The following is a 72,089-nucleotide window of genomic DNA, read 5'->3' as shown; positions in this document are numbered from 1 at the left end:
TTAAAATTGGTCACATAGTCTTTGCAAATCTCCAGTACATGTACTTATTCACTGTGATAGAAATTAATGCTCTACATTTTGCTCCAGACTTTGATCCAAATTTCCTCTCAGTCAAATATCAAAGTATTGTAGATTTAACACGACTTTCTGAATTAGAAGCTGGAGTTCAGGTTATTCTGTGGAAATGGTGTCTTTGTTAGTTTGGACTGAATGTGTAAAATATATTGTCTTCGAGCTGCCTAACTTTGGTTGAAAGGAGAACTCACGAACACAAAGTTGAAATCAACACCACAACTGATGATAGCAAAAAGGGAGAAATACTTCAAAACTCTATTTAACTGGTACCTCCTCGCTTGTGTGCATATTATTAATTTCAATATATAATTGGATCAATTAAATGGTGGTAAATTATCTCAAATTGAGTTAATTCTGTATAATGATGACAGGATCAGAAATGGAGTTGAATAGAATTCCGACAGTGTGGCAACAGGCTATTCTGCACAACAGGTCCACACCAATCTTTGAAGGAGTAACCTAGCTCCCCCCCGACCCCACGTTGTTATTCAACTTTTCCTTCTGAAGAATATTCACCTAACCTACACATCCCAGAACATTATGGGTCAATTAGCAACGTCAATTCATCTAACCTGCGCACACTATATTGTGAAAGGAAACTGGAGCCCCGATGCAACCACGGACAGAATCTGCAAACTCGACACAGAGAGTCACCGAGCCTGGAATAGAACACAGGCCCCCGGTGCCGGGAGGCAGCAGTTGGAAACGCTGCAACAACATGCCGCCCCAAATAGTTGCTATTTTCAGAGAAAGGTGTGTATATTTCAAAGTGTACATGTTTAATTGTCTGACTTAAAGGGACAGTCGCAATGGAGGAAATGCATATTTGTTTGTTTTTCTGGGGATATCCAAATATATTTCCATCTATTAACAGCCTAGTTGGAGTATTTTGGCATTGACGATGAAATAACATCTTTATATGGAAGAATAAAACAGAATATCTTGATGCAATTAGTATACATAACATGATTGCAAATTAGTTCAGTCGTTAACGAGGCAGCAGAGGGTGGATGTCAGCCACCGAGTTAGTGGTGTGAATGGATGCAGTTGATGACTGTATACGTATTTGCATTGCTTGCCTGCGTGCATTTTGATTTAGATTTTATTATCACGTGTACTTTACAGGAAGAATACAATGAATAGAGTGAAATTTCATTGTTGCCATAAAATGGCGACGTCTTGAATGATGTTAAAAGCAGGAAAAAGGATATAGCTTGAAGATAATCCATCAGTTCTGAGCCAGTTCATTCCTGTTAACGACGCCTGCAATGGCAAATTATTGAAGGGGATGTTTTTTGAAATGATTCAAAATTGTCTCCGACGGATCCCAAGAATCACATGGAATGCGACTGTGGTGCCGAGGATGTAGATTAATAAGATCAGTTCTGAGCTTATGCAGTTCTTTGGCAAGCTTGAGATATCAAGAACAGACTGATGTTGCGAAATTCTATCCTTTTTTCTTCATAAACAAACATGACTCAAATGCATATGCGTGGACAAAGGGTGTGGGGGTAGGAAGAGTGTGATTGCTGTGTGAATTCAAATTATCCAAGATTCTTTTGTCAAATTGTTGTTTTCCAAATAAACAGTTATGAATTCACGAGAGAGGACGAGAATCACATTTTGGAGGACAATGTTCAGAATGGTCTGTGAATGTGAGAATGCAAGGTCAGATAAGTTTAATGATCCAATCTTCTCCCCAGTCCCTGCCCCATCCTCTTATTTATCTCTAAACGCCCTTCCTATTCCGTCTATATTCCTGATGAAGGGCTTGTTCCCGAAACGTCAACTCTGTGGCACCTCGGAAATTGCCTGACCTTCTGCGCTTTTTAGTGCTACTCTTTTCGACACTGACTCAGCAGCGTTTCCCGAACCCACTTTCTCTCACACTAAGTCCTGCCGCTGTTACAATTGAGCGGTGATATGTCTTTGGTGCTGTTTATATGGAGGAACACTCATTTAACACGAGAAGAATGAAAGTATCTCTAATTTCATATTCTTGCCTTGGAGGGTGACCAACGAGTGGAAAGCATTTGTATCTCGTGTTCGAGTCCTTTACGGTGTTTTCAGCTTAAGACTGCAGTCAAAGTATGTTTTCTTTGAACCCAATCGCAAGCTATGAAAATTGGAGGGCAAGCTAAATTTTATTGAACATCTCTAATTGCCAGAGTGCTGAGAAGAGTCAAAGGCATTGCTGTGGGTCTGGAGTCTTGTGACGATTCTCCAGGGTTCGAGAGTGTGCTTTTGGAAAAGCACAGCAGGTCATGCAGCATCCGAGGAACAGGAGTATCGACGTTTCGGACATAAGCCCTTCATCAGGTCAGTTGAAATACTTATAGCCAAAATGTCGATTCTGCTGCTCCTCAAATCCTGCCTGACCTGCTGTGCTTCTGGAGCACCACACTCTCGACTCTGATCCCCAGCGTCTGCAGTCCTCACTTCAATGCTATTAGACCGGCCAGGTCAGGATGGTAGTCTCATTCTCTCCAGGATATTCACAAACATGATTGGCCTTTTCTCAACATTGGCAGCATGGTTATTCATTTGAATCTTAATTTTGCAGTCCACCTTGCAGTTGAATCTCCCCGCTGCAGACCAATCACTTTGTGAAAATCTGAGACCTGCTTCAAGATGAAGTAAACTCTTCTCTTGGCTTTTTGTGACTGTGTCCGACAGAGTCTAAGTTTGAGTGGTGCTGGAAAAGTATAGCAGGTCAGGCAACATCCGAGGAGCATGAATGACCGAGAGGAGGAAGTAGAAGAGTAGTTTTTAAAGCATATGGATGACGCGATGCTCGGTGGTGTTGTGGACGGTGCTGAATAATGTTGCACGGGAAATGGCTGAACTGACGAGCTTTGTTGAGAGGAGGCAAATTGATTTGAATCAGAAAAGTGTGAGGTGATTCATTTTGGAAGAAGCAAAAGGAATCAAGAGAAATGGACTTATATTCTTGGTGGTGCAGATGAGCAGAGAGATGCCGGCGTCCATGTGCATACATCCGTGGAATTTGCCAGCCAGGCTGAATTTGTACTTAAGGAGGCATTAATTATGTTAGCATTTTTGCTGGAGGTTTGAGGTTTGGAGCATCGAGATCTTTGTGCAGCTGTACATATCTCTACTTTGGTCGCACTTGGATAGTTATTTTCCCACAATATACGAATGATACGAATGGTTTTGAAAGGCTACAGAGGAGACTTACATGGTTGTTGCCCAGTATTGAGAGAAAGTCTTATGAGGAACGCCTGAGCACCGTGAGGCTGTTTGCATTGGAGAGAAGACGGTTGAGAGTGACTTCATTGAGACATATAAGATAATCAGAGATTTCGATGGGGTGAACAGTAAGGTGCTTGTTTCTTCTCGGACTGTGATGGCTCGCACGAGGTTACATAGCTGAAAATTGAGTGCTGGTAGACATAGGATCAGAACTGGTCCTGTTACTCAGAGAGTAGGAGGGGCGTCGATAGCACTGCCTGTAACAGTAATGGACAAGACAACTTTAAGGCCCTTACATGGTCATTAGTAAAACGTATGTAAGAAAATGGAATAGTGTTCGATGGATAGGCTTCAGATATTTTCAACATGTCGGCGCAATATCGAGGGCCAAAGAACCTGGACATGGCTGTAATGTTCTATGTTCTATGTTCCATAGACGGCTCAAACATGGCGACCAGAATTGTACACAATAATAAGAATATTGGATTTTCTACAGATTTGTACAGCCAAAATACGACGTCACCAACTCCTGGAGCAAATGTTTTAAATAGCGGTCAACATGTCAAACAACTTTTTCATCAGCCTTTCCAACTGTGATGCTACTTTTAAGGAATTACAGATCTCACTGCCAGTGCTCTGTATTCGAAAACACGACCCCAGGACCCGACTATTACCTTTTGATATCTTGCCCTCTTTTAACTTCCCCAAATGCAACACATTGCTTTTATCTGGCTAAATCTCAATAATATCAATTTTGTAAATTAATCCGCTATTCCTTCCCACTTCCCCATTTGGTCCATGTCCCGTTTGGATTCTGAGCTAACCTTGCTAACTGTTCCCTTTATCACAATTTTATTGTCATCTGCAAACATACTAACCAACCATTCCATTTTATATTGTTTCAGTCATTCACAAGATGTGGGCATCGCTGGATAAGCCAGCATTTATTGCGCGGGTCGAGGACACAAAATGCACGTAAAAGTCAAGAATATTCCTATCGGCCTGGCATCACATGTCCATCTTTCTCGGTAAGGACGGCAGTTCCTTTCCACAAAAAGTCAGTTATGAAAGAAAAGTTCGTTATTCAGGAAGCGATAATGAATGGTTCGTTATCATCAACTCTTTTTTCCGATTTAAAAAAAAAAAAATCACCTTCTATTTTCAGAGAGCTGTATTTGAACTCGGGTCCCCAGAACATTACTTACGTTTCTGGACGAAGAGGCCAGCGTTCGTACGCCTATGGCACCGCCTCCCCGAGTGGATGATCCGAATGATGAAGCAGGTCTCCCATATCTCACCTCCATTACCCGATTAATCTGATCTCCCACCTTCTTATGGACCCAAAGTGCAAGAACAGTTGAAGCTGCCTAACGTCCAACTTTTCACTGAGTACTCCCTTATCTCGCTCCGTCTTGAAAAACTCAAGTTCAACAGAATCAATTTCCATCTGCAACTGGTCTGCCCATTCCACTAACGTCCTTCTAAAGCATTAGACCGCTGGCATACTGTCGACCACTTGGCAGCTTTGGCGCCATCTGGAATACTTACTTGTCATCCCTCAGGTTTTCATCGACATTCTTCACATGTCATCTTAAACAAGGAAGGGGGGCAGTGTGTATTCCTTTGGTACACCACTGCATTCCAGTCATACACAAATTCCACCATCTTCATGCTGCTGAGACTCTTTTGTCCCTAACCTGACGAGATTTCCCCTATCTGACGTGTCTTCTTCCATTATTTATCAAGCACAGAGGAGCAGTGTAGTGCATGTGCATAGTTCCTTCAAGAAGGCAGGGCAGACAGACGAGGTGGCTAAGAAGCCAGAAGTGACAGCTGCCTTTACCAGGCGATCTTGCCACAGCATGGTGTGACTTACAACTGAAGAGACCTACTTGGAAGTTGTCTCTCTGGAGAAATCTGCAAAGATGCTGTCCTTCGTGTTTGAAGTGGTCTTGGGTTTGGATCATGCTGTCTTAGGAGCCTGTTCAATTTCTGTCGTGCGTCTGGTAGATGGTAAACACAGGTGTAATACTGCATCGTGGCCGAAGGATTGATCTAGGGAGGGAGTGGTCAGTATTATGTGTCAGGGACTGGCGTGTTGCTGAACTGTCAAATTTCTTAATTGATGTTGGATGATCACACAATTAGGCTTATGGGGACTATTCCTTCACAGTCCTGAATAATGTCTCATCGTTGGTGGCACAGGTTTTGGGAAGGGGTTTGTAGGCAAGAGTTGTAGTGCTCTACGCAGGATTTGCAGCTTTCTACATATATAAGAATAGTCACTTTCAATTTCCGCTTCGTTTGGGGATTTGCAGAACCTTATCTGGGGAAGTTCTGGAGACTGCATATTTCTCATCTCCAAAATGTAGGTTGCATTTGATTCCACTGGAGAGGTGGTGAAACGGAGATTCAGCAGGATGTTACCAGGGATGGAGCAGGTTAGCTATGAAGAGAGGATGGATAGTTTCGTTGAATAATTTGGAGCAGTGAAGGTTTAAATTGGATCAGACAGATGTGTGCACGATTCTGACAGGCGTGGATAAGATGAATAAAAGAATCTTATTCCGCTCAGCTGCAATGTGAAAGCACAGGGCCATCATATTATGGTGAAATGCATGAGAGGTTTCGATAAAGGATGAGGATATCTCTTTAAACTACCCGTGAGGGTAGTTGAGGCTGGATAACTCATAATCTTTAAAGGTGCGTTAAGGAACACTTGAAATGTCATAATATTAGAAGCCATGACCCGAGGGAGGCAAAGTGTGACGAAAATCGATTTATAGTCGGTGGTTTTTTTAGTTGATGTCGATTCAATGAGACAAGGACCTATTTTGTACTGTCTGATTCTGTGAATCTATGAGACAAACCGGTGGAAGCAGAAACCCTCAGGACAGTTCAAAATGTTTTAGGCAGGTACTTGATATGCCAAGGTCATAGTAGGTTTAATTTAAACGCGATCAGCGAATGGTGAGGTATGGGACGCTAACATTTAGATGCTTGTGTTTCTTTACAGCTCAGAAATATTGGGCTGAAGGATTTGTTTATTTGCCACATATCTCTATGCCGCAGAGAAATGAATAAAAGTTGGTCTTGCACATGGAGTTAAAGAAAAGACTGTTGAGACTCCAGTCGCCCCAGTCCACAAGGTTTACGGAGATGGTTGTTTTGTTAGTCATGGCGTGCGGTTGTGCAATCTCTCTTATACAGTTTGAACACATTTCCTTGTGGGAGGCATAGGGCAAGTGTTATTCAAATTCCTTTTTTTTTAACAAATTACGGTTTAAAAAGCACAGTAAAAGCCGCTCTTCGGGGAAAATCAATCTAGCTTTGCTCACGGCTTTTGGCAAATCATTGGAGACAACAACACACCTTGCAGAGCTCCATTGTTAAATACCAATACGTCCCCATCTCCCACGATAGCTTTTCAGCCGCACGTCACATAGTCGCCTGTGACCTGTCAAAAATCATTTTCTAGAGTGTCTCTGGTGGTGAATTTACAAGCAGCCTTCAACTTGAAGTTCCCTGCAGTCTTCAGGATTCAACATTGAGTTCCCTTATTGCCGAGCACTAACGCCTGCTTAATTTTGAATTAGTAAAAATGTATCTCTCTTAGAGTTTAAATCAACAACTAATTGAATATCGAATACTTTTGTGGAAGACATTTTGAAATATCTACCACCCACCCTTTGTGTGTAGAAGCATTTTTAATATTAATTCTGAACACTGCAGCCATAATTTTCAGTCTGAGCCTGCTAATTCTTGAATAAAATAATTTATCTTCAACTCATCGTCAAAACTCGACCTACTCTTGTGAAGTTGGGCAAAACAGGTGACGGAGATGATAGCGGCAGAGCAGTATTAAACCAGTGGCCATAGTTCGAATAACTTTAATACAGTACTGAACGGGGAGGAAACTGGTCCCAAGGTTCAAGTCCTAAACTGGATCAAGGCGAATTTTGATGGAAGTAGATCAAAGATTGTAGAGGCTATTTGGATCAGCTTGTTTGCAAGTAAAGGCCTTTGATAAGTTTCCACATGGGAGGCTGCTCTGGAAAGTAAGATTGCATAGCTCCAGGGTGATCTAGCAAACTCGGTGCTTTTCAGCTTCATGGTCGCAAGAAGCGTTTAAGAGTGGAAGGATGCTTGTTGGATGGGAGGCCTGTGACTCGGCTCATTCCTATTTGTTACGTATGTCATTGAATTGAATGATAATATACAAGGCATGATTAGTAATTTTGGAGATGATGCTAAAATATAAGGAATCCGTCACATTGACAAGGTTATCAAAATTTGCAGCAGAAACATGCCGGCTTGGGATGTGGGCCGAGGAAAGACAAATTGGAGTGTAAATATACAAGTGTGAGATCTAGCATTTTGCAAACTCCAATCAAGGTAGGAATTTCATGGTGAATTATCGGGCTGGACAGAGTGTAGTGGAACAGAGGGACCTTGTAGATTAGGTGCACAGTTCTCTGCAAGTGGAGTCACAGGTAGACAGGACAGTGAAGCAAGTTTTTGGCAACTTCATCGTTTAAGACTTTGAGTATGGACTTTGCGAAGTTAGATTGCAGTTGTACACGACTTTGGTGAGGCCGCACCTGGTGTATAGTGTTCAGTTTCGGCCAAATTATTAAAGGAAAGACGTTATCAAACTGAAAAGAGTGCAAATGGAATATTCAACTATGTCTCCAGGACTCAGCAGTCTGAGGTATAGGCAAAGTTTGGAAAAGCATGGACTCCTGTCCTTAGAGTTTCGGAGAATAAGAGAGGAACTTAAAGAAGTGTATAAGATAATGAGTATGGATGCACTCAGTTTTTTTTCCCAGCATTGTGGAATCAAGGAATATTGGGCATCAGTTTAAGGTTTGAGGAAAATAATAAAAAGGAACATGAGGGGCAGCGTTTTTGCTCAGACGATGGTACACATATGGAAGATCTGCCAGAGGATGTAGTTGATGCGAGTACATTAAGAGCATTTAAAAGGTATTCGTGCCTCTATATGGAGAGAAAAGATTTAAAAGGAGAGCCTCTCGACACAAGTAATCAGTCATGAACCGTCAACAAATAATCCTAACAATGGAAACTCTAAGTCACAGATAAATTCGCCGCACCACACAGATACAGGCACGGTTAAAACTATTGATGTTATAGGCGGAGGGAAGGATCGAAAAGTAATCAAATGACCCCGCTCCGCAAGCATAACTGGCAAGATCATCTTGTTGCAAGGTTTGTGAAGGTTTGTAGCTCAAAGTGTGTGAGAAGATTTGTAGCTCGGGTGCTCGTTGTTGTGGTTCTGTTCGCCGAGCTGGGAATTTGTGTTGCAGACGTTTCGTCCCCTGTCTAGGTGACATCCTCAGTGCTTGGGAGACTCTTTTGAAGCGCTTGTGTCATCTTTCCTCCGGCATTTGTAGTGGTCTGAATCTGCCGCTTCGAGTTGTCAGTTCCAGCTGTCAATTGCAGTGGCCGGTATATTGGGTCCAGGTCGATAAGCTTATTGATTGAATCTGTGGATGAGTGCCATGCCCCTAAGAATTCCTTGGCTGTTCTCTGTTTGGCTTGTCCTACAATACTAGTGTTGTCCCAGTCGAATTCATGTTGCTTGTCATCTGCGTGTGTGGCTCCCCAGGAGACTTCGTCATGTTGTTTTGTGGCTAGTTGGTGTTCATGGAGGCTTATCGTTAGCTGTCTTCCTGTTTGTCCTATGTAGTGTTTTGTGTAGTCCTTGCATGGGATTTTGTACACTACATTGCTTTTGCTCATGCTGCAGATCGGGTCCTTCGTTCTGGTGAGTGGTTGTCTGAGAGTGGCTCTTGGTTTGTGTGTTGTTGGTTTGTGTGGTGCTACCTAGTGGTCGCAGTAGTCTGGCTGTCAGTTTGGAAATGCTGTTGATGTGGTAGCGTGACTACTCCTTTGGGTTGTGGCATGTCTTCATTCCGTTGTCGTTCCCTGAGGCATCTGGTCATTATATTGCATGGGTATCCGTTTTTGGCGAATAAATTGTATCGGTGTCTCTTCTTCCCCTTTTTGCAGTTCTGGTGTACTGCAGTGTATTGTGGCCCTTTTGAACGGTGTCTTGATGCAACTTCGTTTGTGTGTGTTGGGGTGGTTGCTTTCGTAGTTCAGGACTTCGTCTGTGTATGTGGCTTTCCTGTAAACCTTTGTGGTGAATTCTCCGTTCGGTGTTCTCTGTACCATCACGTCTAGGAATGGGAGTTGGTTGTCATTTTCTTTCTCTCTCGTGAATCGGATTCCTGTGAGTGTGGAGTTGATGATCCGGTGTGTGTTCTCTATTTCAGTGTTTTTAATGATTACAAAGGTGTCATCCACATATCTGACCCAGAGTTTGGGTTGAATTTGGGTTTGTCGCTCAGGTTGAGGTTAAGGTGTAGGTTTGCTCGCTCAGCTGTAGGTTTGCTGTCCAGACATTTCATTATCTGGCGAGGTAACATCATCAGTGGCGACCTCCAAGTGAGGCGAAGCTGTTGTCTCCTGCTTTCTATTTATATCTTTCTCCTGGATAGGGTTCCTCGGATTTGTGGTGATGTCATTTCCTGTTCGTTTCCTGTGGGGTTGATAGATGGCATCTAGATCTATGTGTTTTTTTATGGCGTTGTGGTTGGAGTGCCTGGCCTCTTGGAATTCTCTGGCATGTCTTAGCTTAGCCTGTCCCAGGATAGATGTGTTGTCCCAGTCAAAATAGAGTTTTTTACATCCGAGTATTGGGCTACGAGGGAGAGCGGGTCGTGTCTTTTTGTGGCCAGCTGGTGTTCGTGTATCCTGGTGGCTAAATCTCTTCCTGTTTATCCTACGTAGGATCGCCTACACAGAGGAGAACCACCTATACAAGGTATTCAAGAATGGATACTCAAAAAATACATGCGCAGATTCCTCAAGAACAAACCATGACAAGTGGACCAAACACATCCAGAAACCCTAACTACTTTATCATACATCAAAGAAGTTTCCAAAATGACAGCCAGACTACTAAGCCCCCTCGGAATTCTAGGAGCAAACAAACCCACCAACACTCTCAAACAAAAACTAACAAACTTAAAAGACCCTGTGCAATCCATGGAGAAAACCAACGTCATCTACCAAATTCCATGCAAGGACTGCCACAAGCACTACCTAGGACAAACAGGAAGAAAGTTATCCCCAGGATACAAGAACACCAGCTCGCAATAAAAGGAAACGACGCGCTCTCCCTCATAGCCATACACACGGATGAAAAAAGACACCATTTCGACTGGGACAACACATCTATCCTGAGACATGCTAAGCAAAGACATGCCAGAGAATTCCTGGAGGCCTGGCACTCCAACCACAACGCCATAAACAAACACATAGATCTAGATGCCATCTATCAACCCTTCAGAAAACAAACAGGAAATGACATCACCACAAACCCCAGGAACCCCGTCCAGGAGAATAAGTATAAATAGAAAGTGGAGACAACAGCTTCGCACTTGGAGGTCGCCACTGATGAAGTTACCTTACTAGGTAATGAAACGTCTGGATATCCAACCTACAGCTCAGCGAGCAAACCTATACCCTAAATCATCTTGTTCCTTATTGTTTTGTTTCTTCACCTTCATTTTTCGGTTTCTTTCAATTAATTGCAAAAGATACATAGTGCCTCGTGCACAACTGGAAATGCCTTATAGCAAATGGTAAGCAAATGTCTACCTTCGTGTTTTATACATGCACCAACGACAGAAATGTTTGGAACTTGTAGAGTTGTGATGTATTCGTCCAACAGTCCTCTCCCCAAGCTATCTATCGACGTAAGAGCCAAACACATCGTTGTTGCAGGCAATCAAATACCTTGATCAATAATTTCACAAATAAATAAAATTTTGTGGCGACAAACAGTGAGGAGAAAAATCGTAGCTTGCAGGAAGACGCAGATTGGAATTCAACCTGGAGATATGTCAGGTGATGTGCTTTTTCAGGACAAACTAGAATATAGAATGCATGGTGAACAATCAATATATGACTAGCACCGTTGAGCAGAGGAACATTAAAGTATTTCTCCACCATGGAACCCGACAGTCTGGAAACAGATTATTCGACCCAAAAAACCCACACCAAACCTACAATGAGCATCGAAACCAGACCAACTGCTTACTCCAGTAGTCCTTCATTTCCCTGTAGACCGCTCATAAACTACACATCCTTTAAAACTATGAGCAATTCATCATAATCCACACATCTTTTGACTGTGGATGGATTCAGAGCCACCAGGCAGAAACCCACGTATCAACAGGGATTATGTGCAAACTCCTCACAGACTGTAGCCTGAGGTTTTCAATCAAGCCCAGGTCACTGATGATACATGCAGCAGTGCTAACTAATGAGCCACCGTGCCACCTGTTGTATAGTATGTCAGGATTCGTGGATAAAATGTTTAAGAAAGCATATGGTGTACATGCATTTGTGAATCAAAATATAGGGTTTGCGTCCTGGAATTGCAATCAACGTTGGTTCTGCCACAACTAGAGCACAGCGTATGTTCCAGAATCCACATCACAGACTGACGTCATTCCACTACGAAGGGTGAAATGATGATTTGGAGGGTGAAGTGGGAATTCAGCAGAAAAGGTTCCGTTTTGAAGAGACATTACACAAACTGGGGTTGCTTGCATGACAGGAGAACAGACAGAGAGGTGATGTGATTGAGATATACAAAGTTAGCAGTGGCTCTGACAGGGTGGGCAAGAAGAAATATAATTCCTTCAGGGAAGGAACCAAGAACAGGTGGCATAGATTTAAGGTCAGGATCTGGCGGTTTCGAGAAAAATTGAGGCATTTTTTTCAGACAGAGAGTGGCTTGAACATGGAAATCACTAGCTGGAATTTTGATCAAGGTGAAACCCTTCGTAAAATGAAAGAAGTATTATATTAGCACGTGTAATGCCAAGCCCTGCACGGTGAAGGGCCGAGTTGAATAAAATGAGATGCAAAATGTTCACTTGATGGATTAACGGTGATGAGCGGATGGGTGCATTAGCCTGTTCCTGTCCTATAGATCTTCATATCTGCTCACTTGACAAATGGTTGCTCATTTCACATTGCCCCTAGCTGAGGCTCCTCTGTCACTTGCCCCGCCCTCCCGCCTCCCGCTTGTTGAGACACTGCATAAACAGTGATGATGATGAACACAGAACATTGAATATAGAACTTCACAGCATAATACAGGCCGTTACGCACTCAATGTTGGGCCGACCCGTGAAATTAATTTGATGCCCATTTAACCTACTGAATTCCAGTATTATCCAAATGTCTGTCCAAAGTCCATTTAAATGCATTTAATGTCGGCGAGTCTACCATTGCTGTAGGCATGCCGTTCCACGCTCCTACTACTCTCTTAGTTAAGAAAATACACGGAATAACTGTCCTAAATCTATCAACTCTCAATCGAAAAAAATGTCTCCTCATGAGTGTAAAATGGCACTCACTATCCATTCTATCTCACAATCAGATTATCTCGATTAAGTCTTGATTCAGTCACGTCGAAATCTTCTTCTGTTCAAGGAAACAGCCTCAGTTCACCCAGTCTTTTCTCGTAAGAAATTTCTTCCATACCAGGCAGCTTCCGAGTGAATCTCCTCTGAACCCTATTCCAAAGCTTCCACATTTTTTCCAATAATGCAGTGACGAGAACAGAACAAAATATTTCAAGAGCGGCTTTCCCATTGTCTCATACAGCTGAAGCATGACCAAGTGGCTCCTAAACTCAATCCCTCTACCAATAAACGCCAACACACTATTTGGATTCTCCAAAACCCTATTAACCATGGAGGTAACTTTCAGGGATTTATGTTCCAGGACTCCGAGATATTTCTGTTGACCGCCCTGCATTTCTGTCATTCCTTCTGAAGGGAAATACCTCACACTTTTCTGCATTAAACACCATTTTCCATTTCTCAGCCCAGCACTGCAACTTATGTATGACCGTCTGTTAACCACAACATTCTTCGGCACTATTGGCAACTCTGCCTAACTTTATGTCATCCTCAAATTTATTAACCCTAACTTTCAAACCAAAATCCAAATCACTTCCAAAAAAATGACAAACAGCAGTGGGCTTAAAACAAATCCTGGTGGTACACCACTGGTAACTGAAGTCCAAGATGAAAATTTCTCATCAATCAATCAGTCTTCTTTCAAGTAGCCAATTTCTGATTCAAACCGCTCAAACACATTCAATCCCGAACCGCCATATGTTTTGAAACATGCTATCGTGTGCAACCTTATTAAACGCTTTACTCAAGTCCATTTCCACCATTGCAACGCTGTACCTTCATCCACCTGTTTTGTCACCTTTTCTAAGCACTTAGCAATGTTAATAAAGCACGACCCACTCTTCACAGAACAGTGTTGACGAGACCTAATCAAATTATCCATCTCCAGCTGTTTATAAATTCTATCGCTCATAACCTTTTCCAACATCTTAGCTTAACGGAAGTAAGGCTCACTGGCATATATTACCAAGGTTGTCCCGAGTCCCCTTCTTAAACAAGGGAATGGCATTTACCCACCTCCAGCCTTCTGGCACTAATCCTGTCTACAATCATGACATAAGTATAGAAGCCAACGTCTCTGCAGTCTCCTTCCTGGTTTGCAAGAGCATCTGTGGATAAATCACATTCAACACAGGGTCTTACTTATTTTCAAATGGCGAAAAACCCATCTTTGTCAACCTCAGTCCCATACAATATTGCAGCCTGTATCTCTGCATTCTCAATAACATTGACCTTTTCCAATGTGAACACTGAGAAAAGTATTCATTACGGGCTTTGCTTATTCCTCAGATTCCTCAGTCAAATTTCCACTATTGTCTTCAATTGGCCTGAACCTTACCCTAGTCATTCTTTTATTCCTGATATACTCGTGGAATGCCTTGTAGTTTTTCTTGATGCTATCTGACAACAACATCTTTTGTCCCCTTCTGGTTCTTCTTAGTCTTCTCTCTTTAGATCTGTTCTGGCTAACTTATAACTCTCTAGCCCACTATCCAACGTGACAACATATTACTCTCGCTCCTGTTGAGAATGGTCTTTGATATCCTTTTTATATCGCTGGAACAATTCGTAGGTCTGTAGAACCCTGCCAACAGAAGACCTGTCCTTTCTTGTTTCTAATGTCATCCCAAATTACTTCAGTAGTTGATTCCTCAACCGATCTCTTAGCTGCTGCCGTGCTTTCCTTGAATAAAAATGCCACACATCTCAGTTCTTGCTGACCCATCTAAATCCTGGAATCTACAACAATATTTCCTGCCCCTCCTCGAATCATGTTTCTGAAATGATCACCAGATTGAAATTTCAAGGACCAACCCATGCTCTAAGATCACCCACCGTATTCCGGAGCAAGAGCGAGGTCTTGCACTTCGGTTAAAAAAAAATCAGGGACGGATTATTTTCAAATCGGTGAGAAAATTCCGAAAGCCAAAGTACAAATCGATCTGAAAGTGCTACTCTAGGTTTCTCTAAAGGTTGACTTGCAGGTTGAGTCCGTAGTGAAGAAAGCAAATGTAATGTTGTCATTTATCCCAAGAGAGTTGGACTGTATAAGGAGGGATGTGCTCCTAAGAATTTATAAAGCTCTGGTTAGAACACATTTAGAATTGAGTGTCCAGTTTTGGGCCCACACCTCAAGAAGGAGGCACTGGAACGGGAGCATGTCCAGCAGAGTTTCACACGGATGATCCGTGAATGGTAGGCCTAACATATGATGATGGCTGAGGATCCTGGGAATGTATTCATTAGAGTCTGGAAGGTTGAGGCAAGATCTAATAGAAACTTACAAAATAATGCATAGCTTAGAAAGGGTGGAACCTGGTAATTTTTTTGTCAGGCGAGAAAGTAGGCGCAGTGGGCACAGCCTGAGGATTAAAGAGATTCAATTGAAAACGGAAATGAAGACACATTTCGTCAGTCAGAGAGTGGTGGACCTGTGAAATTCATTTCAACGGAGCGCAGTGGAGACCAGGACATTAAATGTCTTCAGGGCAGAATTTAATAAATTCTTAATCTTGCAAGGAATTAAGGGATTGGGGAGAGTGCGGGTAACTGGCGTTGAAATGCCCATCAGCCATGGCTGAATTGTGTAGTGTACTGGATTTTTCGAATGACCTACTTCCATTCCTAAGTCTTGTAGACTCGTGAATGCTCCTGGTATTGAATTACACACATTTCAAACCAACATGCGGGCTGCCAGTAACCTCTCACAACCTTGTAAATCTATCCCAGACCTCCCTACCCTCAACCTCCTGTCTGCTAACGACAATTGAAGTTCCCATCCGACTGTTGCATTGGATTATCTTCCCCCCGGCAGCCTCCAGGGAGCAGAAGCAATTTTCTCACCCAGGATATTGATACCCCACGAGTTCAGATGAGACCATCCTTTTTGTCGATAACCCACCATTCCCAGAAAGTGCTCCAATTATCCAAGAATCCAAAACTCTTCCAGCTGAACCTTTCCTGCAGCCACGTGTAAACTTCCATTCTCTCCTTATTCCTTGCTTCTCTAGCATGTGCCACGGGCAACAGAGTAGAGATAACATCTCTGTTTGTTCCAGCTCTCAGTTTACAACCTAGCTCCCTGAACTTTTGCCTTAGGTCCTTACCTATCTTCCTACCTCTGTCGTTGGTGACAACTTGGACAACGACTTCCATTACCCCTCAAGGATCCCGATAACATGATCAGAGACATAACGAACCTGGCACCTGGGAGAAAACAAACCAAACGTGAGTCACTCTAGGTCCCATAAAAGCTGCTTTCTGTCCTCCTGACAATGGACACTCCAATGACTAAATCTCTGCTCCTCTTCCCCTCCCCCTGAGCAGCAGGGACAGGCTCTCCACCAGCGATCTGTTCCCTATTACCTACCCCTGTTTTGTCTTTCCTCCAAAATTATCCAAAACGGGATACTTCTTGCTGAGACGTAGCACCACAAACGATCCCTGCACTGCCTAATAGTCACTTTCCCTACCCCTGACGGTAACCTATTCACCTTCCTCATGTTGCTGTAGAGTAACTACCTTCCTGTAACTCCTCAAATTAACTGTCTCTGCCTTCTGAAAGACCCGACGTTCATCCAGCTCCAGCTGCAGCTCCCGATCGTGGTTCTCGAGGCAGTGGATTTGGGTGTATTTCTCACTGATGAAGTTAGCAATGAGCGTGAAGTGGATAATTAACAAACGTGCAAAAATCTGTTGAACCATCCTTGTTGTTTAAGAATGATCATTTTCTCCCCATTTCAATACACAGCGTAAAACAAAAGAAATATTTATTTTAAATTATGTTGTATTCCAACAGACCAACTGTCTTGCTCTCGGTTCAGCCGGCTAAAATAGCGACGGATATACTCTGTAATTTTCTGAGTTTAGTTTGACAAGCGCATTTGGGTTTCACAAAAAAGACATCTGGATTTTTAAGTTTGACTGAAATCAATTGAGTTTCACAAAAAAAGACATCTGTTTTTTTAGCTTTGACTCTAAGTGGAATAAACAATCCTATTAACAAACTCACGTGTTGACGTGTTGCTGGCAGCCCCACATCAATGAATAATGTCTCTCAGGGACTTCTCTCTCTGCTCCATATAAGGATTCGTGGCTTAACTGCACAGAATAATCGTCCACCCACTGACGGAAAAGCGTAATGAATTTCAATGATTTTGATCTATATTTTCTCGAAGGATATGGATTCTATTTATCATGGGTTAATGGAGCCTTCTACATCCAAGGCATATTTCAGGATTTTCAGAGGATATACTACCCACTACTTGCTGTCATCAGTGTCCCCCGTAAGTGCTAAGCGTCCTTATCAATTTTCTAAACCGTGTTGTACTCTTCACTCAATGTCCTGAAACGTTTCCTGATCCACGTTTCCTCGTAGATCGATTGTTGATTCCTCCTTACTCCCCTTGGTATATATGGTGAACTGTAAAGCTATGCTAGTCCAGTCTACTTTATATTGTCGACATCGTCACTACTGGAGACGAGTTGGATAGATTTGCTGCTTCTTTTTCTCGTGCATATGGATCTACTTATCTACGAACAAATGAGGAAGGATCACCTGCAGTCCTCTGCAGTAGTTGGCGATATTTATTTGATAGACCATGAATAATGTGTCCAAAATTCTGCGTCTGTAGCTCCATTGTATTTAATATAAGATGAGAGCATATCAGAACACAGACACACACACAAACTCTCTCACAGAATCTCACTCTTACAAAAATGCACACACCCACTATCACTCACATAAAATCTTTCAGATTCTTTCCCAAATATACATAGACATTCACTGTCTCACTTTCTCACTGTATCTATTACACACGTGCACATACACACAGAGAGACACACACAGACATACACAGACATACAGATACACACACACATTCACACCACAATCTCTGACAAACACGCAGATATTCAGACAGTCTCACCTGCACACACTGACAAAATACACCCCATGTCGAAACGGGTGGTGCTGGAAAATCACAGGTGGAGTGGCAGCATTCCAGGAGGAGGAGAGATTACGTTTAGAGCATCAGACCATCATCAGCAAAGAGGGGGTGGGACAAGGGGCCGAAGGGATAAATGGGATTTGCAGGGAAAGATAACTGAGAATGCGATTTTTAGATTGAGGTTGGCGATGATGGAGATTGTTCAGAAAGGCGGGTGGAGCGGAGAGGGGAAGAAGATTGGGGAGTTAGGACAGATCATGAGGGCGGAGCAGATTTTGAAGGTTGGCTGTGGAATAGGGTGGGGAGTGGGGAGGGTGGGAAGTAAAGAAACTGGTGAAATGTACATCGATCCGGTGCATTCGGAGGGTCCCGTGGACGGAAGATATACTTCCTCAAGGCGTCGCGAGGCGAGAGTCTGGCAGTGGAGGAGATCCAGGACTTGCATGTTCTTGACTGTTAAGACAGGGAGTTAAAGTGATCTGACACAGGGCGGTGGGATTATTTACTCCATGTTTCCGAGAGATGATCTCAGAAACGTTCCACAAGTAGCCTTCCAGTCACCTCAATTTTGAGGAGACCACACCAAAAGCAATGACAACAGTAGGTGATGTGTGCGGAAGCAAAGCTAAATCTCTGTGCAAATGCGAAAGGATCGTTTAGGAACATGGACGGAGGTGAGTTTGAAGGTGCGTGTGCAAGTTCTGCTCTTTCAGTGATGTTAACGAAAGGTGCCAGGAGTGGATAATGTGATGGTGAAGGCGGTGTCCCGAACGAGGGAGTCACAGTGGTTGCTGCGAAATGCAAATAGCAGTGGAAAGAGAAATATATCCCAGGTGGCGGACATGACTGAGGGTGTTAAGTTGTACCTAGAGGTTGGTATGGTGCAAGTTGAGGAGCGGGGAGTTCTGACCTTGTTACAATTGAAGGGGTCGGGTTTAAGGGAAGGGGTGAGCAAAATGGAGGAGATGCAGTGGAGAGCGTTTTCGACTCGGGGGAGCGGAATTTGCAGTCCTTGAAGAAGGAGGCCATCTGGGAATTTCTTTGGCGGGTTAGATGCGGCAGATAAATTTAACGGAATGGATCGAGCTTTCACAGATGCCAAGGTGGGAGGAGGTGCTGTGCAGGTAGCTGTGGGAGGTAGTGGGATTCAATTCGATATTGGGTCTGTCACCGGAAAAGAAGACGCAGAGGCTCTGGAAGTGGAGGGAGGTGCCCGAGATGGCCCCAGTGTATTTGAGGTCAGGATAGAAGGGATTGGTGAGGTTAATGAAGTGTTCATGCTGCTCGCGGGAGTGGGAGCTGTCGCAAATGCATTCTTGATGAAGCGGTGAAAATGGTGGAGATTTGGGGCCATGCAGGTGGCCAGGGCTAACCCTTTTCACTGCAGGAAGTGAGATGATTGGAAGAAGGTTTGGTGAGGGTGAGGTCCAGTTCAGCAAATCAGACGGACGTGTCAGTGGAAGTGTACCATATGGGTCACCGGATGAGGACGAAATTGAGGGCTTGCAGGCTTTGTCATGGCAGAAGAATATGTTGAGGGTCCACATATCCATGATGAAGATGAGGCTTGGGAGACAGATAAATGAAAGTCATGGACGAGGTGCATGGATTGAGTGACAGCCCGAACATATGCTGGGAGAACCTAGACCAAGCTGGACAGGAGAGAGCCGAGGTATGGATTGGCACGTTCCTTGTGGAAGAAGATGTGTGAGACATTAGGTCAACCAGGGCAGACAGGTTTGTGACTTTTAGGTCGTAGATAGAAATGGGCAATGCGATGTTGCCGGCTGAGGTTTGAGACTGTGGATGGGAGATCCCCGAGTTGATGAGTTTGTGGGCGGTCGAAATGATGATAGTTTGGTGTTGGAGGGTGAGCTTGTGGTTATGTGGGCAGCAGGAAAAGGCGTCCCTGAGTTGATGCCAGTCTTCAGAGTTGTGGAGATTTGGTGCACCAACCTACCACTGTTCACGGTTTGCCAACTGGTTTGGTGGGCAGTGATAGACATCAGCATTGTTCCCAGCAGTGCCTGCCTCTTCCATGAGTATGAGGAACAGTGCATCTTCGCAGCTGCACCGCACCGGCACCATTCCCAAACATTTCCCACGCTATATTGATGATTGTATCACCGCCATCTCGTGCTCCAACGAGGTGTTTGAACAGTACATAAATTTTAATAAGACGTTATACCCTGACCACAAATTCACCTGGACCATTTTACTCACCTCCCCCTCTTTCCTGGACCTCTCTATTTCTGTTTCTGGCGCCAAACCCAACACAGAAAGTAATTTCCCTGCTCACTTGGTCGACGACAGACTTCAGCACATCCCCTGTTCTTCTGCGCATATGCCCTTGAAGTGCACCCAACCAATCACAGCAAGCACAGACCCCCCCAGCTGCTCACCTTCAACCTCACCAACCACTAGATACAATGCATCATCCTCGGCTATTTATTACATCGACAAACAGACCATGCCACCAGAAATATATTTCCCGTCCACCCCTACCTCCGTTCCGCAGAAACCATTCCCTCCGGACTCCCTTGTTAGGTCCACAATCCACAGCAACCCACAATCCACTCCCAGCATCATCCCTTGACAACGCACGACATACAAAACCTCCACCGACACCTCCCTACTCACCACTGTCCAAGTCCCCAAAGGTTCCTTCCACAAAGCAAGACGATGTAACTTCACTTCCACACACGTCTTCTCCTGTGTCTGTTGCTCTCACTGTGCACTCCTCCAACTAAATGAACCAGGGCACTTACTTGCAGAACGTTATGGAGATCATTTCCGAGACACATGCACAAAGCCCCCATAGCCCTGTGGCCAAATACTTTAACTCCCCTTCCCACTCTAACAAAGGCCTGCACATCCTGAGCCTTTTCCTCATCCAACATCTAACCACCCAACAACTGGATGAATAATGCCGCATCTTCCGCCTTTGGTCTTTGCAACCACTTGGGATCAATGCAGGTTTCTCCAGTTGCTTCGTTCGCCACCACCCCTCTTGTTCCAAATTATTCCAGAGCCAAGATTCCGACTCAACACCACCCTCTGGAACTGTCCAAACTGTCCATCTTCCTTCCTATAAATCCCTTCCACCCTCCTTTCCGACAAATCACATTCATCCCGCATCTCCATCTACCTATCGCATTCTCGGCTATCTCCCCCACAGTCCAACCATCCTATTGATCTCTCACCCAATTGGCCCATCCCCTGATTGCTGGTGAATGCTTATGCTCGAAATGTCGAGTCTACTGCTCCTTGGATGCTCCCTGACAGGGTGTGCATTTCCAACACAACATTTTCGTCACTTTCTCTAACAACGTTACTTTTTAGAAATTATATAAATCAGAGTGCAGAATGCGAATTTGGAAGGTATTTGTTGATTATTCTGCAATGTGCTTTCTGAATGGGAAACACAGTGCACCACTGATGGATGGAGTGAAAGTTGATGATTGCAGTTTCTTCCCTCATGAAGCCTTAAGTCTTATATCAAAGTTTCCATTTCCACAGTTAATATAGTGACAATTGTGATCCTGTTCCGTGGGAAGTGTGGACTCTCCAGTTGTGTCACTCTCTATCTGATGGCGATGGCAATGGCAGATTTACTGGTGGTCATCCTTGACCTGATATTGAGACATATTCCGATTGTTTATTCAGACGTCTTTATTTTCTTGGAGGTGATAGATCTGTGCAACATTCATGCTGTCCTGCTTTATGCAGCATCCGATTGCTCAGTCTGGTTCACCGTAACATTTACCTTCGACCGCTTGGTGGCCATTCATTGCCAGAAGTTCAAAACTAAATATTGTAGTGAGAAGACAGCTGCGGTTGTGCTCGGAACAGTGACTGTACTCAGCTGTTTAAATAATATCAGCTGGTATTTTATGTATAACGGTAATTATGGTTTAACTAATCGTCCTATGTTTTGTGGTATAGAATTGAGTGATGATAACTTAGAGTTATGGGCCATAATTGAAATTGTTCACTACATTCTCACACCCTGTCTCCCATTCTTCCTGATCCTGATGCTCAATATTTTCACTGTCAGACATATTGTAGTGAGCAGCAGAGCCCGCAGGAGACTCCGGGCGTACAGCAATGGGGACAGTCCGAGAGACGTGGAGATGGAAAACCGAAGAAAGTCAATTGTTCTTATGTTTCTGATTTCTGGCAACTTCATCCTGCTGTGGGTAGTGTTTGCCGTGAATGCAATGCTTGAACGAATGGATAATCTGGGCTATTTGATTTATGTGCCCGAATATGTCCTAGAATTAGGATTTATTCTCCAGCTCCTGAGTTGCTCCACAAACACTGGAATCTACGTCGTGACTCAAAATAGGTTCAGAGGACAATTCAAGAATTTGGTGGTTTATCCCTTCAGTCTGATCACTCATTTAATCAAACGGCAAGATTAACTCCTGCTCCTGGTTCCAATGACATGTCCTGCTTCACAACGACTATTTCGACTAATTGACATACGATAATCCAAATATAATCCGACTAGAGCCTTGCACAGCATTAGCATATATCCATGGATTTTCATTCTAGCACTGTCGAAATGCATGCCTTCCTTCCCTCCAAGTGAACCTGCAAACCAAACTATATAAAACCGAAACAGGATTCACAAATCTCTCATGGCTTCAAAATTCCGAATTCCTCCCTAATTGAGAAAACAATCTATGCCCCTTCTCCTTGCAATCAAATTGCATCTCGTTCTTTTTTTTCGACATTGTATACCATTTTAACATTACAGTTGGCTGTCTTGTTGCGAAAGCTTGGAGACAAATATGGCAAAACGATGTGAATTGACACAACGATGAAAAATAAATATGGATAAAAATCTGTTGTGGTTTTTGACATAAATATTAAAAATACTGTCTTTAGACGCTTCCTTTTCAGCCAATTCGCCCTCTTATCAAACCCTTCCCAATTTAGAGGAAAGTTTGCACATCTAGATATCTTATGAACATTCGTAACCGCAAATTTTATGTTCTCGTTTTCGATCAGTCACTTCATTCTCTACTCTCTTCGTCTGCCCTAGACCTACAGCATCCTCCCCATCTTGTTAACAGTCCTGACAGACCGCAAGCTATATGATTGAGCTCTTAGAACTTTTCCAAAATTTCGATCCCCTTAGTCTACACTCTAGTCATCTCTGGGCCAAAATTCACAGTTCAAAGGTAATTTACTTTACTTCATACCCCTTAAATCTTGGCGTGAAGCAAGAATCATTCAAGCAGACTTAAAATTAATAATTGACGCAGCAACTTCTGCCTTTTGTGCAAGTGTTCCAAATATTTCGCACCCTTTGCGTGTAGCAGCTCTCACGAAAATCTCACTTGAACAGTCTCGTCCTAAATCGCAGAAAATGACCCCTGTTCTAGAGCCCCCAATGTGTGGATAGGCTATCTCTTTAAATAAGTTAGAGTGGTGCTGGAAAAGCATAGCAGACCAGGCAGCATCCGAGGAGCAGGAAAATCAACGCTTCCGGCAAAAGCCCTTCATCAGGAATAGAGGCAGCCTGTCTGCAGAATGGAGAGATCAATGTGAGGGGGTGGGGGTGGGGAGAAAGTCGCATAGACTATAATCGGTGAATGGGGTGGGGATGAAGGTAATAGGTCAGAGAGGTGGGTGGGGAAGGTAGCAAAGAGTACAATGGGAGAATGGAGTGGGGATGAAGGTGATTGGACATAGAGGAGGGTGGGGTGGATAGATGGAAAGGAAGATTCTTCATTTCCCTTCCCCCACGTCACCCCAGTTCCAAACCTCCAGCTCAGCACTGCCCCATGACCTGTCCTACCTGCCTATCTTCCTTTCCACCTATCCACTCTACCCACCTCTCCGACGTATCACCTTCATCCCCACTCCATTCATGCATTGTATTCTTTGCTACAGTCCCCAAACCTCTTCTCTGAACTATCACCTCCATCCTCACCCCCATTCACCTATTGTACTCTAGGCTACTTTCTCCACACCCCCACACCTTCACGGTTGTCTTTCCATTCTGCACACACGCTTCCTCTATTCCTCATGAAGGGCTTTTGACCGAAACGTAGATTTTCCTGCTCCTCGGATGCTGCCTGATCTGCTCTGCTTTTGGAACACCACTCTAATCAATGTTTGAATTAAAAAGGGATTGAAAACTCAGGAGATATTTTGAGATGTGTTGGAAATCATGAGAGTATGAATACTACCATTGGGACACTTTACCTGAACTCGTAATCACGTAAATTATTTAACAGCACAACTCATTTCGAATGAATATATTTTAGTAGACATTACGAAGACATGGTTACAGGATGGCCATGTCAGAGAGTTAATTCTCCAGCGTTTCAGAGTATTCGGAAGGACCGACAGGAAGGTAAAGGAAATGGTGTAGCTCTGATATTCAGGGCCAACATCAGAATAAGTTTGAATTCATTTGGATGGCAATTAGAAATTCGAAGACAAAAAAAAACTCACTGATATGCATAGTCAAAAGGACACAAAATAATGAAATCTCATGGAGTGGGAGCAGCGGCTGAGTAAAAACGAACCCGGAATACTACAGCTAAAGTAAGACAGTTTGTTTTAAAATTACTTACCTGTAGTGGGCAGCGGTGTTTTTCTTCTCTCTCTCGTCACAGAAAGAGCGGGAGCAGCAGGGGTCGTGACGTCTACCAGAGGGGCAGCCGGGAAGCAAAGCAGTGAGTATATAAATCAGGAAGGCGGCTAAACCCGAGATTCTACACCTATAGTATCTCCCACCCACCCTCCTCCTCTAACCTCCTTAACTACATTTTTTAAGGTAAGGATTTTCTATTTCTTTACCAGTGACTGGTTAGTCATTTACTTTGTTTTTGTGTGTGTATACCTCTCTGATACCTCTCTGGTATATTCTTATACTATAGCAGAGAGGTATCAGAAAGTATTCTAACTCATACTTGTACTAAGTAATTAATTAACTAAGCAGAGATGGCTGGGCAGATGATGTGCCATAGCTGTATAATGTGGGAGATGGCTGCTCCCATTGTGAATGGCAGTGACCACATCTGCAGCAAGTGTTGGTTGCTGGAAGAACTGCGGATCAGAGTTGATGATCTGGAATCTGAGCTTCAAACACTGCGGCACATTCGGGAGGGGGAGAGTTACCTGGACGCTTTGTTTCAGGAGGCAGTCACACCTGGGAGATGAAGTAACTCCCATTCAGCTAGTGATCAGGCTCATCAGAATGTGACTGTAAGTGAGTCAGGTAGGGGGAACCTGAGTTCAGGAGTGGAGAAGCCTCAGCCCTTGATCTTGTCCAACAGGTATGAGATTCTGCTCCCTTTTCGGATGAGGAAAAGGGCTCTGGACAGGATAAGCCAACTGACCAAGGCACCATGGTGCAGAAGGCCATTCAAGAGGGGGGAGCTAATAGACAAGTAGTGGTTATAGGCGATTCTATAATGAGGGGGACAGATAGTATCCTTTGCAAGCCGGATCAGAAGACTCACATGGTGTGTTGCCTGCCTGGTGCCAGGGTGCAGGACATCTCCGACTGGCTTGAAAGGATATTGGAGCGGGAGGGGGAGGATCCAGTTGTTGTGGTCTACGTTGGTAATAACAACGTAGGCAAGACTAGGGTGGAGGACCTGTTTGGGGATTCCGAAGCACTAGGCAGGAAATTGAAGCACAGGTCCTCAAGGGTCATAATCTCCGGATTACTGCCCGAGCCACGTGCCAATTGGCATAGGGACAAGAACATTTGGCAAGTAAACACGTGGCTAAGGGATTGGTGTGGGAAAGAGGGATTCCACTTCATGGGGCATTGTCATCAGTTTTGGAACTGGGGGATCTGTAAAATTGGGACGGTCTCCACCTGAACCGATCTGGTACCAATGTTCTAGCGAAGAGGATAATAGGGTAGTCAGTAGGACATTAAACTTCTGAGTTGGGGGGAAGGGAAAGTGAAAGCGACAGGGAGTATGGAGTTAAATGGAAGGATAAGCAGCAGGACAGCATGTGTCCAGGTGGATTTAAAATTGACGCAGGCTGGGAATGCAGAAAAAAGCAAGGAAAACTTAGGACATCATATGACTTCCAATATCTCTAATGATAAGAAAGTTAGCATTAAGGCACTTTACCTGAATGCTCGTAGCATTCGTAACAAAGCAGATGAACTAATGGCACAGATCATAGTTAATGATTATGATATGGTAGGCATCACAGACTTCGTTACAGGGGTGTCAAGACTGGCAGTTAAACGTCCAAGGATTTTCAACTTATCGAAAAGACAGGGAGGTCGGCAGAGGGTGTGGGGTTGCCTTGTTAGTTAAGAACAGAATTAAATCTATGGCACTGAATGACATAGCGTCAGAGGATGTGGAGTCTGTGTGGGTGGAACTGAGGAACCACAAAGGCAAAAAAAAAACAGAATTGGAGTTGTGCACAGACCTCCTAACAGTGGTCAGGACCAGGGGTGCAACATGTCCTGGGAAATAGAGAAGGCATTTCAGAAAGGCAAGGTCGCAGTAATCATGGGAGACTTCAATATGCAGGTGCACAGGGTAAATAAAGTTGCCAGTGGATCCAAAGAAAGGAAATTCATGGAATGCTGACAGGATGGCTTTTTTGAACAGCTTGTCATGGAGCCAACAAGGGAGCAGGCTATTCTGGACCTAGTGCTTTGCAATGAAACAGACTTTAAAAAAGATCTTAAAGTAAGGGAACCCTTAGGAAGCAGCGATCATAATATGGTAGAGTTCAGTCTGGAGTTTGAAAGAGAGAAGGCAAAATCGGATGTAATGGTGTTCTAGTTAAATGAAGCTAATTTTGAGGGCATGAAAGAGGAACTGACAAAAATAGACTGGAAGCAGAGGCTCGCGGTGAAGACAGTATAGCAAAAATGGCAGGAGTTTGTGGGTATAATTGAGGACACTGTACATAGGTTTATCCCCAAGAAAACAAAGATTATCCAGGGAGGCATAAAACAGCCATGGCTGACAAAGGAAGTCAGGAAATGTATTAAAGAAAAAGAGAGATCCTATAAAGTGGCCAAGAGCAGTGGGATATCAGAATATTGGGAAGGCTACAAAAACAAACAGAGGATAACAAAGAGAGTAATAAGAAATTTAAGGATCAAATATGAAGGTAGACTAGCCAGTAATATTAGAAATGATAGTAAACGTTCTTTCAATACATAAGAAACAAACGACAGGCAAAAGTAGACATTGGGCCACTTCAAACTGATGCTGGAAGACTAGTGATGGGAAATAAGGAAATAGCGGGAGAACGTAACAAGTATTTTGCGTCAGTTTTCACAGTCGAAGACATGAGTAATATCCCAACAATTAAAGGGAGTCAGGGGGCTGAGGTGAGTATGGTTGCCATTTCAAAAGAGATAGTGCTAGAAAAGCTAAAAGGTCTTAAATTTGATAAATCTCCTCGCCCCGATGGGATACATCCTGGAGTTCTGAAAGAGGTGGCTGAGGAAATAGCGGAGGCATTGGTTGAGATCTTTCAAGTGTCATTGGAGTCAGGGAAAGTCCCGGATGACTGGAAGATCGCTGTTGAAACCCCATTGTTCAAAAAAGTATTAAGACAAAAGATGGAAAATTATAGGCCAATTAGCCTAACTGCGGTTGTTGGTAAAATTCTAGAATCCATCATTAAGGATGAGGTATCTAAATTCTTAGATGAGCAGAGTCTGATTAGAACAAGTCAACATGGATTTAGTAAGGGGAAGTCATGCCTGACAAACCTGTTGGTATTCTTTGAAGAGGTGACTAGTAGGTTAGAACAGGGAAACCCAATGGATGTGGTCGATCTAGACTTCCAAAAGACCTTGGATAAGGTGCCACACGGGCGGCTGCTGAGCAAGGTGAGGGCGAATGATGTTCGAGGTGAGTTACTGGGATGGATTGAGGATTGGCTGTCTGACAGAAGGCAGAGAGTTGGGATCAAAGGTTCTTTTTCAGAATGGCAGCCGGTGACGAGTGGTGTTTCGCAGGGTTCAGTGTTGGGGCCACAGCTGTTCACATTATGTTTTAATGATCTGGATGAAGGGACTGGGGGCACTCCAGCGAAGTTTGCAGATGATACGAAGTTAGGTGGACAGGCAGGTAGTAATGAAGAAGTGGGGAGGCAGCAGAATGATCTAGACAGTTTGGGAGAGTGGTCCAGGAAATGGCTGATGGAATTCAACGTGAACAAAGCGAGGTCTTGCACTTTGGCAAAAAGAATAAAAGCACAGACTACTTGCTAATGGTGAGAAAATTCGTAAAGCCAAAGTGCATAGGGATCTGGGAGTGCTAGTCGAGGATTCTCTAAAGGTCAACATGCAGGTTGAGTCCGTGATTAAGAAAGTGAATGCAACGTTGTCACTTCTCTCAAGAGGTTTGGAATATAAAAGCACCATTGTGCGACTGAGACTTTATAAAGCTCTGCTTAGGCCCCATTTGGAGTACTGTGTCCAATTTTGGTCCCCGCACCTCAGGAAGGACATACTGGAACTGGAACGTGTCCAGCGGAGATTCACATGGATGTTCCCTGGAATGGTATGTCTATCAAATGAGGAACGTCTGAGGATCCTGAGATTGTATTCATTGGAGTTTAGAAGATTAAGGGGAGACTTAATAGAGACGTACAAGATAATACATGGCTTGCAAAGGGTGGACGCTAGGAAATTGTTTCCGTTAGGTGCGGAGACTAGGACCCGTGGACACAGCCTTAGAATTAGAGGGGGTAAATTCAGAAAAGAAATGCGTAGACATTTCTTCAGCCAGAGAGTGGTGGGCCTGTGGAATTCATTGACGCAGAGTGCAGTGGAGGCCGGGACGCTAAATGTCTTCAAGGCAGAGATTGATAGATTCTTGTTGTCTCGAGGAATTAAGGGCAATGGGGAGAATGCGCGTAAGTGGAGTTGAAATGCCCATCAGCCATTATTGAATGGCGGAGTGGACTCGATGGGCCGAATGGCCTTCCTTCCACTCCTATGTCTTATGGTATTATGATCTTAAAAAAAGAAAAAATAATAATGCCTGCAAAATGACTTGGCAACTATGACGAAAGTTTTTAATCTCATTTTATTGTTCGAACCAGTTCTGCCTGGGCCGCCTTGTGGACGGGTTGCATTGAGTGCATCCGAGATAGTACCTTTGAACAGAATGCAATTCAACCAAAGAAGGAGCAAACAATCCTTCGGCATGCCCTGTGTAATGAGACAGGAATAGTCAATGAAACCATCGGTGGGAATCCTTTTGGAAGGAACAATCACAGTATCGTTGAATTCCTAACACAGATGGACATGTGAAGGCAAAAACTAAAAGCAGAATTCTGTGCTTAAACAACAGAGACTACAATAGACTGAGGGGGAACTGGGTTAAAGTAGATTGGAAAGAAAAATTTTATAGTGGGACAGTTGACTTGCAGTGGAAAACTTGGAATGCAATTTTCCAAAGATTTTAGGAGAAGTGTATTCGGTGAAAATGAAGGACTGCTAGAAAATGGCTATTCTGTCATGGTTGTTTTTCGAAAAAACAAGTAGTCTGCCCAATTGGAACAGAAGGCATACAAATTGGTCAAGAATAGCAGGAAAATAGAAGATTTGGAAAAATAAATTAAAGGTCACCAGAAACTCACAAGCATCGTTATAAAGAAAAGGATCAAAGAACACGGACAAGCTATAAAGATGGAAATCAAAAACGTTTTAAAATATAAAACAAAAAGAGTTGCTAAATTAAACGTTGATCCTTTGGAGGATGAGAAGGGGCATTTAGTAATAAGATCGGATGACTTGGCTCAGGCATCGAATATACGTATTTCATCGGTTATCACAGTGTCTAACATTAATAACATGCCAGTAATTCACAAAGCGATGAAGGTAGATGACGGCATGGAAACAATCATTATTCGTGTACTGTTAGACATGCTTATGGAGCTCAGGTAGAGAGGTCTCGTGGCCCTGGTGGAATGCATCCCAGAGCAGTTAAAAGAGATGGTGGGAGAAACAGAAAGTGCAATTGTATATTTTTCCAAAATTCGCTGGAGTCGGGGAACAGATCGAGTAGATTGGAAAAGTGCAAGTGTGACACCACTGTTTAATAAGGAAATTAGACAAAATATGTCTTAGGCAATCGAACGGTTAGCTTAATCTTTGTCATAGGAAGATGTTTCAGTCTATTATACAGGAAGAAATAGCAGGCATTTTGTTGGAAATTGTCCCTTTGAGCGGACGCAGCATGTATACATGAAAGACAGGTCATACTTAACAAGTCTTTGGAATTCTATGAAGACATGCTAAGCAAGGTGGACAGCGGTGATCCAGTGGATCTGGGGTAGCTAGATTTTCAAAAAACAAACACATGCCAGACAAAGGCTGCTGCATAACATAAAGATGCATGGTGTTACGGGTTCAGTATTAGAATGGCTAGAGAAGTGGTTGACTAACAGGAAGCAAAGAGTGGTAATAAATGATTGATAGACTAGTTGTCAATATGTAACTTGTGGTGTGCTTCAGGCAGTAGTGTTGGGACTGCAATTATTTACAATTTATATAGATGATTTGGAGTTGGGGACCACTTTGAGTGTGTCAAGTTTGTTGGTCAATTGAAATGAGTGACAGATCAAAGTGCACAGAGGACTTTGAAACCTTGCAGCGGAACATAGAAGCTTTAAAAGAATGGCCAAACCCGTGGCAGGTGGCAGACAATGTCAATAAAGGGGAAGTCCTACACTTTGTTAAGAGTAACAGTAAAAAAAGATGATTGTTTAAATTGAAAAAATGTGGCAGCACGCTGTAGAATCAATCTAAACATCATGGCATACACAGATAACACAGAGGGCCAACACCTTCAACATATTGTCTAGCTATTACCATTGGTAACAGCTAACTCGAGAATGCAACTTTTAAAAAAGAAGGTTTTGTGTTTTACACATGACAGAAGTGAAACTATCACTGTATTCTAACAGATGAAACGCTGAACAGACAATCAATTTTTCAACGTATAACTTCAGTTACATCACACTGTAATTTTTTGCTATAAATTATGTGTTAGGATTGGGTCCTCCATTATCAACTGACGAAGGAGAATCGCTCCGAAAGGTAGTGTGCTTCCCATTAAACCTGTTGGACTATAACCTGGTGCTGTATGATGTTTAACTTTGTACACCCCAGTCCAACACCGGCATCTCCAAATCATCAATCCCATACGTTAGTCTTGCACTATAATCACTTATGTGGTTGTCAAACACTTCCTGAAATTCCAAATAGAACACTTTGACTTGCTCCCTCTTGCCAACACTATTGGTCATATCTTCATAGAATTTCCAAGTAATTTATACGCCCCGTTAATCCTTCCAAAATAGGGCATAGCATAAAGGGAGAAATAATGAGGGATTGTGAGAATGGCACAACATTCATTAAGGGTGACCTAAATACGCTAATTGATTGAATTAATTAATTAGGCAAGGGCACCTCGATGAAAGTCTCATGCAGTGTCTTCAAAATCTCTTCTTAAAGCAGCATGCTGGAGAGCCAGTCAGCGAACAGTTTGTTTTAGATTTGATAAAATGTAGTGATTATTAAGTAGTCTTACAGTTAAAGATCCTCGATGAAAGAGTGACTCCAATCTACCAGAATAGAAATTCTTAATAAGAGTTACGAAAGAGTCAGGTACAAGCTTTGGAAAACGTAAATTTATATACCTGGGGAAGGAGTTGGCTCAGCATGGCTTTGGAAAACAATATTAAAGGAAAGAACTTCAGAACAACTATGCCAACTGATTAGGGAGATGTGACTATGGCAGCATGAAAGTTTCGTCCTGAGAGGAAGTGGAATGTGTAAAAATGAGAGAAAATCATCTGTGGTTGAATAAGGAATTCATCGATAACAAAAAGGCAAAGACGAGGGCACATCATTCTCGAGAATTGGGAGAACTTTAAAAGTCAGCAAATAGTCGCTAAAATGAAATCAAAGGAACTAAATGAGCAACGAAACACGTATAAGCAGGAACCTTTAATACTGATTCTACCCGCATTCATAGTTAAACAAAAAATGAAGAGAGTACTGAAACTAATTGATGGACCTTTCGAGAATGAAATGGCGGGAAATGAGGAGGAACTGAAAAATTCCAGAGTCAGTAAACCAATACTTTGATGCTGTTTTCACGGTGGAAAAAATAACTATGTTTGAAAACCTGCAGTAACAACATAGTAAGTTGGTGAAATTATAATAACTCAGGAGAAAATCTTCAGTGAACTGCTGGGTGTAAATATGGTTAAGTCCTCAGGCCCTGATGGATTGCATGCAGGTAATTAAAGGATGTGGCAGGAAAGATGCTGATTTCATAAATTATGTTTTCCAAAATACTCTGGACTGTGGACAGTTATCAGTCGATTGGAAACAGAATAATATAACATCCTTATGCAAAAGAGGATGGACACAAAAAGTGGTACGTATAGATTAAGTAGTTCACATCTGTCGTGGGGAGTTGATGCCCTTATCAGACCTCAACTATTTAGATTCAGTATATAATGACCTGGAAACAAATGTCCGGTATTTAATGTAAAAGGAGGAAATGATTAAATGTAAAAATGTGTTGTTATACTTTTGTAAAGCTTTGGTAAAACCACACCTGAAAGTCTGTGTCCAATTTTGGTCTCCTCACGGGAGGGAGGGTGTGCTGGGAATGGACGCCTTTCAGAGGATGTTCCTCAGGTTAATTCCCGGTCTGGAACGGGCAGTCGCAGGATCAGTTTTTAAAATACTTGGGCTTCGAATCGCTGCCTTTGAGAAGAATGAGAGCGGGTCCAGGTTGGGGATAGCAAACGCTAAAGTTTATTTTTTTAGCTGAGATTGTTGATCAAATGCTCCGCCGTGTAGAACAGCCTGAAACAAGAGGTCAGAAAGAGCGAGAATGAGAGGAGGCAGATTTAAAACTGAGATGAGGAGAAACTAATTCTGTCAGATATGTGAATCTGTGGCACTCACTGAAATGGTTCACAAACAATTGACGGATTCAGGCGAGGAATAAATGTGTTTCCGATGAAACCTATCAGAAAATGTGTTAGGTGAAATACAGGAAACGGGAGTTGTGACCAGGATAAGTTCAGTCATGATCATGTTCACTGGCGGAGTGGGTACTGAGGAAATGAGTTGTGTATTCCCACTTCGAAATAATATTTTCCAGTGTTTCTATTGCAACCAGGCCAGTAATCAGTTATTAACCTGGTTTTCTTTCAATTTCTGCCACTTTCCAATTGATAGGTTGACGCAGAACTAAAGTATTTAGTTTCACAGTTGTTACAGACCAGGCCCGAACCCCTCAAAGCAATTTTAAGCGGGTAGCCCAGACGGTAAATTTGCTATTTGTCTCAGGTAAATGTACAACGAAATTCTCAGCGTGAATTAGCTGATCTGACTGTCAAGTTTTAACCAAACAGGATTAATCAGAAAATTACGGAATGCAACTAAAAGATCACACAATAGATTACCTGATAACTTACCCGATCCAAAAGAACCGAGAGACATCCAGACCTAATGATGCTGGTACAAAAATACTTCCAACAGTCTCCCAAGGTACACAGCACTTTGCAGAAAGAGTAAAACTGAAACAAATTAGGGCTTACAGGCTTGAAGTGTGCGAGAGCGAGTTCTTAGCTGGAATTGCCCCAGAAGCCTTTCTTCACAGCACAACTTCTGAACTTAATCATAATCTCCAATCTAAACGAACATTAGCACCAATAAACCTTTCAAACCCAGCCTGGTTGGAAACAGGCTAATTTCAACCTCTCTGGAAAAAAGAAACTCAATGGCATAGTATCTTGTAAAAATACTAGCATTGTGACACAGTGTCGCTCGTAACCGGCATGGGTCGTGGTACAGAAGAAAGTTAAAAACTTCGGTCTTGACTGTGTCGTAATGCAGATAGTTGACAGTTCTGAAAAAGGTGAATATCTCTGAAAGCACGATGAGTTTTGGAATTGCATTGGCTTCTAATACTCATTGTGAAAAATGGTTGACTGAACCCCTTCAGACCTGACTCAGTTTTGCTTTGGATCTCGCTTCCCTTTATGAATTCAGGCAGTCACTATAAAGCAGTTTTATTTTATACCATTGCAATTCTCAAAAACCTCTTCTGAGTGTGAAGGATGCATTTTGTGTACTTGAACTGTCAGGTTTCTTTTGCATCAAGCAATGGCTTCATTCATTGCATGATCCTTGAATTACAAATGACAGAGACAATACCTCCATATATTTTTTCTCAACATTCAGTGAGTTGCCAGCGGGTCCTGCATATTCTGGGAATCAACAAACAGGTTACTTGATTTATCAATTTATGCCAATGTCCCTCCAACATACAGGCTCAGACGAAAAGTGGTCGAGGCCAGAATTTGGAAGACTGTGCTCACAGGACTTAGGGCTTTATCAGACTTTACAGTCCACAATCCTCAGTAATGTACATTCACGTTAGCCCTCACAGACGAAACCTTGTAGATGAAGGTCCCGTTAATCCCAAAGTTGTGATAGAAGTGCACATTGAGTGGACCGATTTTTTCCAATTCATCGGCCCTAGTTCATCAATTAGAGCAGACCAACTGTCTGGACTTGCCAAGAATTATTTCATAACTTGTAGCAGTGGCTAAAATGTCATGGCTGTCGACATATAACTTTGACAATGGAAATACTGAATCCAAAATAAACGCCCAGCAGCACAACATAAAAGTATTGATGCTGTGCGTAAAGAGATGGACTGAGAAACCAACTATATTTTTTCTATCTTCACAGGCATTACTCGGAAGATTACTTTCTTACTTATAGCACTGTCTCTGCGACTGTAGGTTATTTCAGTTGTTGGCAGAAGTCATCGGATGATTGGTAAAAATTGAATTGTTTGCGCATATTTTGGTAAAATTGATTAAGAAAGAGTAAATATGGCCTCACAACGACCAAGATAATATATACGTGTGAAGGGAGATGGGGAGGTACTCAATGAATACTTCCTTGCTGTGTTTAGCGTCGAGAAGGAATTGAAGACATGAGACCTTGCTGAAGTTAATGGTCATATCTTGGGAACAGTCCCTTTCCCAGTAGAGGAGGTGTTGGATGTATTAGAATGTTTGAAGGTGAATAAGTCTCTTAGGCCTGCCCAGATAAATTCAAGAACGCTGCAAGAGCCTCTGAACGAATTTGTGGGGTGGCGGGGGGGATGTCTGGCTGGTATGTTTGCTATAATGTTAGCCACGGGGGAGGTCCTGGAAGACTGGAGGTTGACTAAAATTGTGCCATTTAGCCAGACGTGCTACAAAGAAAAACGTGGGAACTATGCACAAATAAGTGTCAACGTTGTGTTGGGTACGTAAATTGAGATGACTCTGATAGAAAACTCTGTAATGTATTTGAAAAGGCAATGTTTGATTAGGAAGAGTTCGAATGGCTTCTTGAGCAGGAGATCATGCTTGACAAATTTGTTCGATATTTGATGAGCTGACCAACAGGGTTGACGAAGGCAGTGCGTTGGGCATGGTCAGTATGGATTTTGAAACGTATTTGATAATGTTCCAAATGGCAGTGTGTTCGGGATGGTTACATCGCATGGAATCCAGGGAATGCTGGCAAAATCGATACATAATTAGTAAGATGGTAGGATGCAGGTGGTAATAGTGGAAGGATGATTGTTGGACTGGAGATCTGTGTCCAGTGGAGTGCTTGAGGAGACGCTGCTAGGCTGATTATTGTTTGTTGTCTAAATGAATGATTTGGATTAGAATGTACAAGGCATGATTAGCAATTTTGCAAAGGTGGAAAGTGTGGAAAGTTGTCTGAAATTTAGCTCGGCGTTGGTCAGCTGGGGATGGGGACCGTGAGATGGTGATTGGTCTTAATTATAGATCAGTGTGAGGTCTTGCAACGTTAGCAATTATTCAGTCCTCCAGGACATCACGTGTGCTCAAAGATGCAGCAAATATATCTGTTAAGACGCCAGCTTCTTCCTCTCTCACCTCCTTCAATTGACTTGGAATAGATCCCATCTGGACCTGGGCACCAGTCCACCTACATGCCTTTTGAAATACAACACTTTCTCCCTCCTTATGCCGACATGACCGAGAGTAATCGAATATCTATCTCTGATGTCAACAGCCGCCACGTCCGTCCCTTCGCTGAATACCAATTGAAAGAACTCGTTAAGAATCTCAGACATTTTTTTCTGACTCATGAATAACGTTTCTCCTATGTCCTTGAGTGGGCCAATCATTTCCCTTGTCACTCACTTACTCCTTATTTTTGAATACAAGGCCTCAGGATTTTACTTAACCCTGTTTGCTAAAGAGATCTCATGACCCTTTTATCCTTCTGAATTCCTCCTTCCAGATTGGTCCTACATTCTCAATGTTATTCCAAAGGTTCGTCTGTCTTGCATCTCCTCGATCTTGCTTCATGTTTCCTCTTAGCTCGTCTCACAATTTCATTTGTCATCAGTGGTTCCACAATCTTTGCAAGTTCTATTTTCATTTTGTCGGAACATGTTTCCTCTGCAATTGAATCATCCGCTCTTTCAAACCCCGACTCCTATCAAATATAGATTAACCTTCAAACAGCTCTTCCCATTCTAAATTGCCGAGCTGCTGCCGAGTTTTGGAATAGTTGGCCGTACCTTAGTTTACCATTCTTCTATTAGGACCACTCCCACCTTTGTCAATGAGAATACTAAAACGTATGTACTTGTGATCACTATTCCCAAGCTAATCTTCTACTGAAACATCAACCACCTGGCCGGTCTCATTCCCCAACACCATGTCCGGTATAGCCTCTTCCGGAATTCGATTATTTATATAATGCTCCAGAACGCCCTCCTCGATGCTCCCGAAAATTGCTGCTCCATCGACATCACTCACACGAAGTTAATTCCAGTAAATGTTGGAAAATTGGAATCTCCTGTCGCCAACACCCTGTTGCCCGAAATCTGTCCATAATCCATTTATATATTTGCACCTCGAAATCACGTTCGCTATTGGGAGGCCTGTAGCATATCCCTAACATTGTTACTGCACTCTTAGTATTTCGGACGTCTGCCCATATTGCCTCACTGCTCGAGTCCTCCATTGAACCCTCCTTTCTGACAGAAATGCAACATCTCCACCAATTTTACTGCCCTCTCTATCCGGCCTGAAGCATGATATCCTGGCAAATTTAGTTGCCTATTATTGCACAAAATATGGACCCAAACATTGAACAAAATATGGTGTTTCGGGACTGAAGGTTATTTAACGATCTGAATCGCTAATTGGCTGGCTGAAAAAGACAGAGTGCGGTGATTGATAGGAAATGTTCATATTGAAGCTCAGTTATAAGTGTTGTGCCACAAGGATCTGTTTTGGGGCCACTGTAGTTTGTCATGTCTATTAATGGTCTGGATGTGCTGCCGTTGACGGGGAGGGAGATTGAGTTTCAAAGCCATGAGGCATGCTTAAACTGTAAAACAAACTGGGAATGCTGAACCCGGGCTTTGCTTATAGTTCTGGTCACAAAACTATAGGAAGGATGTGGAATCTTTCGAAAGGGTTCAGAGGGGATTTACTAGGATACTGACTGGTATGAAAGGATAGTCTTACGAGGGAAGACTGAGAGAACTGAGGCTGTTTTCGTTGGAGAGAAGAACATTGAGAGGCAACTTAATCAAAACGTGCAAGTTGATCAGAAGCTTAGATACGGTGCACAATGGAAGACGTTTTACCCAGGATGGCGATTACTAACATAGCTTTAAATTGAGGGGTGAGAGATTCAGGACAGATATCGGGGTAGTTTCTTTACTCAGAGAATAATTGGCTCATGGACCGACCAGTCTGCAACAAGAATAGACTCGCCGACATAAAGGGCATTCAAATAGACATGGGACATAGATATGATCATTAACAGAACGGCGTAGTTTAGATGGGCATCAGATTAATTTGACAGGTTGGCGCAACATGGACGGCCAACGATGTTACGTTGTATGTTCTATGCTCTATGTTCTGTGCCCTTCCCTCAACCAAGTCTAAGTAAAGCAATAATGCCATTCTGTCAGGTACTACCCCAAGTTAATCTACCTTTCCTAACAACGTTCTTGAATTAAAACATGTGCATCTCAGGCAACCACTCCCTTTTCTATCATCATGAGCACCCTGCCTAAACTTCTCCTGAGTCAAGTTGACTGCAATTTCTAGATCCTTCTAGCCTTCAGTTACTTCCTTCCTACTGTCCGCTACCCTTCACATTTGCTTCCCATCCGCTCCCACAATGGTTTAAATCCACCACAACAGCGTTAGAACAAGCATCCCCAAGGACATTGGTCAAGTCCGACCTAGGTGCAGGCAATCCAAATTATCATTGTTCCATTTCACAAGAAGCAGTTCTGAAATCTCAAAAATACGAACCCCTCCCTCGGACCATCTCTCAAGCTACACATTCATCCTGCCTAAGCCTTAACATGGAATCTGATGAGCGGGTGTCAATCTTTGCAATCCTGAGATTACCACATCTGAGGTCTTAATTTTAACATTGCTCTCAACTCCCTTAGTAGTGCGTATTGATTCTCACCCCTTTTCCTACCTCCATCATTGCTATCTATATGCACCACGACAATTGGCTGTTCATCTTCCCTCTTCAGAATGTTCTGCAACAGATTTGAAACATCCCTGACCCGTGCACCTGTGAGTCAATATACCATTCGGGAGTCTCGTTTCCGACCACCGCACCAACTATCTGTTCCCGTTACAATTGAGTCTCCTATGACTATGGCCCTTCCACGCTTTTTCATTCCTTCTCTACAGCAGTTTTGGTGCTCTGAACCCCACTGATGTTGCCTTCCCCTGGGGTGACATCTCCTGAAACAGTCTCCAAAATAGTATACCTGTTTTGGAAGGAGATGACCCGAAGGCGAAATCTGCACTGCCTTCAATCTCTTTCTCTGCCGTTTCGTCACGGATTCCGATTCTCCCTCAGTAATCCTCATATATGGTGTGACCAATTCACTAAACGTACTATCCACAACTCCCTCAGCATCGCGTAAGCTCCAAATTGAGCCCATCCGCAACTCCAGAGATGTCCTGCGGGCGAACAAGTGCGGCAGCAAGACATGTGTCCCACATGTGAAAGGGTCAGGGACATCAGGCGTGGTCTTAAGCTTCAACATTGGAAAACCGAAGGAAAACACGGGTTATCTCCTGCCATTTGTAATGGTATGCTTACCTAAGGAATAACAAACAAAAGGAAAAGCTTTTATCAATCACAGGATAAAAAGGAAAAACCTTATCAACACACCACTGAGTCCTTTGGCTTGGATTAGGGGAGAAATGCGGTTGGGAAACATTCCACGTGTAGTGTCTCGGGTTTATCCACTCACCAAATGTATCAGTGCACTCACCTTCCGAGTGCGCATTTTGACCGCTCCCACTCAGGTCTTCGCTCACACCACTCTTGCAAATTATGCCTGCCACTTTTTTAGGGAAACTTTCCTTCCTGGCAGGTCAGTGGTCCTCTCTTTCTCTGTTTCTCTCCATCGCTCCTGTGAATAAAATAGTTTAATCCCTCCCAAACATAATCATCAAAAGCAACCCCGAGGACGTTGGTTCTAGTCCAGCCCAGGTGTAGACTGTGCAGTATGTAATAGTCCTACCTGCCCCAACACCAGACTCAATGTCACAAAAGGCAGAATCATTCCTCCTGCACAATTGCTCAAGCCATGCGTTTATTCTGCTCATTCTTTCATTTCTACTTTGACGAGCAAGGGTAACTATCCTGTTATTCGTACTTCTGAGGTCGTCCTTTTTAAATTGGCTCCGAACTCTCTAAACTCTGCTAGTCGGGCCTCAATCCATTTTAACCACATCATTGGTGCCTATATGCATCACGATAATTGGCTGTTTACCCTCCTCCTTCAGAATGTTGTGCGGCCGATCTGAGTGCACCTGAGAGGCAACATACCAATGGGGAGTCTGGTGTTCGACCACAGAACCGTACTTCCGAAAAGACATCCGTGCACTCAAAGCTCGAAGGCCACTGACGCTCGAGTTTAGTCCCTTTTGCGTAGGAAAATTTACGTTCCCGTCAGCCACTTCTCTCCTCTCTCTCTCTCACTCTTTCTACAACACACACTCTCTCTCAACCTCATTTCCGCCCCAAAAATGATGGTCGTTGCTGGCTACCTTGCAATCCCCTAAAACCCCGTCTGAAAGTTGCCTCTTCAACTTTAAGTAATATTGTTCTCCCTGTGGAATAGATGTCCCACATCACTTGTTATCCGAGATTCTTTCAAACTACCATCCCTTCCTTACCACTGGGACAAAACTGGCCAGCACTTTCACGAGGTGCTTCGAAAAGAAACTCCTCATTTTTGTTCTGCATTTCCCTGAGAATATTGCTTCCCAATCTCGGTGTCTCAGTTCATGCCGAAAAGCAATCTATTTCCCAAGCCCCCATTTAAATCCTTTCCCAAACGGTCTACTCCTGTCGCTCTCCATGTGGAGAGTAAATGTCATGGAGTTGTGATCACGATCACGAAAATGCTCTCCCATCGAGAGATCTGACACCTGGTCAGGTTCGTTGCCATGCAGTTAGGACACCGGTCTCATCCTTTATTTCCTACATCCTGAAATAGGAACAGGCCCTTGCCTCCATTCTGTCTGCACTAAATTACACAGAGTGAATGAATAAATGAAAATTGAAATAAAAGAGAATGCTGGGAACGTGAGTCCTACTGTTTAAAACACTTACTTCAGACGTCGGGACTTCCATTTGCCGAGAGGTGCGAGAGAGGAGCAAATGACTGCTGGGCAGTTTTTAAGTGGGTGAGCTCTGTACATTAACGACGCCTCCTGAACTGGAGGGGCGCTAATGTCCTGGGTGGGAGATTTCCTCGTGTGATTCGGGAGTTTTTAACTTCGTTTGAAACGCGGTTAGGAATCAGAGACACATGTCTGAGAGGGGGTCAGTTGTAGAAGGGGTTGTGACAGGAATTATTGAATCTTTTGGGACGGTTTCTCACGCGATGAAATGAAGGAATCGGTTAAAGTACGTCTGCTTTAATGCAATGAGTATCCGAAAAAAGAGTGACGAAATTCCAGCGTGGATCAGAACTTGGGCCTACGATGTTATGGCCAAAATGGAGACGTGGTTTTCACGGGGGCAGGAAAGGTTGCTTGATGTTCAAGTGTTTAGAACTATATAAAGAACAGTGAGGATGGAAAAATTGAAGGGGGTGTATCATTGCGCATGAGAGGATGCATCACAGCTACAGAAACGAAGTTTGTTGAGGAAGGGCTGTTAACTGAGTCAGCATGGGTGGAAGTTCGGAATAGCAAAGGAACAGCCACCGCAATGGAGGGTTTCCACAGACAACCTAATTGAAGCAGAGAGATTGAAGAACTCATAGGCGGGCAGATTCTGGAAAAATGCAGAAGAAGCAGGGTTGTTGTTATAGTTGATTTCAACTTTCCCAATATCGACTGCAACCTCGTAAGTGCAGATGGTTTGGATGGAGCCGTTCATGTCAGATGTGTTCAGGAGTGTTTCCTTACTCAGTATGTAGATAGACCTACAAGGGAAGAGGGCATTTAGGATTTGGTGCTTGGCAACGAGCCAGGGCAGGTGTCAGATCTCACCGTGGGAGAACACTTTGGTGATAGTGATCACAACTGCCTCACATTTAGCATAAACTTGGAGAGTGAAATGAGATGTCACCAAGGGAAGACATTTAATTGACGAAAGGGAAATTATGACGCTATCAGATAGGAGTTCGGAAGTACAGACTGGGATAAGTTGTTCCACAGAAAGGGCACAGCAGACATGTGGAGACTATTTAAGGATCAGTTGTTGCGAGTGATGCACGAATTTGTTCCACTGAGACACGTGAGAAGGGGTAAGATTAAGGAACCTTGGATGACGACAACAGAGGAACTTCTCGTCGAAAGGAACAAGTCAGCTTACGTAGGTGGAGGAAGCACAGCTTTAGAGGACGACAGGTTTGCAAGAAAGGATCTCAGAAATGAACTGAGGAGATCCATGAGGTGGCAAGGAAAACGATTGGTAAGAAGGATTAGGGAGAAGCCAAATGCGTTTTACTCATAGGTGAGGAATAAGAGAAAGATCAGGGAGATGGTCGTGCCGATCAGGGATAGAGTAGGGAATTTGAGCTTGGAGTCTGAGCAGATAGGGGAAACCCTAAGTGAGTGTTTTGCTTCGCTTTTCACGAAGGAAAGGGAACTTGTTTTTTTAAAAGATATTTTTATTAGAAATTTAACATTTTTACAAGATAACAAAAATAAACAAAACTCTCAAATACAAAAATTGATATACAATTATATCAAATATAACATCCAAAATTTTACAAAAGAAAAAAAAAATACCGAAAAAGAAAAAAAAGTCTCAACTGTCTACTAATCTAACCTACAACTAACCAGAGTGCATATGTAAGTCTCTTACATGCTCGGAATGTGTTCACATCAAATGTAATAAAACCCGTATTCATGCGGGATTCATCTCCTAAGGGGCCCCAGACCAGCCAGGTTTGTAATCTCAATTAAATAAAAGCCCTTGTTAGGATATCCAAAATATCTGTATTTATGTAATTCAAGAAGGGCTGCCATATTTTATAAAATAATTCGGTCTTTTGGTGCAACATATTTGTAAGGAAGTCAAGGGGAATACATTCCATAATTAATCTCTGCCAGTTTGAAAGTCCAAGCGGGCCCTCAGCCACCCAGTTCACCGAAATATTTTTCCTTGCACAGAAAGAGAGAATAGAAAATAATCTCTTCCCATGCATATCCAGGGAGGGAAAGTTCGAAAAGCCCAAAAGGAGAGATACAGGGTCCACTTTAATTTCCATTCCTAAAATTTCTGCCATGGTACTTGCTACTTTAGTCGAATATCTACGGATCTTATGACAGGTCGATAGGCAATGTACAAGAGTGCCCACCTCAGTTTTGAATTTGGGACATATTGGAGATGCGCCTGCCTTAAATTTTGCCAATCGAACCGATGCTATATGAGCCCTATGAAGTATCTTCAGCTGGATAGCCTGGGTTCTGTTACAGATAGTAATTCTAGCGTTTTCCCAAATATCATTTCACGTTTCTATAGATATTTCTAGTCCCAAATCCTGATCCCATGTTTTAAGCAGATTGTCCATATCTCCCGATACTTCATCATGTTGTAAATGATAAATAGTACTGACGGAGGATACCCCCACTGGTCGTAGGACGCTATAATCTCTATCTGATTTATAAAGACTATCTAATAACGTAGTCTTCTTCTGTATATAGTCTCGAATTTGGAAGTATCAAAAGAGGCCTCCATTTGTTAATCCGAATTTCTGACGTAGCTGTTCAAAAGACATCAGGACCTCACCCTTAAATAGGTCCCCTAGACATGAGATACCCCTGGATCTCCAGACTTTAAGAGTGGCATCTATAAACGCCGGTTGGAATCCCCATGCTCCCACTATCGGTGCAAAAGGGGATGTTTTACGTGAGTTACTCTCATTTTGCCTTAATTGTGTTTAGTATTATAGGGTTTTTACAGTGATCTGTAATGATTTTCCTCTTGTCTGAAAATAAGAGGTTAATAAGTGGGTATTTTACTTGAGAGGCCTCGATGTCCAACCAGATTGATTGTGGATCAGACAAGGCCCAATCGGCTATGCAACTTCACAGGGAGCTTCACTGATATTTCCTAAAATCTAGGAAGTCCAATCCTCCCCTTGTCTGTGGAAGCTGTAGCTTCTTCAGCTTAATGAGGGGCCGTCTATGATTCCAGTTAAAGGAACCCAACCAGCCATATAATTTACGTAGAGCCATCCTCGGCAGCATCACCGGAATCATTCTCATAGGGCATAGGATACGGGGTAGGACATTCCTTTTAATTAGTGCTATTCTACCCAGCCAGGAAATTGGAAGGTCTCCCCATCGCTGGAGGTCCTGCCTTATCCTTTCCAGTAAATGCACAAAGATGGCCTGGTAGAACTGACCAAATACTGGGGTAATAAAAATACATAAATATAAGAAACCCTCCAGGGACCAACGAAAGGGAAAAAGGGATCCGTCCACTAAGTGGCGTATCATAGCAAGGTCAACCATTGGCATAGCCTCCGATTTTGAAAAATTAATTTTATCGCCTGAGAATGCGCTAAATGTATTTTTAACTTGGTTTAGGCGAGGAATGGACATCCGAGGATTACTGAGGAATAGAAGAACATCATCTGCATAAAGGGTAATTTTATATTTACCTGTACCAATCCTCGGAGCCGTTATATTAGGATCAGCTTGTACAGCTTCTGATAGTGATTCAATTATTAGCGTAAATAAAAATGGCGAGAGAAGGCATCCCTGACGGCAGCCCCTACCCACACTGAAGATATCCAAACCTAATCCATTGCCAACCACAACTGCTTTGGATCACTATAAAATGTTGAGACCCATTTGGTAAACACCTGTCCAACGCCAAACCTTTCCAATGTGTAAAACAAATATGTCCATTCAACCCTATCAAATGCCTTTTCCACGTCTAATAAAACTACTACTCCTGGTATCATTCCCTTTTGGCAGGCTTGAATCATATTCAAAACTCTACTAATATTATTGGGTGATCTACGGCCCTTAATAAACCCCGTCTGATCCTACTTTACGATATGTGGTAGTACCCTTTCTATTCTCAGTGCTAACGTTTTGGAAAGGAGTTTAAAATCTACATTTAGCAAGGATATTGGTCTGTATGACGTACAATCTTCTGGATCCTTTCCTTTTTTAAGGATAAGAGAGACATTTGCCTCTTTCAGCGAAGGCGGGAGACAGCCCTGACGATATGCATAGTTATACATGTCCATAAGTGGACCAGCCAATATTTCTGCAAATTCTTAATAGAATTCAGCTTGAAAACCATCTGGGCCCGGTGCCTTACCGCTCTGAAGTTGCTTAATTGCATCAAGTATTTCTTGGATTGTTAGAGGAGCATTGCTGCCTCACAGCGCCAGAGACCCGGGTTCAATTCCCGACTCAGTCGACTGACTGTGTGGAGTTTGCACGTTCTCCCCGTTTCTGCGTGGGTTTCCTCCCGGTGCTGCGGTTTCGTCCCAGAGTCTAAAGATGTGCAGTTCAGGTGAATTGGCCATGCTAGATTGCCCGTAGTGTTACGTAAGGGGTAGATATAGGGGTATGGGTGGGTTGCGCATCGGTGTGGCGGTGTGGACCTGTTGGGCCAAAGGGCCTGTTTCCACACTGTAAGTAATCTAATCTAATCTAATCATCCAAGGAGCAGCAGATTCCATGTTTCGGGCATGAGCCCTTTGTCAATCGTTTTAAATGCAGACGTTTGGATGCTGACTGACCTGCTGCGCTTTTCCAGCAACACATTTTCAGTTTATAAATATTTGGCAAAGCATAGTGTGATTAAAGGCTGTCGTGAGGGAAAGGTAATGCCTCATAAATCTTATTGAGTTCTTTGAGGAGGTGTCAAGACAGGTCTGTGGGATGTGGGGGAAATAATGTTACTTCTGCAATTCCATTTTACAAAGTAAATGAGCTCACACCAGTGTGTAATTGTTTTAGGCAAGAGCTGAGTCAACAAGAATGGAAACGATGTGGAGGAAATATGTAATTGTTTTTGTATTAGCTAAAATTGTATGTCAGAATGAGATGTGACAGCAAAACAATGGTAGACATTACTGGCAAATAGATAAGATGTTGGGGGGGATGAAGTTAAGCTTGATACGCCTGTACAAACAGTAGGTATAAACATCTGCCTCCCACTTTTACAAAAATCCAGGAACAAACCCCAATTAAAAGGGTCATAGGCATCAGAACGGCTTCGGGAAAGGCACAGATGAAGGGGGTAGATAATGATGAAGAAAGAATATGCCTAACAATGACCTATAGCAGGATGAGGTCAAACAGCCTTGTGAGGCCAGAAATAAGCATTTTGTCACAGACAAGGCCTAATAAGGCAAGAGATAAAGAGGGTATTGGGGGCCGGTCTTAGGGAAGTGGAAGATGTAAGCAGGGGAGGAGCAATGTAAAACAAAAGACATCAAATCATATAAATATTATGTATGAATTGAATTTGGTGTGTGTATGTCCTCTACCTTATAGACACTGGACATCTCACCCACTTGCAAGTGTAAAATAAAGGACACTGCTGATTCAGATTTTGTCTCGGACTGCAATTATGGAAGTGTGTGAGCATTGTTTCGCACAATTAGGGGCTGTCCGGGATTTCCTTCCATCACCGGGGGGAGTCACTGGCCTTGGACACTGGGAAGACGCGTCCCGTTCCCCATTGAGGAGCGGTCTCATGTCCTGGTTTGGTCTTCTCCCTTGGGCGACTGGTACGAATCCCACAAGAGGGACATCTGAATCGGACAGGGATAGGCGCTCGACAGAAAATACGGCGACAAGGGGCCAGGCAACACTGTGCACAGACCGAGGTAAGAAACCTGACTTTTAAGTATTGCCTTGGTGGCCGGGACAAGGGGTATTTACTCGCTGAGGGACTAGCGAGGACCCCGGGAAATAGGGGGTAGGCAGAGTAGCTGTCACCGAGTACAGGAAGAAGATAAAGTCCCTGGTAACATTCCTCCTGAAAGTCCGTTGGGAAGGATGTTGCGGGAATAGACAAGCAATACTTGTCCAAGGGCAAAAGATAAAAAGAAAATGATTAAATATTGTTGTTTAGTATGGACCAAAGACCCAATCCTTCGTCCGGCTGCCATCTGGCCAAAGTATGATTCGGACGAGGATTGGGTCTGTCAGTATTTAGGTTTGTATGTGAATAAAATACAACCTTTTAGTCAAGAGGAGGCGGACTATGCGTCCTATCGGAAGGGCAGTTTGGGAATGTTGGTAGTAAAGACAAAGGATTCCCCCTCTGCCCCACCTAGTCCCTGGGATCCTCTTCGCTGTTTACCCCCACCCCGTACCAGAAAATCAGGTTAGGTGAAAATGAGGGAGGAGGCGAGACAGACAGACAGGGACAGGAAACAGATGATTCACGAGAGGAGGATGAAGGGGCAGTGGACGTGGATGTTGTTGTTCCTGACCCTCAATCCTCAGTAAAAGAAAGCACAGCCACAGTACATGTAGAGGATGCCTCCGGAGGATCTAAATCAAAGCGTAAGTGGGGGGGAAAGAAAAAAATGGAAGAACGTAACGACTTATCCCCTTCGGGAGGTACCAATAGGGGACAAAGAGATTGGGTTTGTAAGTGCCCCCCTCAGCAGTGGGGAGCTCAGAACATTTAAAAAAGAAATGAAGGTCTTGGTTGAGGATCCGGTGGGGCTATCTGAACAAATTGATCAATATTTGGGGCCCAGTCTGTATACCTGGGCTGAGCTAATGTCTATTTTGAATATACTATTTACTGGGGAAGAAAGGGGATTTATATGGGGAGCAGCCATTAAAATATGAGACAGGGTACAACCGATTGGAGATGAGGATGCTGGACAGGGAGAGGTGAAGTATCCCCTCAGGGACCCCCAGTGGGAAAATCAAAATCTGGAGCAGAGAAAAGAAATGAGGGAATTGAAAGACCTGATTCTAAAAGGAATAAGAGAGGCAGTTCCGAAGTCACAGAATTTGACTAAAGCCTTTGAAGTTAGACAGGAGAAAGATGAGACTCAATGCGGAAATATTCTGGAATGATCCCTGAGGACCCAGTGGCATAGGGTCTTTTGAAAGTACATTTTGTGACAAAGGTATGGCCAGACATACAGAGAAAGATACAGAAGATAGAAGGGTGGAGTGAAAAGCCAATAGATGAATTGTTAAGAGAGGCACAGAAAGTGTTTGTAAAGAGAGCGGATGAGAGACAGAAACAGAAGGTTAAAATGATGGTAGCTCCGGTTGATGAGGTATTTTAGAAAAGAATGGAACCAATATTGAGCAACCGGAGCGGCGGGTGGCAGCAGGTCGGACAGAGAGGAAGGGGGAAAGGGAGAGGACAAGGGGGAGTATTTGATAGAGGGTTCGAGTGACAGGGGCAGAGCTGGAGGACTCCACAGGCAGCATGCTATTATTGTGAAAAGATAGGGCACTTTAAGCGGAAATGTCCGGCTCTGAAAAGGGAAGAGAGGGCAATTCCGCTTATGAATTTTGATGAAGAATAGCGGTGTCAGGTGTTCCTGCCCTCGGGGGCCCACCAGGAACCCTTGATAAACCTGAAGGTGGGACCCTATAGGGAAGAGGTAGTCTTCCTAGTAGATACGGGGACAGCACGGTCATCGCTGAATTTTAAACCAAAGAAAGTAGAAATGTCGACACGGTCAATTACTGCTTCAGGGATTAAAGGGGAGGGATTTACTGTTCCAGTATTTGAACCTATGATGATAGAAGGTCCTAAGGATAGGGTCACAGGGGAATTGTTGTATATCCCTGATATAGGAAGTAACTTACTAGGGAGAGATTTAATTATCCTCTTAGGACTGGAGATTGGAATTCAGGAAAAAGAATTAGTTGTCCAAATGGCAATGTTGACAGAGGATATGGAGAGAGAGATAGACCCTATTGTATGGGCTAGAGAAAGGAATCGTGGAAAATTACAGATCCCTCCACTTGAAATAAATTTAAAAAGGAAAGGGGACGTTGTCTGTGAGTGACAATATCCCATTTCCATAGAAGGTAAACGAGGACTGCAGCCAGTAATTGGAGGATTGATTAGAGATGGACTGTTGGAGCCATGTATGTCTCCTTATAATACCCCAATACTACCAGTGCGGAAATCCGATGGAACTTACCGATTAGTGCAGGATTTGAGAACATTAAATCGAATAGTACAGATCAAGCACCCAGTGGTGCCAAACCCCTATACCTTATTAAGTAAGATCCCTCATGACCACAAATGGTTTAGTGCGATAGATTTAAAGGAAGCCTTTTGGGCCTGTCCCTTGGCAGCGGAAAGTAGGAATTTGTTTGCCTTTGAGTGGGAAGACCCTAATACAGGACGAAAACAGCAATACCGGTGGACTGTGCTTCCCCAGGGGTTTACGGAATCCCCGAATTTATTTGGACAGATGTTAGAACAAATATTGGAGAAATTTAGCAGCCCCAAGGTGACTACCCTGTTGCAGTATGTAGACGACCTCTTAGTAACAGGAAAAAGAAGAGAAAGAGTAGTAGAAGCCACTAACATATTATTGAATTTCCTGGGCCAGCAAGGACTGCGGGTATCTAAAAACAAACTACAATATGTGGAGCAAGAAGTGAAATACTTGGAACATTTATTTAGTGAGAGAAAGCGAAAGATAAGCCCGGAACGGATAGAGGGAATAGTGGGGATGCCACTGCCCAGCACTAAAAGGGAGTTACGCAATTTTTTAGGTCTAACGGGTTATTGCACATTGTGGATTGATTCCTATGCACAGAAGACTAAGAAATTATATCTCAAACTATTAGAGGGGGAACCAAAATGTCTAAGTTGGGATGATGAGGAAAAAGAACTAGTTGAGAAACTCAAAAGAGATCTGATCCATGCCCCCGTGTTAGCCTTACCTTCTCTAGATAAACCTTTCCACCTCTTTGCTACCGTGGATAAGGGAGTGGCTTTGGGAGTATTGACCCTGAGGTGGGGAGGAATGAGACAACCAGTAGCATATCTTTCGAAGCTACTGGATCCAGTATCCCGGGGGTGGCCTGAGTGTGTGCAGGCTGTGGCTGCCACTGCACTGTTGGTGGAGGAAAGCAGAAAGCTTACATTTGGGGGAGCCCTAATAGTAAGCACTCCACACCAAGTGAGAACAATCCTAAACCAAAAAGCTGGGCGATGGTTGACAGACTCGCGGATTCTGAAATATGAGGCAATATTAATAGAAAAGGATGATCTAGTGTTGGTCACTGACAATTGTTTAAATCCAGCTGCCTTTCTTTGGAAAAGGGAAGGAGACTCTCCTCAGAATCCATGGCACGATTGCCTTGACATTATAGAATACCAGACTAAGGTCCGCATGGACCTCAGAGATGTTCCACTTCATGCAGCGGCTAGACTTTTTATAGATGGATCATCCCGGGTGAATGAAGGGAAAAGATATAATGGGTATGCAGTCGTAGACGGGACAAACAGTAGTGTGGTGGAGGCAGGACAGTTGCCAAATGGGTGGTCAGCTCAGACTTGTGAACTCTATGCATTGGAAAGAGCCCTTAGGGCATTAGAGAATAAAGAGGGAACAGTATACACTGACTCTAAATATGCATTTGGTGTTGTGCACACTTTCGGTAAGATGTGGCAGGAACGAGGGCTGATCAACAGCCGAGGGAAAGAATTAGTACATGAAGAATTGATTAAACGGGTCTTGGAGTCCCTATTACTTCCCCGAGAAATAACAGTAGTGCATGTAAATGGTCATCAGAAAGGAAATGCACTAGAAGTTAGGGGAAATAGATTAGCCGATGAAGTGGCTAAGGAGGCAGACCTGAACCCACAAGAAGTGGTGATTCATTCCCTAATACCTACTGTCCCAGGTCCTCGGGAAGCTCCTATATTTACTGAAAGCGAAGAAAATGAATTGAGGGATTTAGGGGCTGTAAAACAGCAGACGGGCATTGGAGGTTACCTGATGGAAGGGAAATGTTAAACAAAATGATGATGCGAGAGATTATGGCTGTCCTACACCAAGGCAGCCATTGGGGAGGACAAGCAATGTGTGATTTAGTTCTTAGGGAATATGGATGTAAAGGAACATATCCAATTGCTAAACAAATATGTGAGGGATGTATCATATGCAAAAAGGTAAATAGGAAAGTCTTGAGAAAACAGACCCCGGGAGGAAGAGACCCAGGATTGAGATTTTTCCAGAGTACACAAATAGATTATACTGAACTCCCCAGGGTAGGCAGACTAAAACAAATGTTGGTCATAGTAGATCATTTATCCAGTTGGGTTGAGGCATACCCCCTAGCTACCACCACTGCAAGTGGAGTGTCTAAAACAATATTGGAGCACATAATTCCCCGATATGGGCTCGTGAACCATATTGATTCCGATCAAGGAACTCACTTTACTTCTAAAGTGTTACAGGGGGTAATGAAAGGGTTGGGAATTTCCTGGGAGTTCCATACTCCGTGGCACCCGCCATCATCGGGAAGGGTTGAGAGAATGAACCAAACACTCAAACGACAGCTCTCTAAATTGATAATAGAAACCAGACTCCCTTGGACCAAATGTTGACCTATAGCTCTCTTGCGAGTACGAACAGCCCCAAGGAAAGATTTGGGACTATCCCCCTATGAAATCTTATTTGGATTACCTTACTTGGGAACGAATGGAGAATTGCCAATTCCCGAAACTAATGATTTGTTTTTAAAGAAGTACATACAGGGTTTGTCCTCCTCTTTGTCTTTCCTAAGGAAACAGGGTTTATTGGCACAGACTTCACCCCTTGAATTCACCGTTCATTCCATCCAGCCGGGCGATTGGATCTTAGTAAAATCATGGACAGAGACTAAATTACAGCCGGACTGGGAAGGGCCGTACCAGGCTCTTTTCACTACCGAAACGGCAATAAGGACAGCGGAGAAAGGCTGGACTCATTACACGCAGATCAAAGGGCCAGTGGACCCTCCCGTGGAGGAAGAAGTCTGGACAGCCGAATCAACGCAAGATCCGCTGGAACTCAGACGAAAGAGACTTTGAGTAACGAATTATACAGTGGCGACGCGAGCGGGGGATTATTACTGTAAGATTGTATATTGTCTTTTTGTGCTTCAGCATGATGTTTAGAATACTGGGAATGCTTAGAGCTATGATGTTAGCTCTCTTAGTGTTGGGTTTCGTCAAATATCATTTTCATATGTATTATTAACGGTTCCTGAATCCGATAACCCGCAAGTAATAGACGCTGATGTATGTAGCTTAGTAAATTGTGGGGACGTAGATAATCAGAGACAGAAGCGCAGCTCTGAGATACATCTTAAGTCCTATGGGGATGGCCTTGGGGACGGTACTTGGTATAATGGTCTTGTCACAGTACACCGGGCCCCCTTCCGACCAGCTCGCGATTGCACTGATAAAAAGTGTAACCCAATATACCTAACAATAAGGAAAACCACCTGGCACGAAACAATCCTGGGTGGGGCCACCTATGAGATACAATTAAATGAAACATTTGGGATAGAAATGAAAGCAAATGGGAAGGATTTCTTGTGCTGTTGTTTCCGAATTAGTGTTGGACAGGGAAAACGGGTAGAACGACTGGGTAATAAGATACCATCTTTCACCCCTCCTGATGATCCTAAAGTTGTAAAAATTATAGAGGTAAAGGACTTGAAACAGACCATTGAAATAGAAACTGGGTACGGGGATGCAAATGCCTGGGTTGAATGGGTAAAGTATACTGTAAAAAGTCTGAACAAAAGCAATTGCTATGCATGTGCCTCCGGTCGGCCAGTGGCCCAGGTGGTTCCCTTTCCGCTCGGGTGGAAGCGAGACAGGAAGGGCATGAAATGTATGATAGCACTGTATCAGGATGAGACTGCATGGAATGATAGGAATTGTACCTCCCTATCTCAGATGTTCCCTCCCTTGGAGAAGAAAGATGTAAAAGTTCCCCCCCTGTTTTCTGCCGCAGTTGGAAATCACACCTCGTGTGTGCGTAGACGAGGTACAAGTCGGTCGAAAGATTTGGGGGAGCTGAAACTATGTACAGAGGTTAAGAATGTCACCGAAACGGAGAAGGGAGGGAACTACTCAGCATTAAAGGTTCCCCGAGCGGATCTGTGGTGGTACTGTGCAGGCAAAATATTGAGACCCACGCTACCTCCAGATTGGAGAGGGATATGTGCAATTGTACAATTGGCAATTCCATTTACCCTGGCATTTGAGAAGGAAAAGATCGGAGGGAAAAAGGGAAGGGGTAACAGATTACTGTTCGACACTTCTTTCGATGACAGGATTTATCTTGATTAATAGGAGCCCCTAGGGGAGTACCGGATGAATGTAAGGCTCGTAACCAGATTGCAGCAGGTTTTGAGTCAGCTCTCTTTTGGTGGGTAACAATTAATAAAAATGTAGATTGGATAAATTACATTTTCTATAATCAACAGCGATTTATAAATTATACAAGAGATGCGGTTAAAGGAATATCAGAACAGTTTGACGCGACAAGTAGAATGGCATGGGAAAACAGGATAGCCCTTGATATGATTTTAGCAGAAAAAGGGTGTGTGTGTTTGATGTTAGGAGGAAGCTGTTGTACCTTTATTCCTAATAACACTGCACCTGATGGTTCAATTACTCGGGCCTTAAGGGGATTGACTACCTTAGCAGAGGAACTGGCTGAGAATTCAGGAGTGGATACATCTCTCACAGGATGGCTTGAATCATGGTTTGGAAAATGGAAGGGGGTGGTGGTTTATATCCTTACTTCCCTGATAGTAGTAGTCGGGGTATTAGTCGCCATTGGCTGCTGAATCATACCCTGTATACGAGGACTCACCCAAAGGCTGATTGAAACAGCCTTAATGAAACAGATGCCCCTAAACGGGAATCAGGCTGATGGACTTTATCGACTAAATAATGAGGAGATGAGTGAGACCAAGATGGATGAAATCTCCGGGATGATGCTTGCGAATTTCGGGGGCGATGCTTAAAAACAAAATATTTGCAGAAGATAACAAATGGTAATTAAAAGAAAGAGGGGGAATTGTGGGATATAGGTAAATTAATGTTACATCTGCAATTCCATTTTACAAAGGAAATGAGCTCACACCAGTGTGTAATTGTTTTAGCCAAGAGCTGTGTCAACAAGAATGGAAACGATGTAGAGGAATTTTTTTATTTAGATTAGATTAGATTACTTACAGTGTGGAAACAGGCCCTTCGGCCCAACAAGTCCACACCGCCCCGCCGAAGCATAACCCACCCATACCCCTACATCTACATCTACCCCTTACCTAACACTACGGACAATTTAGCATGGCCAATTCACCTGACCTGCACATCTTTGGAGTGTGGGAGGAAACCGGAGCACCCGGAGGAAACCCACGCAGACACGGGGAGAACGTGCAAACTCCACACAGTCAGTCGCCTGAGGCGGGAATTGAACCCGCGTCTCCGGCGCTGCGAGGCAGCAGTGCTAACCACTGTGCCACCGTGCCGCCCATTATTGTTTTTGTATTAGCTAAAATTGTATGTCAGAATGAGATGCCAATGAACAATGGTAGGCACGATGGGCAAATAGATAAGATGTTGTGAGAGGATGAAGATAAGCTAGATACGCCTGTACAAACCGTAGGTATAAACATCTGCTTCCCACTTTTAGAAAAACACAGGAACAAACCCCAATTAAAAGGGACATAGGGATCAGAATGGCCTCGGGAAAGGCACAGATGAAGGGGGTCGATAATGATGAAGAAAGGATATGCCTAACAATGACCTATAGCAGGATGAGGTCAAACAGCCTTGTGAGACCAGAAATAAGCATTTTATCACAGACAAGGCCGGATAAGGCAAGAGGTAAACAGGGGTAATGGGGGCCGGTCTTAGGGAAGTGGACAGGGGAGGAGCAATGTAAAACAAAAGACATCAAATCATATAAATATTATGTATGAATTGAACTTGGTGTGTGTATGTCCTCTACCTTATAGGCAGTGGACATCACACCCACTTGCAAGTGTAAAATAAATGACACTACTGATTCAGATCTTGTCTCGGACTGAAATTATTGAAATGAGTGGGCTTTGTTTCTCACAGTAGAGTTAAATAAATTGGCAGTTTAGAGTAAGTGTCAGTAATTCATTTTACTTAATACTTGCTGAAAGTTTGCTTTCATCACCTTTTGGATACTTTTCACAGGTTATAGGGCAGGGTGCTCTTCTTTGGATGCTTCGATTTTGGTTGTCTCATGGGGGACAATCTCCGCTATATTACATATTGAGCACGTGTCCAGGACTTGGACGGATTTGGATGGACCTGGGCCGATTTGAACAGATTTAACTGAAGTCAATTCCCATCAGTTTGCAAAACGACTAGAGGATTTGGTGTCCTACACCTTTAAGTGACATTTTAAAGTGAAGTCTAAAATCTGTTTCATTTTGTTTCGATGCCATTGGTAGGCAGAGCCAGTGATGCATTTGCAGCAGTCTCATGGAAGGTGTCAGGAGAATGCGAATAAGTAAAAAAAAAGGTCTAATTTCAGTGCCTATGATTTGGTTTCTGAACACATAGACAACGCTAAGTTGCCCAGTCAGGTATAGGTCGAGTTTGAAAGTTTACAAAATTAATAAAACTAACTGACGTCACCTTCTAAACACTCTGGACGTCTGAGATTTTTGGCTGGACATAAAATGATCAGTGACTGCTGTTACTTATTTAGTAGGGGAGACAAGTCATTCAAATTGCATCCAATCATCTACCAATGTTGTCAACAACGCAATGGCTCTCGTGGACAGTTATTGGTGCCAAAGCACTGGAGCAGGGTCAAAAATCACAGTTGCTTCGAAGAAATATTTGATTTTGGGGTGTGCTCAGAATCAATGCTACAGATAAAGTGATGTGATCTGGGAGAAGACGGATTACCACAACAAACTGAACCAAATCTTAACTCTGATCAAAATATTGCCTTTTTTATAGTTAGTTTAGTACTTGCTAGTTCTATGAAATGTGGGGTAAGCACGCAGAACTCTTCGATTAATTCTGTAGAATCTTGCTTGATACCACTTTAGACAGGATAGCTCAGAGTTTAGCGCTGCTATCTCACAGGACGAGAGAACTGGGTTGGATTGAGCCGCGAGCAGCTGTCTGTGTTGAGTGTGCACATTCTTCCCGTGATTGCATGGGTTTTCTCCGGGTGCTCCCGTTTCCTTCCACAATCCAAAGATGTGCAAATTAGGTGAATTGGAGATGGTTAATTGCCCCATAGTATTCAGAAATGTGTAGATTGAGTGCATTAGTCGGTGTAAATGTAGGATCAGGAGGAGGGGAATGGTTCTGAGTGGGTTACTCTTCAGAAGAATGATGTAGACCCGTTGGGCTGAAAGACATGTTTGCACACATGTAAGGATTGCATGCAATTTGCAAGGATTCTGTGAAATATACCAGTCTATCAGTAACTTGCAAGTTGCAGGGTTTTTTGAAGAATAAATCAATGGGTGAGAATGATTTGTAGACTGATCGCTCCTCATAAATGCATTAGGTGGCGAAAAGTCTGGAGCGAGACAGATTTGAAGGAAAGACTATACACGGATGTGATGAGGAACAATCTCGAATCATTTAGGACATGGCATGGATGATGAAAGGTTAGCACTGTTGCCTCACAGCGCCAGGGTCCTGGATTCGATTCCTGTATTGGGCATCTGTCTGTGCAGAATTTGCACATTCTCCCTGTGACTGCGTGGGTTTCCTCCGGGTGCCCCAGTTTTCTCCCACAGTCCAAAGATGTGCAGATGAATTGGCGTTGCTAAATTGCCCATAGTGTTAGGTGCATTAGTCAGAAGTATATATAGGACAGGGGAACGGATATGGGTTTGGATCAACTTTGAAGGGTCAGTGTTGACTTGATGGGCCCATTTCCATACCGTAGTCAATGTAATCTAATTGTTTGTTTGAAAAGATGTCTCGAAAACGAATCTCAAATGCCACAAGACTCAACGCAATCGCTGGAGGTGACAAGACAGATCGACAAAGGTCGAGCAGTACATGTGGTGTATGGGGAGGTCAACAAAGCATCTGATAAGGTTCCCCAAGGTATTTCATTCATAAAGTCAAGAGATATTTGATACAGGGAGATTTCGCTATCTGGATTCAAGATTGTTTGGCTGGCAGAAAGCAGAGAGATTTTGTAGATGGAAAGGATTCTACTACTGGGAAGTCATTGTTGTGTGCTGTCCCGCAGGGCTCTGTTCTTGTGCCTCTGTAGCTTTTGTAAATGATCTGAACGAGGAGACTGAGAGGTGGGTTAGTAAATTTGTAAACAACACAAAGGTTGGATATGCCGTTGATATTAATGAGGCCTATTGCAAGCTGCAGAGTGACATAGACAAAATGAACAGCTGTGCTGAGAAAAGGCGGATGGATCTGTATAAATGCGAAGTGGTGCATTTTGGATGATCGAACTTGAATGCTGAATATAGGATTAAAGACATGATTCTTGACAGCGTGAAGGAACGGAGGGATATTGGTGTTCAAGTACATAGATCCCTCAAAGTTGCCATCCAAATGGTTTGTTAAGAAAGCATATGGAGTTTTGGATTTCATTAACAGGGGAATCTAGTTTAAGAGCTGCAAGATTTTGCTGCATTTGTACACGTCCCTGGTGAGGCCGCACTTGGAAAATTGGGTTCAGTTCTCGTCGCCCCACTATGGGAAAGAAACAGACGCTGTGGAGAGGGTGCAAAGGCGGTTTACCAGTATGCTTCCTGGACTGGAGGGTATGTTTTATGAATCGAGGTTGACAGAGCTACGAATTTTTTCTCTGTAGAGAAGGAGGAAGAGTGGTGAGCTGATCGAGGTGTACAAGGTAATGAGAGGTATTGGTAGAGCCAGACAATTTTCCACCAAGGCTGAATTGACTGGGACCAGGGATCATAGTTTTGAGATATTAGGAGGAAGGTATTAGGATGAAGGTATAGAGGAGACGTCAAAGATATTTTTTACGCAGATTTGTGAATTCATGAAATGCTTTGCCAGCAGTTGAGTTGGAAGCATCGTCATAAGAGACAATTAAGCGCACGCAGATGGAAGGCAGTGCGTTGTTTGGTGTGGGGGTCAGGTTATTTTGTTTTACATGAGGATTAACCCTCGTAGATGTATCTGCGTGTTCTGTGCTGTACTTTTCTATGTGCTATGTTCTAACAAAGGCTGAAATTCACCAGGAAATGACTAGAAATATTTCAGCATCTCATTGTGGTTTCGTCCCTAATTCATTCACAGGATGAGGGCATCGCTGGTCAGGTAGCATTTAACGCCCAATACGAATTGCCCAGAGGGCAGGTAAGAGCCAACCGCATCGCTGTGGCCCGGAGTTACATGTAGGCCAGACCTGGTGAGGATGACAGTTTCCTTCCCTGAAGGGCATTCGTGAACCAGTTCGGTTTTTGCGACAATCGATCATATTCATCAAGGGACTCTGTGTTCCAGATATTTTATTGAACTCAATTTTCACCATTTATTCTGGTCAGGATTAGAACTCCGCAGGAAATTATGTGGGTCTGATGGTTAATATTCCAGTGATAATAACAATAGACCATCGCCTCCCTGCTAAACACAACGTCCATCCTGTAAACTATGTATCATTTTAGAGAGTAGAAAGTTTCCACAGTATTGCCTATCTAAATCTGTTACCCCACACTATAGATTTAGCAGACTGCAGACAGTTTACACATTGAGTACTGCAGAGTTACCATATTTTAGTTTTCTGAAACTAAGACATTGTACCTATGGGAATGTTGCTTTACAATAGACAACATAAACGTTTTACAACAATGAGTGTTCAAGTATGAGCCTTCCCATACAATCACAATTGCAACGCGAGAGAAAATCCAGCAGATGAATCTTGTGACAAAATAAGAATTACCTCGCACTGGGTCACAGTTGTATTCTTATAGATTATTTCTCTTTGTGTTTAGGTACATTTGTGCAAGTGAGTGTGAAAGTGCGTTTTACTCTGTGTGTCAATTTGGTTGTTTGTGATTATGTGTGTATTTGCCTGTTTGCATGTATGTGCGATTATTTACAGACAATATCAAGAACTTGTTGTCTGGAACTGCGAATGTGGAGATCATTCCACGAGTCAAGCATTCAGTCATTATTAATTTGATGAAATATTGCAGGAATTCTCCATGTGTGCGCAATCCACATCTGAAATGATTTGTGTTGTTTTCCTTTTCATTGAATGAAAAATTACAAATGGTCTATTTTAAAACAAGCCCATGGCAATGATGTCAACCAATGACCTCCTCGTGATCAAACGATAATCACAAGTAACTGATTGATCTGCGCCACCTTCTGCCTCCCCACCCTGGTGTTGTCCTGTGTTCTATATTTACAGTTTTCTCATCAATCAAAGAGGCAAAAGTTGTCTTTGCAATTGTTGTAAAGCTAGGTTGACGCTTCCCAACGTGACCTATATCGGAATCACCCAAAGGGGAGCATTTCACCCTGTAATTTGTAAGAAGCAGTGTAATTCTTTTTTTGCAGTAAATTTGTGTACTTAAGTAAAATAACTGACACTCACTTCAAAGTTCGCTAGTGATGTTTTCTCTAAATAACTCTAACAATGAACAAATTAACTGAATTTTAACACAGTGAATAATACCCCTCTAGGTTGTAACTATTAATGAATAATGCAAACATCTAATATTATGCTGCTTCAACAAATACAAGTTCAATTTGTGTAGTAAAACAGTGGTATTCAGCTTGTCGAAATTACAGCTAATTTTGAGTCTTCTGGATCTTTCGGCGTCTTCTCCGCTGATCTTTCTGTCAGGAAGGCTTTCTCTGTAGATCCTTCGCTCACGGATCATTTCTCCGTGGATTTTTCTGTCGCAACGTCAGATAGTGTCTCACGTCGCCATAATAAAGCGCTGGTGGTTTCTAATAGAGCTGAGAGCTAACATCTCTTTGCAGAGGGCAATTGGTTCTCTCACGATTTTCCAAGTATCCTCATCTTCTGGAAGACATTTTTTGATCAGATTGGTCCTTGCTTATCAAATCTATCAGATTTAATTTTAATGATTTTTTGTTCTCTAATGGCCTGATTAAAATTGTTTGGCTCAATATTCTAAAAATATGCATTTGTTTTAATAAAAACTGCTGATGGTCCTGTTGTTGCAAAATGTATAAATTAGATCTCTGTCTGCCATGCACACTTTAAAGCAGCTGACAAACTTCCATTCTAACAGTAATTTGGGCCCTTCTTGATTGTGTTCCTTCGCATGGAAGTGACAGAATTTGTGCTTAAACACATTAGTAAGCGAATGTTGAGCCGCACCCCCGTCTCAGAACTACAGCCAACTCACCCAAAGGAGAGCACCTCGCTTTTCGAAACGTGAAGAAAGCCTCTCACTGCATGATTCACATCCTGTGTCATGTGTCGAATTTCAGATTTGAATGGCATGCACCATATTATTATGTGGTGGGGCGAGGCGTGGGGGTGTGTCTGGAATCAGGAGGGCAATGATCAGAAATGGCAGACAGACCGTTACCATCCAAGGACAGTTAACTTCGTAGAATCACAGTTTCCTGTCAATACTAATGACACTTGTAACACGTCGCTGAAGCACGACCGGAGAGAGAATAGACAGCACCTTTCAACCGCACAGTCACTTAAATGTGGAAGGAGAAGAGGGACAGACATATGGAGGCACCACTCTCCAGCAAATTCTGCTCCAAGGCACTCACTCCTGACTTGGAATTATATTCGTCATTCCTTCAGTGGCACTGGCTCAAAATTTTGTTTTTCTCCTCCCTGGTGTTTAATTGTGGGTCCGACTGCAGCAATTCAAGAAGTAGCTCAACTGCATATATTTCCTCCAGCCAACCTTCTCAACCAGTGCACGTGGCGACAAGAGATAAATGCTGAATCAGTGAACGACGCCCACATCCAGTGAATGAACAGGAATGCACGGTTAGTGAAGGAGGTGATTCTGAGGTTTCAGCGGCAGCTACCCTGTAGGATATATTTCTCCTCGCGCCTGGCTCTCTGATCCCCTTACCGTATTCTTGTTGCCTCACACGGAAGCATTTTCCATCGCTCTGCTTCCACCCACTGTCGAGATCCGAATGTGAAGTTTCATTTGTTGTAAGCATTCAGCCATGAATGTAATTGACAAGGATCCTTATGAAGGAAGAGGACAGGACAATTTTCGACCTCCCTTTCATTGGAAAACTTCCAATTATATTATCAACAAAACAATCCATTCTAAATCTCTCTCACACCCTGTTTGCTGACCCAAGGAATGATCGTTCTCCAGCGTTCCATCGTTTATATCTTTTTTGGCACATTTCTCTCTCGTTCTCTTTCTTTCTTTCTCTTTCTCACTCTCACTGTCTCTCTATTAGATTAGCAATGCCCGCAATGCACGAGCGAATTTATAAAAATCTAAGATTGTCTGCTCATTGATAATGAAGGCGATTGTGATTGGCTCTTCAGGTCTAATGTTTCGACTATTAATGCATAATGTATTTTAATTAATGCAATTTTCAATATTATTAAAACATTATGAATCCAGAAAATGAGTAAATTGATCTGGTGTTTTTGAATCCCGCCCAGGCAGATGGTTGACTTTGATTTCAATAAAACAAATCTCGAATTCAACGCTCACGGCAAATGGTTTCCTGCTTCTGGTGTCGCAGCTTATTTCAATTTAGCCACTGCCGATTAGGACACACACAAAAAAAAACTTCTGCTGCGTTCTGTCAACTGCTCGGCTCTTTCACATTATTCGAGATAAAAGTCCTGGCATCAGATATGGAACCAGAACATGTCACTTTATTGTGAATAAAGTTGAACAAAGGACAAAGCAACACAAAACTATCCTCCCTCGCCCCATCATTTGGGGATGGCATGGTAGCTCAGTGGTCAGCCTTGCTTCCACACAGCGCCAGGTATACAGGTTCAAACCAGCCTCCGGCAACTATCTGCGTGGAGTTTACATATTTTCCCCGTGTCGGCGCGGATTTGCTCCTACAGTCCAAGAATGAGCAGGTTCGGTCAATTGGCCATACTTAATGGGCCATAGTAATGTACTAGTGTGGTGGATGAGTCAGGAGCAAATAGAGGGCAGGGGAATGTGTCTGGGGAGACGACTCTTCACAGGTTCGGTGAGGACTTGTTGTGTCAAAGAACATGTTTCCACTCTGTCGGGTTCTATTTCGAAAACCATTTCACCAGCAAAAATAAAGGATGAATTTCCCCATCCCTCCAATCACCACCAAGACAGAAACCCACTGGTCCTCACGTACCACCCCAACAACCTCCAGATACATTGTATCATCCTTCATCATTTCTGCCACCTCCAAAGAGACACCACTACCAAGGATAAATTTCACTGCACTCCCCTATCAGTGTTCTGGAAAGGCCACTCCCTCCGTGACTCCCTCGTCCAGTCCACACCCTCCACAAACCCAACCTCCAATTATGGCACCGTCCCCTACAACCGCAAGTAATACAAATCTTGCGCCCACACCTCGCCACTTACTTCCCTCCAAGGCACCAAGGGATCCTTCCATATCAGTCACAAATTCACCTGCACCTCCACACACATCATTTACTGCATCCGCTTCAACTGATTTGACCTCCTCTATATTGGGGAGACAGGCCACCTACTTGCGGAATGTTTCAGAGAACACCTCTGGGACACCCGCACCAACCAACTTAACCGCCCCGTGGCTGAACACTTTAACCCACCCCCCACTCGGCCAAAGACATGTAGTTCCTTGGCCTCCTCCATCGCCAGACCATGGCAACACGACGCCTGGAGGAAGAGCGCCTCGTCTTCCGCTTAGGAACCCTCCAAACTCAAGGGATGAATGCAGATTTCTCCAGCTTCCTCATTTCCCCTCCCCCACCTTATCTCAGTTCCAACCCTCGGACTCAGCCCCGCCTTCTTGACCTGCAATCTTCTTCACGACCTCTCCGCCAGCACCCCATCTCTGGCCTATCACTCTTACCTTAACCTCCCTCCACCTATTGCATTTCCAAAGCTCCTCCCCCAAGTCTCTCCTGTCTACCGTTTATCTTAGGCTGCTTGGCACTCCCTTCTCATTCCTGAAGAAGGGCTTATGCCCAAAATGTCGATTCTCCTGCTCCTTGGATGCTGCCTGGCCTGCTGCGCTTTTCCAGCTACACATTTTTCAGAAGTTGGTAGTGGGAGATCTGCTTGAATCGCTGCTTTTCACATGCTGTAGGATGACCCACAATGCCAGGAGAGAGGGAATTCCAACACTTTGCCACAATGACAGTAAAGGAATAGCGGTATATTTCCAAGCCAGGGTGATAAGTGGCCTGGAGGGGAACTTGTTGGTAGTGCTGTTCCCAATTACCTGTTGCCCTTGTCCTTTTAGATGAGAGTGGTCCTGGATTTGTAAGGCGATGTCTGAGGGACTTTCCTGAATTTCCCCAGTGTATCTTGCAGTTAGTACACACTGCTGCTACTGAGACCCGGTGTTGGAGGGATTTAATTGTTCGTTGATGTATTGCTAGTCAAGCTGTTGGTTTTGTCCTTGGGAGGGTCAAGCTTCTTGAGTGGTTATAAACTTGTATCCATATAGGCAATTGGGGTTTACTCCACCGCAATTCATCCTGAATTGTGCCTCGTAGATGGTAGATCGACTGTGGAATGTCAGGAAGTGACTTACTCCCCGCAGTATCGCTACCTCTGGCCTGTTGTTACAGTCAATATTTTCATGTGCTGAATCCAGTTGAGTTTCTGGTCAATAGTAACTCCAATGTTGTTGACTGTTGTGGACTCAGCGATGGTAATACCGCTTAATGTTATGGGACGATGGTAAGAGTCTCTTTTATTGGTAATGGTCATTGTCGAGCATTTGTGTGACAAGAAAGATATTTGCCACTTGTTGGCACAAGTCTGGATATTGTGCATATCTTGTTACGTTTGAGCACGAACTGCTTCAGTATCTGATCATTCGCGAATGGTGCGGAACATTACACTTTCAGTGGTGAACAGAGGAATGGTCTTTAATAAAGTAGCTAATTATAGGATACGACCCTGAGGGACTCTGGCAGAGGTATCTTTGAGCTTGGAAGACTGAGTGTCCACAAACGCAGCCATCTTCCTTTGCACCAGGTATGACTCTAACTTGCGAAGCATTTACCCCCTGCTAATCTCACTTCACCCTTGTAATTATGTTTATATGTCCATGTTAAAACTAAGGTTGTAATGAGATCTGGAGCTGAGTGACCCTGGCATAACACAAACTGGGCGTCACTGAGCAGGTTGTTTCTGAGCAATTGCTCCTGATATCACTGTTTATGACCCCATCCATCAATTTTCTCATGATGGACAAGAGACTGATTGGGCTGTAAATGGACAGGTTGGATTTGTCCTGCTTTTTGTGTAAGGACATAGTTGAGCAATCTTGCACATTGTAGGTAGATGCCGCTGTTGCAGCCGAACTAGAAGAGCTTGGCGAGGGCAGCGGCAAGTTGTGGAGCAGCTGTCTTCAGTACTATTGCCGGAACGTTATCAAGGCCTAATGAGTTTGCAGTATCCTGCGCCTCCAGCCTTTTCTTGATGTCACGAGGAGTGCAACGAACTGCATGGAGACTGTTACCTTTGAATCGCTGGACCACTGAAGGATCCTGTGATGGATTACCCTCTCGGCAGTTCTGAATGAAGGTTGTTACAGATACATCAGCCTTAACGTTTGTACTATTGTGTTAGCTGATGAGCAGATGAAGAAGTTAAACCAATGAAAAGTGTAACAAAATATATAGAAGCAATTCTTTGAAACGTACTGCGTATAGAAGGTTACTTACTTCTGCACGTCCTCATTAACATCTTTGTTAATTACCCGACAAATAGTACATACAACTGAACGAAGTATGTGTTGCCTAATCATGGTCGTCATGACCCGAATTTCAAGAACCTGGAATTCGATTAGCACGAGTGTGAAGCCGACACAAGCAGAAATAATCTTACTTGGAATTATATAAAACAAATAATCTTACAAAAATTGAGAAAATAAAACAGCGCAGGTATGACAACATCTGTGGGATGATATTCATGTGCAATATCCCTGCCTCAGCGCAATTGTGATTGGGAAATAATTCGCTGTAAATGCATCAAAGACATTATAAATCTGGCCAAACCTATGTTCGTTATACATTGGCTCAAATCATTTTTTAATTCACTCTGAGAAATATTGTGTTACATAGTATTAATAATCTAGTAGCTCATATGTGTCAAAGTTTTATCTGATCTCGCTGATCGGCGTATTCCGTCAAGAATTGTCTTTTGTGAATCTGTACAACCGTTTACCATTTAGTCATTAAGCAGAGTGAAGAAATTATCCCTTACAACGCTTCCAGAACATTTCACATATTTTTAAAAATTCTTTAACTTGAACCCAGATTTATCTCGTTCGTTGAAGACAGACCCAATCTAAAAAAAAAGGACACGGAATGGATGGATTAATCTCTGTCTAATCAGTGGAATTCGGATTGAATGTGATTTCCACAGTGCACATTAGTGCTCTGATGAATCCTGAATGAAACTTCGCACTGACAGAATGTGTAAATATCTAATGCATAAACAGAGGCATGATATCAGGTTTTATAGGAGAATGTACTCCCTGGAAACGTGATAAATAGCTGCCTAATGTTTACTCTTCATACTCGCTATCCAGTTCATTTCAATTGAGAACCCCAGTATCAGTATTTCAGCAAATGAACAGAAGAAGTCGTGTTCCATGCTTGCCTTCACTGAAAGGCATGATGTGGAAGAACTGGTTTTGGAATACAGTGGAACAAGTCAAAATCATGCAAAATCAGATGATAGTCCAACAGGTCATTTGGAATCACTAGCTTTTGGAGCACTGCTCCTTTGTCAGGCCGTTGTAGAATATAAAGTCAGAAGACACAGAATTTATTGAAAATGTATTCGAAAGAAGACAGTGCCACGCAACTGAAATGATATCTTGAGCACAGCTGGACTCTTGTTAGGTCTTTCATCTGTTAGAATGGGTTGCAGGTTCCAGTTCATAAATATATAAACTCAAAACTCCTTATAAGCCAACTTCTCGATAACTTAAGGTTAAAGAACAAATACCGACATCTCAGTTCAGTCAATGCATTAAAGGTACGAGGTCGGAGTCTGCCTGTATCCCGATATTCAGTCGGACTGGCTCTATTTCCAAAGTGGAATTTACAAATGATCACATATATTGACTGCCCACATTGCCTGCAAATTGTGTATTTTTTGAACAAGACAGAATGTATCTGCAAATATAATATATCATAATTCTGCAAATGAAAAGTTACCCAAGGAAATTTGACTGTGCATATGCAGGAAGTGGAAAGAGGAACAGAGAGAGAATGCATCTGAATGAGTATGTGTGTGCCAGAGTGCACATCTGAGTTAGTACGTGTGTGTGAGAGTGTCGAGAGAGCATGTGTGTTTTCGTCTGTGAAAGCATGTTAATGTGCGTAGATGGATGCGATGGGGTATTAGCCTGTGAAAGGGTGTGTGCATGGGTGTGAATATGGGGATACATGTGTCTGTGCGTGAAACAGCGTGTCTATGAGAGATGGTCTGCCTGACTATGTGAGTATGTACTTTGGAGTGGTTACAGAAAAGGTTTTCGGTATGTTGCCTGATATGATGGAATTGTAGCCATGTAGAAAACTCACTGAAAGAAGCGAACGAAAAAAAGGAAAACACCTGGGGTCACTGCCTGATGTTTTTGCAATACTTTTAGTCAAAGATGAGATTCCAGAAGTCTGTTGTGCCCTTATTCAAAAAGAAAAGGCTGCAAAAAAATCAATTCTTGGAAATATAGATCCGTAAGCTTAACATTTGTGGCAGGCAAGCCACTCAAAAAGAATCTGAGCAATAATATGCACATGCATTTGTAAAGAAAATTATTGGTTATGAGTACTCAGAAGGGCTTTATGCGTGTGAGGTCATGCCTAACAAAGTTTTTAGCGTTCTTTGATCAAGTGACAAGATGTATTGATAAGGGCAGCTCGGTAGAGTTGTCCACATGGATTTCAGTCAGGTCTTTCATAACGTTCCATATGGTTTACTGCAGTGGAAGGTGAGATGCTATGGAAGTTAGGCGGAGTAGCCAAATTGGATACAGAACTGACTTCATGGCATGAAGCAGAGTGTAATAGATGAAGAATGAAAGTTGGATTGGAGGCCTGTGACTGGTAGAGTGCCAGAGGTGTCGGGGTAAGCCCATTGCTGTTTGTTATCTTTATCAAGGATTAGCTGAGAATCTTCGAGGCAGGATTAGGAAGTTTGCAGTTGACATCAAAATAGACTGCACCTTGTACAGTGAGGAATGTTAGCATATGTTGCAGCAATACTGGAACGAAAAGGAGACTTGGGCTGAGAAATGGCAATTGGAGTTTAATACAAATAAGTGTGAGTTCTTGCCTTTTGGAAAGTCAAATGATGCTCAGAGTTTCATGGTGAAGAGTAGGCCCTTAAAGATGTTTGCGGTATATAGTGGCCACAGAGTTTAGGTGCACAGTTCTCTCAAAGTGGAACTACAGGTAGACAGAGAAGTGAATGAACTTTTGGCACAATGGTCCTCTTCAGTCAGGCTAATGAATAACGAAGCTGGAAAGTTATGTCGCATTTGGGCTGGAGGTTGGTCAGGCTGCACTTGGAAAGTTGTTCTTTTAGTAAGAATGTTATTAAACTGGAGCGAGTACAAAAGAAATTTACAAGGATTTTGTCAAACGTAAGGGTCGGACTTAGAGCGAGAGGTTGGATTAGCAAGGACATTTTTCTTTACGCTGTCAGATGTTGAGGTGGGATCTTATACACATATATCACATCATGAAGGAGTAAGCTGCTAGAAGAATTGGTGAACGCTGGTGTGATTGCAAGCATTTAAAAGGCATCTGGATTGGTATATGATTAGGAGGAGTTTAGAGGGATATCGGCCAACTCCTGGTAAATGGGACTAGATTAGGTTAGGATATCTGGTCGGCACGACGAGTTGGTCGAATGATCTGTTCCTGTGCTATACATCTCGATGCCTCCATGATTCTGTCAGAGGCATGGGTAGATTAATGAACTCAGTCTTCTTTGCCAGCATTAGGTGGGAGATAACAAGACAGTATTAAGGGCAGGAAGGCCAGAATAAAAGGAAATGTTTGCAGTAACTTTATATACAGGTGGTGGGACACATATGGTCTGAGCAGCACGTGTAAGTGTTTGAGGTACCTTCATTATGAAGGTTTAAAAGACATTTGGATAAATACGTCAGTCGGAGCGGTGCAGAAACATATGAGCCATGTGCAGGGAAATAGGGTCACTGAGAAGGGACATTTTTGTCAGCTTGAAGCCGTTTGAACAGAAGGCCCTGTCTCCATGCTGTAAAATTGTATTATGCCCTGACGCTATGGCTGAACAACACTACAAAATTTTGAATAAACTGCTTGCTTTCACTTTTGTTTTACTTTTCAATAGTCTCTCCGCGTATTTAGAAGAGGTGGAATGGAGGTTAAGGCATTTGAATATTTTTTCCTGCAGAATGTTGGAGGGAAGATTCAGCACTCGTGTCTCGGCTGACTTCATCTGCGGGAAGTGCATCCAATTCCAGCCCTATAAAATCAGCATTGGAGAAATGGAACTGGGTCTGGGTGAACTTGGGGTCAATCGAAAGGCTGAGGGAGTAATTGAGTGAAGTTAAAGAGAGGTAGTCACAAGTCAAGTAAAAGAAAAATATCGTTGGGTAATATTCAAGTGATAGAAAGGTAACACGCAGACAGTGCAGGAAACTGATGTGGCTGTTGCTCTCAATAATAAGTATACAGTTTTGGATACTGTTTGGGATGAAGTCTTAACAGGTGTAAGCCATGTGGTCCAGATGTCTGCCACGGACTCTGTCCTTGTCTCTCAGAAGGGAAAGGGCTGAGGAGCAGAGCTTTAATCAATAGTGATTCCATATTTAGGGGAGAGATACGAGGTTCTGTGAGAACGAGAGAGACGACCGGTTGGTGTGTTGCCTCCGAGAGGCTAGGGCTCGTGATGATTCGGATTTGTTTTTGGGATCCGTAAGCGGGAGGGAAAGCAGACCCAAGACGTGGTCCACATAGGCACCAACGACGTGGATAGGAAAAGGGATGAATGTTTAAAACAGATATTCAGAGAGCTAGTGTAGAAGCTTAGAGCAAGAACAAACAGAGTCGTTACTTCTGTTTTGTTACCCGGTCCATTTGCTAACGACGCATGGAATAGGGAGAGGGAGGCGATAACCACATGGTAAAGAGATAGTGCAGGAGGGAGGGGATAATTGCGGCTCATTCTGGGATAGTTGCGACTTTTAAAAATAGGATGATCTAAAAATCAAGTTTAAAAAGTTACCAATATCCTGAGATTTGAGGGGAACGAGGTAATTCTTTTGGATCATTTAAACTAATTGAGCTAACAGATGGGAACCCAAATTGAATCTCCATGTCCAAGAGTTTGAGAGTAGTGAGGTATGTTTCCAAAGTCACAAGAGTGCACAGGGAAGCAGAAAGGTAGTTTGAAGAGTGTCTACTTCAAAGGCAGGAGCAAACGGAAGAAGGTGGGTGAATTTGCAGCACGGGTTGGCACGTGGGATTTCGATGTTGTGGTCATTTTGGAGACATGGATAGAGCAGGGACAGGGCATCGCTGCTGCACGTTTTGGGGCGTGGATGTTTAATAAGAACAGGAAATATGGTTAAAAATGGTGAGGTACGACATTTTTAATCAAGGACAGAAGTACGGAGGCGAAAAGGACGTTGGGGACTCGACAACTGAGGTATTATGGGCTGAGGTTGTAAACATTAAAGGAGAGGTCACCCTTTTCCGGGTTTCCTCAGGCCTCTAAATGGTTCCAGCAAAGTAGAGGAAAGGAGAGCAAAAGTGGTTCGGCATAGGAGCTAGAGTAACTGGGTAGTTGTTATGGGGGCTTTAACTTTCCCAATATTGACTGGAAATACTCCAGTTCCATACTTTAGGCGGGTCAGCTTTTGTCCAATGCGTGCAGTAGGGCTTCCTGACAGGGTATGTGGACACGCCAAAAATGGGAGAGGCCACTTTGAATTTGGTACTGGCTAATGAACACGGCCAGCTATTTGTTTTGAATGTAGGTGAGGACTTTGTTGGTACTGATCACAAGTCGGTTATGTTTACTTTAGCGATGAAAAGGCATAGCTGGGTAAAGGCAATTATGATGCGATTCGGCAAAATTTTGGATGCATCGGACGGGGAAGGATACTGCAGACGGTGTCCAAAATTGAACTGGCAATCTTATTTTAGTGCAGCGATGTCGTGTCCTTGATAAAAATTCAACTGTCAGGCAAGAATGTTTTGTCGAACGAGGGAGCCGTGGTTCACAAAAGAAATGAATCACTTGTCAAAGCATGGACAAGGAAAATGTAAGAACCAGACATGAAGGCAAAGTTCAGGCTCTTTAGAGTAAGGCATTAGCCTGGAAACACCGAAAGAGTGACCTAAGAAGAGCCTGCGCAGTACGTTAGAAATCGTTGGCAGGTTGGATCAAGGAAAACCCTTAAGCTTTTTGGCAGGAAACGAAAAGAATGACTTGGTTAAGATTAGGGCCAATCAAGGATACTAGTGGGAAGAGTTGCATGAAGTCCAAGAGAGGGGAGAAGTGATAATTGAATATTTTTCTTCAGTATTCACACTGGAAAAAAGACAATGTCATTGTGGAGAATACTGAGATATGGGCATATAGATTAGTCATGTTTGAACTGAACAAAGAGGAGGTCTTACCAATTGTGCCAAGTGTGAAAAGGAAAAGTCCACTGGGTTGAATGGACTTTATCCAAGAATTCCCTGCAGAGGAGATTGAAGAGCACTTGGCTTTGCTCTTTCTGTCGTTATTGTCTTTTGGAAAAGTGCAACACGATTCGAGGATAGCATATGTTGCCCCGTTGTTAAAGAAGGGAATTAGAGACCCACTTCGTAATTGGAGGCCAGTTAGCTTTTCTCTGGTTGTAGGTAATGTGTTGGAAAGGCTGAGAATATATAAAGTTTATAATCATCCAGAAAGGGATACGTTGATTATGTATAGAAGATACGATTTTTGTGAAGGGTAGGTGCTGCCTCAAAGATCTTTTTCAATTCTTTGAGAAGGTGACCAAACAGATCTATGGGAGTGAAGAGGTTGATGTGGTGCATGTACTAATAAAGTAAGGCGTTTGATAAGTTTCTCCATGGTAGGCTGTTGCGTTAAATATGGAGACATGAGGTTGAGATTCATTTCGCTGTTTGGATCAAAAGTTGGATTGCTTAAAGTACACAGAGGTTTGCGACTGATGCAAAATTTTCACCCTGATGTTCAGTGACTAGTGGTGTACCGCAAGGATCTGTTCTGGGGAGACTGTTGTGCGTCATTTGTTAAAATGTCTGTATTATGGCGTAGGAGCGTGTGTCCGTAAATTTGTAAATGACACTAATATTGCTGCAGTTGTGTATAGGTTTCAGAGGGCAGAGATCAGCTGCAGAGCTGGGCTGAGAGGTGGCACTGGAATTTAATGCGGAAATGTGTGAGAGGCTTCACGTTTGAAGGAGAACACAAATGCAGATTACTGGGTGAATGGTGAAATCCTTGGGGGAGTAGATGAGCAGAAGGATCTTGATATCCATGTATAAACATAGATATGTCCATATATATATTCCTGTAACTTGCCACCCAGTTTAAATGGGTTGATATGAAGCCATACAGTATGTGAGCTTTCATTGGTAGAGAGATTGAGTTCAGAGTTATGAGGTGACCTTTCAATTGTACAAAATCCTGGTGCAGCCGCAGTGGAGTATTGAATACGGTTCTGTTCACTGCGTTATAGAAAGGATGTGATATCTTTGGAAAGCATTGTCTCACTAGGAAGTAAGGTCTTAAGAGGAAAGGCTGGGGGATTTAAGACTGTTTTCGTTCGAGAGAAGAAAGTTCAGAGGTGACTAAATTGAGAATCATTCAATAATCAGAGGATAAGGTCGGGTGGACAGTGACATCCTTTTTTTCATCGGATGGTGATGGCAAGCACGAGGTGAAATAGATTTAAATTGAACGATGATAGATATAGGACAGATGTCTGAGGGAGTTTCATCAATCAGTGTAGTAGGGGCGTGGAAAGCTCTGCCTGCAACAGTAGTACACCCGCCAATATTTGGTGCATTTAACTGGTCATTTCAAAAGCATAACAATGAAAATGGACTAATATAAATAAGATGGGCTTTAGATTGGATTCACAGGCTATTAATATTGTTGGCAATGCAAATACTATTGTCATTTCATAACTGTGTCACCAAATATCCACGATGTTTCTTTCAAGCGATTCAGTTTTTTGAGAGAAGTAAATATTTCTCGAGGAAGGTTTTATTATCAATTAGAGATTGACACCTCTCCCTCTGAAAAATAACACAAAAACACTCAAAGAGAAAGGTTTTGTAACCTGTAAAAGGTTTTGTAAAAATGGAATATTTTAATTGCAAGTGATTACATAAAATAAATCCGTTACTCTCAATTGATAATAAAGGAGCAACAATTTAGTTATCTAACTGCATCAGTGACAGAATTAACTAAAGTATAAACAAAGCATCGAACTGCTAAGCAGTCCTGAAGAAACAATTTTGAAATGCTATGCTGCTCCAGTGAAAAAAAAACATCCCACTCATATACCAAAAAGGAACAACATTTATTTTCGCAAAAT

The sequence above is a fragment of the Chiloscyllium punctatum genome, chromosome 51 (assembly GCF_047496795.1).
Source record: "Chiloscyllium punctatum isolate Juve2018m chromosome 51, sChiPun1.3, whole genome shotgun sequence".
In the NCBI taxonomy this organism is placed as follows: Eukaryota; Metazoa; Chordata; class Chondrichthyes; order Orectolobiformes; family Hemiscylliidae; genus Chiloscyllium; species Chiloscyllium punctatum.
The sequence above is the reverse complement of the archived record's forward strand: the minus strand, read 5'-3'. Positions refer to the sequence as shown.